The 72,089-nt window shown below is 35.2% G+C and overlaps 2 protein-coding genes across 2 annotated transcripts; both read left to right on the top strand.

Annotated features, from left to right (window-relative positions):
* Positions 1–20,806: 20,806 nt before the first annotated feature.
* Positions 20,807–27,886, top strand: LOC142614674 (WAT1-related protein At5g07050-like). Its single transcript, XM_075787233.1, has 7 exons — positions 20,807–21,039; positions 21,452–21,514; positions 21,627–21,743; positions 26,488–26,728; positions 27,084–27,242; positions 27,325–27,476; positions 27,594–27,886. Exons 1-7 carry the CDS (start codon positions 20,807–20,809, stop codon positions 27,721–27,723), a joined length of 1,095 nt encoding a protein of 364 aa, XP_075643348.1. The 3' UTR covers positions 27,724–27,886.
* Positions 27,887–37,880: 9,994 nt separating this feature from the next.
* LOC142615599 (WAT1-related protein At5g07050-like) lies at positions 37,881–51,799 on the top strand. Its single transcript, XM_075788338.1, has 7 exons — positions 37,881–38,113; positions 38,963–39,025; positions 39,169–39,285; positions 49,718–49,958; positions 50,968–51,126; positions 51,212–51,363; positions 51,697–51,799. Exons 1-7 carry the CDS (start codon positions 37,881–37,883, stop codon positions 51,797–51,799), a joined length of 1,068 nt encoding a protein of 355 aa, XP_075644453.1.
* The last annotated feature ends 20,290 nt before the right edge of the window (positions 51,800–72,089 follow it).

The following is a 72,089-nucleotide window of genomic DNA, read 5'->3' as shown; positions in this document are numbered from 1 at the left end:
TTACACACATTTATGTGTTAAAATTAAACCTAGTCTATAGATGAGTCTCTCTCTCTCTCTCTCTCTCTCTCTCTCTCTCTCTCTTTTAGTTTTTTTTTTGGATATACACATAAGTTTACTCGTCTTTGTTTTTTTATTGGGTTTTTTATGGCTTATTTATATTAGACTATTCATCTTTTGCACAATATTAACTCACCTAGAAAAAAAATTAAACTTAAAAAAAAAAAAAAAAACCTTAGATAGAACACATGGAGAATAATTAGACAACAATTGGAACCTAATTTAGAATCTAATTGGATGTTCTCTATAGACTAGCTTGTAACTCATTCATACGCATGGATACATTTAGAAATAAACACATTTTTTATCATAAAAATTGTACGGGTTAAAAATTGAGCAACCCTCTTTGGGCTGGGCCTCTATCTGTAACAATTAATTTGTAGAGGTAATCCTTGGAGCTAACAGTTAAGCAATAAAAAGAAACTGAAATGGGGGGAAAAAAAACTTTGGAATTGAGACAGACATTAAGTAAACAATATCTTGATGATTATTAACTCCCCTCAAGATGGCCAAGGAGTACGATTACAGTGATATGAGAATAAAATAAATTCTTAAGTGTTCACAATGATGTACACATACATACATACATACATACATACATACATACATATATATACATACATATATATATATATATATATATATATATATATATATATATATATATCTTAGGCTTGATAATTATCGATCCCACAACACCACAACATGTGGGATCTTTTCCTATTTATAGTTCCAGTGCTCCCATCCTAGATGTCCCCTTGTAGAGTTAATGATCCTTCTGGTAAGATACTTGCCACGTCACCCCCTTCCTTTCCTATTAAGGTTGAGCTGAGTTGATAATAGGTTATTGGAACACTGTTCAGAAGAGTCATTCAACCATTAGTGTGGCATGTCTGGTTGGTACAATGCATAGTGTGGAGGAGGTAGTGGCTTCATGAGGAAGCTTCTTCCAAATCTTGTTCGGGCCAATTACGATTCCTTTTGCTAGACATTGTCCTAACCACAACCTAACAATCTCTAGTCTTCTGCTTGAGCCCCAGAGCTTTTCTCCTTCCTCGAATTTGTACTCCTTAGATTACTTAGCTTTGGGCCCAGACCCTCTATACAAGTGTTCCTATGGGCCATTTTTGGCTCCAGTCCTGGCCCAATATTCCTCTAGCTCATTATGACCCACATAAAAATAATACTTAATTAGTTGAATTATTAGAAAAGGTAAACAAAATTAGATGCATGTTAAAATTCATACCTAAATTTAATAGTACTTATAATAATTTTTATTCTAATTTTTTATAAGATAGAACGTATAGCGATTTTTGTTGAATAGATATATGTTTGATTTTTTATTTTTATTTTATAGTTAATTAATATTGGACTCTTAATATTTCATTCTGATTAGCTGACTTGGCACAAAAATTGAAAAATTTAAGTAGACGCATGGCACAAAATTAACCCATAGTTGAAATCTAATTTGGAATCTAATTGAAATTTCTCAAAGTTTTGACTTTAAATATATATATATATATATATATATGTATATGTATGTATGTATTTATATAGTTAATTTATAGTTATTGTTTTTTGAGAAAATAATTTATAGTTAAATAATATTGGACTTTTAGTATTTCTTAACTAGACACATATGGCATAAAATTAGCTCACAATTGAATTTCAATTTGAAATCTAAATGAATTTTCTTTTAACTTTAGCTTTATGTATATCATCCTTGCTCTACCTAGAGAATTCATTTAAAATTCATTTATATAAAATAAAAGTTCTAGTGCAGCTAACCAATAAAATAAAAATAAAAAACTGCATAAACACAAAGGAGTCTCTAGTCTACCATTTGAAAATCTAACTAAAACAAATACCCAAGTTTCACTTCAACAAAATAGTAACATCCCAAAAAAAGAAAAAAAAGAATTACAAATGCCTTATTGGTAGCTGATCTGACAAAGACTAAAACAATATTAGAAATTTACAATCTTGAAATTTTATTACATAATCTAATATCTTGAAAAATAATCTAATATATGTGTTTAGTTTTAAATGAATGGTGATTAGCACTCAATTTCAATTTGGAAATATACATCAAAGTTTGATTATTTACTTATTTATACATGGTCTCTTTTATGTATATTTTGTCATTATTAAGCAACACCCTGTAGGGAACATCATCTTCTATTTTAGAAAACTTTTTTTTTTGCTATAGTTGTTAAAAAATAGATATAAGTATCCATAATATTAAGGTTGTGTTTTAGTATTGTCAAACCATGCCATATTATATATCTTTTATTGAGTTTTAATATGTCCTAAAGTTGTAATTGAAGATTAAGTTAAATACGCAAAGTTTGCTAAAAAAAAGCTCAAAAAGTGCATTTTCAGCACATTGTTAGCCTGTACCTCGCATCTCTTGATACCTCTCAATATTTGTTTCAATACCTCCTCGGTACCTCTCAATCTATCAAGAAACCTTTTGCCTTCTTGATGCCTTCTTGATACATCAAGCATTGCAGATCAACAAAAATCAGTAATGCAAAAAACTCCATAATTTTCATTTGAAGCCCGAATTGAGATCCATTTGAACAAATGTTTAAAGGATATTATAAACCATCTATTAGAAGGCTTTTTAGAGAAAGAAACACTCCATTTATGCAGCTAGGGTTTTTGTAACCAAGTTTTCTCTATTTCACTATACCTAAGAGTTTCAAAGTAAATCTAAAGATCTTGAAGAAAACCTTCAAGAATTTCTTGAAGTCAAATGGAGGTTCCAATTGTGATTGTGAGTGGTACATTCATATATTGAAGAGTTCAGAGGTTTTGAAGTGATAGAAAGTTTCTACTATAAGTTCATATACTGGGATTATAAAGTCTAGGGATAAAGATTTTGTAATAGATCTTAAACGTCCCTTTACTATAGTGAATTGTTTTTTGGGAAGGTTTGCCCCTAAATTTTTTACTATGAAACTAATTTGTGTTATTGGTTTTCCTGAGTCATTATATCTTGTCTTATTTAATATTCTGTTGTGCATGATATTAACATGATATTGATGCTTATTTGTTTAACCAAAAGCTATTTATAATAGATCTAATTAACAACTTAACTTTAAAACTTGTTAATTCTATCAACTGAGGTCTAAATTTTACCAACACATAATTTATGTAAATTTCATAGGGATACTTCGATTTCACTCTTTTCACACTTGTGAATATTTCTCATACACTTTGTGTAAGGTTGAAATTTATCAACCATTTTGTTGGCTTTATTCAGTGCCAATTTGTTTGTAATTTAGCACTTAGAAACCCTGTGTTTAGGTGGGATTCATGTAAGGGTAGTGTGTGAGAAAGTGTGAAGAAATGCTCAAGACTGTGTAGTGAAGCAGGGACTCGCGGCTGGATCTCGCGGGTGGCTCGCGGCTTGCAAACCACCAGATGATGCACACGAGTGAAACATGTAGAGAAGACGAACAGTCATGCCAGTTGGAGCACTACAGGACAAATAGTCCAGTCTGGCCATTCTGTTTGCTTGCGGCTTGAACTTGCGACTCAGTCAAGTCGTCAGCCAGCTTTGTTTAGAAAATCCTGACTCTTCACATTCCATTCTCACTCCAGTATAGATACCCCTTATACCCACGAAATGTGGAGAGCTTCCAAAGAGAATTTTGAGAGAGAAACCCTAGAGAAAACCAAGATTGCCTCATCCACAATCTTCACATAAAGACTCTTCAAATTCCTTTACTCTCTTCCTCTCCACTCCATTGTTACATCCTTGAGAGGTACATTACCAAAATCTTTCCTCACCATACCCATATTTGTGAGAAGGCTGTATGGTGCTTTGGCAAGCAGCTAAGAAGGGACCAATTTCATATTGGTTGATGCTATGGGCTGTAGCGGAATCCGGTAAGCTAAAGAAGAAATAGGTTCAGCGCAACCTCGTTGGAGTAGGAGCTTAGAGGGCTTAGGTACACTAGGTAGATTAGGCTTGGAGGGTCTTATGCTGTCCATGTATCCTTACTACATTCTTTAGTGGATTATTGACCGCTTAGAGGGCGGCAGAGAGGTTTTACGCCGAGGGCTTCTGTTTCCTCTTCGATAATACATCGTTGTGTTGTCCTCTTGTTTGCATCTCTCTTCCCTTAATCTTTGCCATTTAATTTCTGCTGTGGATGTGATTTTATTTGGTTTAGATTATGTTATCAATTATGTTTTAGCTTCTTTACATTTTTCGCACGTACATTGTTTGTTTATAAGCTTGAATTGGTAATTTGTATTTTAGGGGTCTAAATGTTCAAAGGTGTTTTACACACATTTTGAACTTTCATTTGGTCAGAGCGAGTGCACTCTTTGTGGTTTAAATCTTTGATTTAGTGCGATCCTTGACCCCGCATTGAGATGGACCGGTCTCAATCTTTGAATGCTCCACCATATTTTGATAGTAGCAATTATGCCTTTTGGAAGGTACGAATGAGAGCATTCTTATGTTCAATAGATGAATCTGTTTGGGATGTTGTTGATGTCAGCTTGACTAGGCTAGAGGCCAAATCCACATGGGATAAGGTAGCCCTCGCAGTGTTTAATGCAAACAGCAAAGCACTTAATGCTATTTTTTGTGGTATATCTCTAGATCAGTTCCACAGGATATCTCACATAACCATTGCCAAGGAGGCATAACAGATATTGGAGACCACGTATTAAGGAACGAAGAAAGTTAAAGACACCAAGTTGTAGATGCCGACCACTCAGTTTGAGGAGCTAAAAATGAGTGAGGATGAGTCCTTTGACTCTTTCTATAGTAAGCTGAATAAAGTGGTCATCGGCAAGTTTAACTTGGGAGATAAAACGGAGGACTCAAAAGTTGTACGAAAAATTCTTCGTTCATTGCTAGAAAGCTTCTGTGCAAAGGTGACTGCAATTAAGGAGAGCAAGGACCTTGATGAAATCAAAGTCCAAGAGCTGATTGGCTCTCTCCAAACATATGAGCTTTCATTTCCAAATCAAAGAAAGAGAAAGTCACTTGCTCTTAAGATGATAAATAAAAGGGTAAAAGCACACGACTCATCGGATGAGGATGTAGTCGAAAAGGATGTAGCTTACCTTGCAAAGAATTTTCGCAAATTCCTGAAGTTCAAGAATAGTGGGAAGTTTGGTGATAAAGGGAAATTCACAAGTTCCAGAAAGGAGAAAAAAGACTTCAAAAAGAAAGACGGGAAGGAGTCCTAATCTACCCAAGGAGTCACTTGTTTTGAATGTAATGGGCATGGTCATTTAAAAAAGGAATGACCTAATTATTTGAGATCGAAAGGGAAGGCTTATGCCACCACTCTCAGTGACTTAGATTCTTCCACCTTTGATTCAGAGGATAGCTGTGATGAAGAAGGGAATTTCTCGGTATTCATGACTATTGCTCATGCTAAGTCTTCGGAGGACTTGAATTTGCTTATACAAGAGCTTTGGGAGCATAGTGATGAGGAATCCATGGGAATTATAGAAGAATCGGATGTTGAAGAAGATGAAGATATAGCTGGTCTTCAAGAGAACTACAATTCATTCCTTGAGAAGTCGGGAGAGTATGCAAGGGTGGCAAAGGTGGTTGTAAAGAAGATGAAGAAAGCTGAGGAGGACTATTGAAGTCTCCTAGTGAGATATAAGGAGGTCAAGTGTGAGATTGAGACGCTAAATGGTGAACTAATCGAAGCTTACACCAAGGTGAAATTCCTTAAGCTTGAGGTGGTTCAAGAAAATGCCAAAATAGAGCGCGTATCCACAAAAAGGCTCGATGATGTCCTATCCTCTCAAAAACCTTTCTCTAATAGAATCGGATTAGGATACATCAGAGAAAGTAGCTCAACTGTAAATACCTCCAAAGAAGTGAAGTTTGTGAAGGTCAAAGAGCCGACTGTAGTTGCCCCTACTGTGGAGAAGGCAAAGGTTGAAAAGAAGGAGAATGCGACTGACCAGTGGGTGTTGAACAAGTCTTGTAATCAAACAGTGGTCAAGTCCAAAGCCAGAGCAAAATCTCTTCCACGATCGCAAAGAGGTCCTAGAATGAACCATGTGTGTCATCACTATGGACTTCAAGGGCACACCCAACCAAATTGTTATATGTTGAGAGCATTAAGGAATGCTAGTGATCAAAGGTCAAGAGGACCAAGAAATGACATGAGAACTTGGGCTGTTGAACAATCAAGAGGTCAGAATGGTGATCTCGGAATGATAGACGTGATGAAGATGATTGGTGCATTCACTAACTGCTTGGAAAGCTTCACAAGAAGGTTTGAAAGTCCTAACTCTCGTACCTAATCCTATAGGGATATCACCCCAAACGCACGTGATGTATGGGTGAAAAAGGGTACTCATGCATAAACATTACATCATGTCCATGCATTAATACTTCCTATGTTGTGTGAATATGCTTGATTGTATGCTTAGTGTTTGTCTGTTTTCACTTTAATTTTTTTTGTTGATGTTTATGATCAATCTTTTCTTGTTTTTTGTCTCAAAAATCCAAAAACACATAAAAAGTAGAAAATCCTAAAAGTTTGATCGTCTTTGTTGAGTTTTGTCTCAAAACATGTTTTGCCGTGTACCTTTGTACTAATGGCCTTGTGCATCTATGAACATAGCTGGTTCCTTATGCACTCATATTATTGTGGAAGAAATCTTGACATCTATGTGACTGTTGTAAATAGATCTTCAAACATGTCATGAATGAATTAGTGAATGGTTTTGTCGATCTTGAGACATGCATAGACTTGTACCTATATATCTTCCCACTCTTTTATTTATTTTTTTTTCTTAAAAGAGCTCACCAAATGTAAATCTCCAAACGAAAAGAGATATTGAGCTGCATAAGCTTGTCACACATACTAGTATTTGACTAGGAAAAAGAGAAAGCGACCTTTATAAAAAATTGTATGATGCCCAAAAAGCCAAAGGCTATCTCATCAATTGAAATATCAAAATTACAGGCATCGATCTCACAATGAAATGTATTGATTCAAAAAGATCAAATGATATGTTGTATATGGAGCCAAATGAAAAGCTTCAATCTTATGCTATCAAGTTTTGTGGGAGGTCATATATGCATACTTTTATAGTTGAGATGGGTCACATTATCTGGTGCTAATTGTGTATGGCTTGGTTGAATTGATCATTGAAGCTTCACATTAGACTAAGGACTATCTCATTTTTTATACCCACACACATCGCACAAGCCTATGATCAATGAATGCTATATTCATTTGTGTGATTGTACTTGATTAAATGTGTTTTCACATGCTCAATCTATGTTGATCAAGCACAAAAAGATTTTTGAGTGTTTTAAGTTGTGTTTGGAAAGTATTTTGTTCTTTCAAAAATGTCAAAATTTCAAAAATAGTGTTGCCCTGTTTTGGCGACTCAGTTGCGGGTTAGTCCAGTTGCATGCCCTAGTCGCGAGCCCATATAGAGAATTCTCGCAACTTACTGGCGGGTAAATGTCCCACTTGCGAAAAATACTTGGAATATTTTTCAAAATTTGAGTCTTTATGTTTTTCGCAGTTCGGAATGGCTACTTGTTCACGAGTGGAAGGTCTAGTCGCGAAGGGTACACAGAGATTTTCGCGGCTTACTTCACGACTTTCTCACGGGTAGAACTTCCAATCGCGAAAAACACTTAAACAAATTTTTTCAAAATTTTTGTTTTTAAGTGATTTGGCGACTGGGATTGGCAACTTGCACGCGACTTAACTCAGTCACAAAAAACGCGTGCTTTGCATTTTATAGTCAGTTTTTTTTTAAAACCTTTTCAGTTTTCCCTCGAACTTTTGTGACTATTCATTGCCTTCCCCGTTTATACCTCTCTCAAACTCACTATGTTTCTCACATAAACCACCATTGTTCTTCATCATCTCAACTTCAATCTTCAAGAAAAAGGTATGAGTTTTCTTATTTGCACTATATAAGCCTTGTTTTCTTGGATCTATGAGTTGATGCTGAGTTTTGTGATATCTGTTGTTTCGGTTATGGGTTGGGTTCATGATTGTCAAGTTTTGGTTTTAGGGCTTGGTTGACCTTGTTTTTTTTAGGATCCTAGTTATGGGTGTAATCAGGTTTTAGTCTCAGTGTTTGAGTTTTTTTTTTGTTTTTTTTGTTTTTTTTTGTTTTTTATGTTGGTTTGTGCATCCCATACCCATTTTGATATGCCTTATTGACATATTTTTTTGGGGATTATTGTGTTTTACTTTGTGTGTGAGTAAGCTTGGTTCAATATGGTTGAGTTTTGATGGTTGGGTTATAATTTATTTTTGAACTGTCAGTTATCATGTGTGTTGCTTCTGCTTTGGGGATATTGTCTGCTTTGTGTTTGTTTGATTATCTCATACTCATCAAGATATGTCTCATAGACATATGCTTTCTTCTGGATGAATGTGGTACAGGTTGTTTCAATAACAGTTGTTTATTGCATGTTGAGGTCTGTGCTTGGGAATGTGCCTTAGTGTGTTCTTGTTTGAGTAGTTGTGGTCACTATCACTATGTGTTATGCATTGGTACTGTTGATAGGATGTTCTATCCTTTCTATTCTGAGCCATCTCTTTCAATGTTTGTCTCTCAACTGAATATGGACTGAATGTTGGTATAGCTTTATGCTCTTTTCTATTATACTAACCATGTTACTAATGGTTGAATCTCCATCTATTGTGCTCTGCTTTTGTGGCCTTTTATGCTATGTTTGCAGATGACTACTACCAAGAAGAAAACTATTGCCAAGAAGGGTGATAAAAGGCTGAAAATGGACAACACTAAGTTTAGATCAACTCAACACTTTGAGAGATATAGAGATTTCTTCATAAAGGCACCCATCATTCAGGAAAGATTTGTAGATTTGGTGGATTTGAAGGACATCTTCATTCCAAATTGTTTTGAGGGCAGAGGTTGGGATAAGTTGCTAAGTGACTTACTTGTAGTGTGTGAGCCTCTTATCAGAGAATTTTATGCAAATGTTGTACCGAGAGAAGATAAGTTAAACTGTTGGATAAGAGGAAAGGAATTCACTATAGAAGTAGGTGATATAGATGAGGTACTGGGTCTTGAAGGTTTAGATGACCATGACTTCACCAACTTCAAGGACAGGATGCTATCCATAGAGACCATCCAATCTCGCATTGGTGGAACAAGAGAGGGGAGATGCCTCAACACTACTACCTTCCCTGCTGACATGAGGTGTCTAACCACCATCATGATGTTCAATTTGTACCCAGTTAAGAAGCTGACTGCAATCAATAATGCCAGAGCTATATTTCTCATGGAGCTCAAGGAAAACACCTTCATAGACATTAGCTCTCACATCTTTGACACCATTGTGGATGAGACTAAAACAACCTCTAGGGCCAAGCTGATTTTTCCCAGCCTTCTTATGAGGCTTTTTAGACTGAAAGATGTTCCCATCCCTCAAGATATCAATCCCATGTCTATACCCTCAACCATCAACAAACTGACCATCATAAGGATCCAAGTTTGTCTCCTAGGTGATGAAGAGGAAGGTGAACAAGCTGAAGGTGAACCCATGGACACTGAGACAAAGGTTGCAGGACAAGCTTCAAGCTCAAGAGGTCATGGCAAGGGAGCAAAGCTTCATCTTCATCAGCTGTACCTTCAAATGCATTCCAGATCATCCTAGAGAGGATTGATGGGCTCAGAGATGTCCAGAATGAACAATCTGGCAGGCTAGCTGCTTTACAGGATTAGATGAACATCCTCTCAGCAAAGTTTGATAGCTTCTCCACCTAGCAGTGACCTTTTGGCCATTCCGGTCAAAAAGAGGGAGAACTTTTGAAGGGCAGCTCTTGAGGGAGAGTGTCTGTTTGAGGGGGGAGCGTGCCAAAAACTTATCTTGAGCAGTTTACTTTATGATTATGTTCTATAGTTTCTGGTGTTGTGTTTTGGATAATTTTTTTAATTATGGGTGTGCTAAATGCTTTGTTAAATATTTTGGTTTTCTTTTGCTAGTTTAAACTCAAGAATTTTTTTTCTTTTGAATATATACATTTAAGATGTTTAACAGTATTGTGTCTGTACCCATGTTGCTTTTGTAAGCTTTTAGGGTTTGTTTTCTATTTTTTTGTAGGCTTTTATGATTTGTACCATGCTTATATAGCCTTTATGTTTTTGTACCTATGCTTTGTAGCTTATGTACTTGATGGTATGCTATGCACTACTTTAAGTACATCACTCTTGTGCCCTAGTAGGATCTTGTTCCTAGATGCATGTACTTCTTGTATTGTGTATTGGTTAAGTGTTGGACATGCAAATGGTACTTTGCATTTGAGCTTTTTAGCTTGCATGACCGGATGTTCATTCCAAGAGTGAATGAGCATTGTGGTCACTATTTTATAGTGATTGCCTGTATGGTCAAGCCTTGGCTTATTACTTTACTCCATTTTGCTTGATCGCATTGTGCATGCCTCATATGCATTACAAGTTTTTCTACATACAATGATCATATTACGTTGTTGTGTTTCAGGAGACACTTGTTCTTATGATTCAAGAGCTAAACAGATTATAGAGTTACGTGTGAGTGAGTTTTGTTCAACTATTCCCAACTCACATGTTAAGTTTAGAGTTTGTTTTAGGGTTTTGTCACGAAATAGCCAAAGGAGGAGATTATAAGGTTGAAATTTATCAACCATTTTGTTGGCTTTATACCGTGCCAATGTGCTTGTAATTCAACACTTAGAAACCCTGTATTTAGGTGGGATTCATGTAAGGGTAGTGTGTGAGAAAGTGTGAAGAAATGCTCAAGACTATGCAGTGAAGCAGGGACTCGCGGGTGGATCTCACGAGTGGCTCACAGCTTGCAAGCCGCCAGATGATGCACACGAGTGAAGCATGCAGAGAAGACGAACAATCATGCTAGCTGGAGCACTACAGGACAAACAGTCCAGTCAAGCCATTCTGTTTGCTCGCGGCTTGAACTCGCGACTCAGTAATGTTGCAAGACCAAGTTGCCAGCTAGCTCTGTTTAGATAATCCTGACTCTTCACATTCCATTCTCACTCCAGTATAAATACCCCCTATACCCACGAAATGTGGAGAGCTTCCAAAGAGAATTTTGAGAGAGAAACTCTAGATAAAACTAAGATTGCCTCATCCATAATCTTCACATAAAGACTCTTCAAATTCCTCTACTCTCTTCCTCTCCATTGTTACATCCATGAGAGATACATTACCAAAACCTTTCCTCACCATACCCATATATGTGAGAAGACTGTTTGGTGCTTTAGAAAGCAGTTAAAAAGGGACCAATTTCATATTGGTTGATGCTATGGGCTGTAGCGGAATCCGGTAAGCTAAAGAAGAAATAGGTTTGGTGCAACCTTGTTGGAGTTGGAGCTTGGAGGACTTAGGTACACTGGGTAGATTAGGCTTGGAGGATCTTCTGCTGTTTATGTATCCTAACTATATTCTTTAGTGGATTATTGACCGCTTAGAGGACGGCAGAGAGGTTTTACGTCGAGGGCTTCGGTTTCCTCTTCGATAACACATCATTGTGTTGTCCTTGTGTTTGCATCTCTCATCCCTTAATCTTTGCCATTTAATTTCTGCTGTGGATGTGATTTTATTTGGTTTAAATTATGTTATCAATTATGTTTTAGCTTATTTACATTTTCCACACGTACATTGTTTGTTTATAAGCTTGAATTGGTAATTTGTATTTTGGGGGTCTAAACGTTCAAAGGTGTTTTACACACATTTTGAACTTTCACTTTGTCATTCAATATCCAAAAAATTTTACTTCTTGCATTATTCAAGTAAGAATAACGCCTCAATTATTCATCTTTCAAATCTCATGCATACAACCAAATAAAAGTTTAAGTTGCTTTCTTGAGGCCATTGTATTTGAATGACATTAAATAAATAAAATTTAATTTGAATGACATTCAAATGTATATATTTGAATGGAGTTTTTAAAAAACCATTAAATAATGTTTTTTTAATAAAAATAATGGCTTGGCACTAACATTATAATTTTCAATTAAGTTTGAGTTATGCACTATAAAACCCAAAACAAACAAGTAAACTGGCTAGGTCTTAATTTAATTTTTATTAAAAAAAAGTTTTAAATAATAGGTTGAGTTATAGGTCAACCAGGTTGGGTTAGGTTGACTCATAAAAATGGGTTAAGTCACAACTAAACCTATTCTTACACCAAAATATAGAGATTGAGATGGATTATTGAGTCAGGTCCAATTTTGCCAAATTTATTATTAGTGTCCAACCTAACCCTTTTCTCCACGTTGGTCCAAATCACGTTGTTAAGCCCTAAAAAGGGTATGGTTCAAGTTTTTATCATTTTTCTTATTAAAAGAAAAAGGCAATAAAAACATTTTTGGTTCTATTTTTAATTTGGTCATCAAGTTTTCACAAGTTTTATTTTGGTTCTTATATTTTTAAACTTCTTGTTATTTTAGTCCCTATTTTTATCTAACTTATGGAAAATGCCTCCGTGGCTAATAAACTAAATTGCTAGTTAACAGTATCATTTTTTTTATTAGTGAGATGACAGTAGGGACGAAAGAATCATGGGGTTTTCTTCAAAATATTATTTTCCAAAAAATCATTAGATTTTCCTTTGAAAATGATCTTCTAAATGAATTTGGTATCTACTCTTGAGAATTCTTTTCTTAAACACATGTAATTTTTCCATTTTAGGAATTTTTTTACAAAGCCCTTGAAAAAAAATTATTTTTTCTTAAATACTATATAGAATTTTAATTTTTCATTGAAAAATTACTTTTCCAAAAAGCTCATGAGAATTTGTATTCTTCAAAAATGGCTCTTCAAAATCTCATGATATTTTCACTTAGAATATCTATGTAATATTCATTTTTCAAATGAATCCTAAAAACGGAGTTTCTTCCGAAAATCCAAAAACAATTTTTTTTTAAAATAAAATAAGTATTTAAAAAAAATTCTAAAATAGTGCATATTCGTAATTCATATTACTTGAACATATATAAAGATAAATAAAATAGACTCACTTATTTACACCCATTAGCCTATGTGTCACACATTGCACACATCATTACAAGATGCGATGCAAAGGCTCCCGAAATTTGGCCGTTGAAAATATTAGTGGTGATCTAATGTGAAATTGATATTACACTAATCACAATTTTCTACTTTAATAAATTTATACACACACACACTAGCGGCTCTACATGTTAGTGAGGGTGTTCATGTGACTACCATATATTATGAACAACAACAAATGAACTAAAAATTCGATAAAAATGCCAAGAAAGATACTATGGTTGTGAGTTCTCCTCAACAGCACTGACAGCTCTATTTACCTCAGCTTTGGAGTTGTAGTACCTTTGCTCTTCTCAGGAGCTTGGCTCGTAGTTGCAGCATATATTATTCATTGCCCTCTCTCTCTCTCTCTCTCTCTCTCTCTCTCTCTCATATTAAACCCTCTCTTACTTTATTAGTCTCATATCACCATTCTCAATTCTCATTATACTTTTCATCCATTCTTTTCTACTTTTTCATTTTGATAGTAGAAAAAAATTGTAAAATTTGATGTATTTGCTTCTTTTTTTTTTTTAAATTATGTGATGTTGATATATTCACTTTTTTTAATATGATATTGTCTTATTTAAATTTCTTAATGACCACTCTAAGAAATATTTCTAGAACTACCACAATATATATATATATATATATATATATATGAAATTTTAATTTTTTGTATCTATATATTTCTATATAGCATTGTTGTAAATTATAAAGATCATCATGATGTACACCTATATGGTGCGGACACAAGATACAAGCCCCCAATTATACGCTTGTATGGGAGGAAGAGCAAAAAGAAGACAACCCATCCTGTGGCCTTATGGATGGAGCCTGTTAGTTATTGGGCTTGAGATTAAGCAAGCTCGAGCATTTAATAATTAGAGTTTCTTTATGCATTTTATTGTTAGCTATCTAATAAATTTTTTATTATTATTATTAGACAACTTTTGAGAATTATTAAAAAACGTGTGTTTTCTTTTACATTGATGACGACTCTAGTTTGCTTAGTGCTGACTCCAAGCAACTCTTAGGTGCTGACTCCTAGGGTTTATCTTTTGTTCTATTGTTGTTTAATTGCTCCATTGAAATAGTGTGGTTGTCCTACGTCAGTTTTGCTATTAGAGTAGACTTCTGGTCAATACAACACAATCGTAGACAACCACTTGAAAGCAAAACCATCAAAAGAACAAGCCAACCAAATATGACAGTACCTTTCAAGTTTTTGCCCCATGAGATCTTGAGCAAGCCCAAATCAGCCCCTGCAATCCATATATACCCCCAAGCCCCACATGAGATTTTCACCCCTAAGCCAACAGAGAAACCAACGATGCCTCCCAAGCTAGTGACCACCATCTGTGCCCGCCTCTGATCACAGAACCCATAACCCACAAACCACAAAAAAATAAGAAAAAACCAAAAAGAAAAGAAAAGAGAGAAGGCGACCCATCATCCATAAGATTAACACCCACAACACTAAAACCCAACAGCCACCTGCTGGCGAACCTATTATCACCCGCGACCATAACCGCTGAAGACGTCAACCACAACCGCTGAGGACGCCGACCCACTCCGATGCCAAGACTCGAGACAGCAGCCGCCACTCCTCCACAATTCGAGTTGCTGCTGCCTTTCCCATCTTCGCGCTGCCACAGTCATTGATCTGCACGTCCATCGTCGAGCCATCCTTTTTTTTTTTTTTTTTTTCTAGTTTCAAGATTATATGTTGTCACTTTTAGTTTCTGTGGTTTTCTTTTTAGTTTGTAGTTTAAGTTCCTTTTAAGGCCTTTCGTGGCACTTCTTTTTGTTTGTAGTTTCTTAAGTCGGCAGTATATTTTAATATTTTGCACAAAAAAAAAGGTATCGTTACTGTGACAAAAAAAAAGGAAAAAATAAGAAGAAGAGAATATCATTACTGTGACAGCCTATTGCTTGTGTTGGGCTTGAATTGTTATCCATAAGTCCATCCAGCCCAAGTCAGATCCACTCACTTGAGGAGCCAGACTCGTGACTATCTAGTGTAATAAGTTGGCCACTGGCTAGAGTACAATTCTTACTCTCTCTTTGGTGGATTCAATTTTGTCTCATTAAATATATATATATATATATATATATATATATATATATATATTATCTTTATATTTTTTATGTGCATATCCCACCATACTCCATTGGCCTACCCACTTTGTGCTCAAATTAGCTGTTTTATTGTTTGTGTTTTCTTTCAGTTCCCACTCTAAAATTCCACAAAAAAGAAGAAGAAGAAGACATAGCCCAATTTCTTTGAAATATCTAATTCTCATTATTAATTGTGGAGCTTATTGGAATTTGACTTTTATTTGGGCTATCTCTCAATATTGTGAACATTGTCATTATTTGACTGCAATTTATTCCTTTGATTCATTGATCTAGTCTCTACATACACTCTTGCTTGACCTTAGTTTTACATTGAGAATTGATTACTTGATTTTTTTTGGAATCTCAACTACATTCATAAATATAGTGTTGCATGCATCTACATAGTGGTCGCATCATGTCAAACCCTGAACATCAATCCACTTTCGAGTCTAGGCCTTCTTTAGAGCAAACCATAGGAGACCTAGCAAAAAGTGTCCATGATTTACTGGATAGGGTAGAGCGAACTGAAGCATATTAAAGAGAGACCATTAACCATGAAGGAGATAACATGCTTAGGCAAAATAACCACGGTTACTTTAATATGGCTCCAAACTTTGAACATGATCACTATAATCACAATGGCCCTAAGGATTATAATGATAGGATGTCTAAAGAGAAGATAGAAGCAACCACCTTTGATGGCTCCCTAGACCCATGGGTTTTCACTGATTGGTTACGTCAAATGGAGAAATTCTTTGACTATTACCATTGGGCTAAGAATAAGAGAGTGAGGTATGCTAAGATGAAGTTAATTGGGAGAGCCGATCTTTTCTAGGAGGACCTTGAGGAAACCCTTAGGTGTCGACGTGAGCCCCCCATTACGGATTGGATTGAGATGAAGGGTGAACTCTTGAGGATTTATCTTCCTCTAACTTATAGGAGCTCCCTCATTGAGGAATGGGATCACCTAAAATAAGGCACTGCTCTTATGGCCGAATACATAGAGAAATTCAAGGAATTCAAGAGGCGAATTTGAATAGTTGAGGAAGAGGTTGTCACACTCAATAGGTTCAAGAAAGGTTTAAATGCTAACCTACTAGGCGAGATTATCACTCGAGGAGTCACTACCTTAGGAGAAGCATATAACCTTGCTAGGAATTGTGAATTAGCATCCAAATCTATCTTTTGGTGACATTCTGAGCTCTGGAGTGTTCCTACAACCCTCAACCTTTTGGTAGCAAATCTAGACTTGCCTTACCCCCTAAGGTCAACCTCAATAGCATCCTAATAGAAAAAGAGGACAAGAGAAAAGGTGTGATCAATGAGCCCTCAAGATTAGGCTCTCGCCTCCAATGCTTCAAATGCAATGGGGTTGGACATGTCGCAGCTAGATGTCGCTCTAGGACCCTTTCATTCAAGAGGATGTTGACAAGGTAGAAAATGTTGAGGAGCTAGTGTATGATCCAAATGTTGAAGAAATCCAAGATGTTGAGGCCAGATGGGAAGATAATCCTAGTTACATCGCGTGCATTAGAGCCATCTCTCCCCAAGTTGATGATTCCAAGATTGTCTTTGGTGTCTCTAGAGTGAATATGGTAAGGCGTGCTTTGACAGAACAGAGAGACACTAATGATTGGCGAAGGAGTACCATCTTCCGGACTTACACTAAGTGTGGAGACAAAACTTGCAAGGTTATTATCGATAGTGGGAGTTGCATTAATGCGGTGTCCTCTAACATTGTTTCCCGCCTAGGCTTGAAATTGATCCCACACCTAACCCATATAAAGTTTCTTGGGTGGATACTTCCTCTATAGCCATAAAAGAAAGATGTGTTGTCCCACTTCAATTCCTTACCTACAAGGCTGAAATATGGTGTGACGTAATTCCCATGGATGTAGGGCATATTATCTTAGGTAGACCTTAGCTTTATGATTTGGATGTCACCTTTCATGGGCGATCCAATTCTTGCACATTTATGTTTAAAGGCAAGAAGATTGTGCTCAATCCTTTGACACCCAAGCCAATCGACATGAGCAAGAATCCAAAAGCCCCAAAGGCGAAAGGTCTGAACATTATAAGCCCAAAGGCATTTGAGAGGGTAGTAGTTCAAGAATCCATTGTGTTTGTCTTAGTTGCCAAGGAACTTCATGGAGAGACTCGTGAGGAGCAATCTGAAGAGGTGAGGTCCGTGCTCCAAGAATTTAAGGATGTTTTCCCTGAGGAACTCCCCGACCATTTACGGCCCATGCGTGACATACAACACGCCATAGATTTTGTGCTTGAAGCAACCCTACCTAACTTGCCTCACTATAGGATGAGCCCTGCAGAACATGCTGAGTTGCAAAAGCAAGTAGAAGAACTACTTAAGAAGGGTTTTGTTCATGAAAGCATGAGTCCTTGTGCAGTCCCTGCACTCTTAACTCCAAAGAAGGATGGAACTTCGAGGATGTGTGTTGATAGCTGTGCCATTAATAAGATTACTGTGAAATATCATTTCCCTATCCCTCGATTGGATGACATGTTGGATATGATGGCTGGAGCAACAATCTTTTCTAAGATAGACTTGAAAAGTGGCTATCATTAAATTAGGGTTCGTCCTGGTGATGAATGGAAAACTGCCTTCAAGACGAAAGATGGTTTATGTGAGTGGATGGTCATGCCTTTTGGATTGTCCAATGCTCCTAGTACCTTTATAAGAGTAATGACTTAAGTGCTCAAGCCTTTTATGGAGAACTTCTTAGTTGTGTACTTTGATGACATCCTCATCTATAGCAAGTCTAGAGAGAAACACTTAGACTACCTAACTCAAGTTTGTACTACCCTTAGGAAGGAAAGTTTATATAGTAACCTCAAGAAGTGCTCTTTCTTTACCGATAAAGTCGTATTCCTAGGTTTCATAGTATCCTCTGAGGGAGTTTCTACCGACCCCCAAAATGTTCAAGTAATGCTAGATTTTAGGGAGCTTTACACTAGCCTAAATAATACCTCAGGCCAATCCTGGATGATTATACCCTTCAAGATGGTTACTTGTTCAAGGCCAACGAGTTATGTATCCCTCGGTCGTCAGTAAGAGATTTCCTAGTTTGGGAGATACATGCGGAAGGCTTTACAGGTCATTTTGGCCGAGACGAAACAATTGAGGAAGTGGAACGTCAACTCTATTGGCCTGGTCTTAAAAGGGGCATTGCCAAAATAGTTGGTCAGTGTCGTACATGTCAACTAGCCAAACATCGCAAACAAAACACTGGCCTATACACGCCTCTACCTGTGTCAGATCGCCCGTGGCAGGATGTGAGTATGGACTTTGTGTTGGTTTGGCCCACACCTTTAGGAAGCATGATTCTATTCTAGTAGTTGTTGATCGCTTCTCTAAGATGGCTCATTTCCTACCATGTTCTAAGACCTTTGATGCTTTTAAGATTGCAAAGCTCTATTTTGATGAGATTGTCAAACTTTGTGATCTTCCCAAAACCATAGTGTCTGATAGGGATGTTCGCTTCATGAGCTATTTTTGGAAGACTCTGTGACATTTAGTAGGCACCAAATTGAATTTTTTCACAGCATTTCATTCTTAAATTGATGGTCAAACTAAAGTGGTTAATCGTAGTTTAGGCAACCTCCTTCGATGCCTAGTGGGTGAAGCCAATCGAAATTGGGAATCAATTCTTCCTATAGCTCAACTTGCATATAATAGCTCTGTCAATAGGTCTATAGGCGCTAGTCCTTTTGAGGTTGTGCATGGATATACACCTAGGAAGCCCTTAGATATTTTTCCCATGTCCTCACATGTTAGGATTTTTGAATCTGCTGAGGCATTTGCATGACATATTCATGATTTGCATAATGAGATTCGCAAAAAGAATTCAGGTAAGTAATTCTCAATATAAAATTTATGCTGACACTCATCGGCGTCATGTAAAGTTTCAGGTAGGAGATTATGTCATGATTCAAATTCGACTTGAACGGTTTCCCTCTAGGACCGTTAAGAAATGGCAAGCTCATAGTGTCAGTCCATTCAAGGTATTGAAACGAATGGGCCCAAATGCATATGTCATTGGCCTTACTCATGATTATGGTATTAGCTCCTCCTTTAATATTGAGGATCTAGTTGCTTATAAAAGCTCTACAGCTATTCCTGATACTCCTTTTAATGAGCCTTTGCTTGATTCTATTGATGCTCCTATTCCTACCCCTTTACCCTTAAATCTGCCCTATGCATATAAAGAATCTATTGATGTTATTTTAGATGAGCAGATTGTTTCCACCAGGGATGAAGGAGATCACCATTTCCTAGTTCGGTGGCGAGGGCGAGCAAATTCTGATTGCACATGGATTACTAGAGATGAGCTACAGCGACTGGATCTTGCCTTGTTGGAGTACTATCAGAGATCTTCAGATTTCCACTCGACGGGGTCGAGTTCTTTTCACCTGAGGGAAGTTGGTGCGGACACAAGATACAAGCCCCCAATTATACGCATGTATGGGAGGAAGAGCAAAAAGAAGACGGCCCAACCTGTGGCCTTATGGATGGAGCTTGTTAGTTATTGGGCTTGAGACTAAGCAAGCCCGAGCATTTAATAATTAGTGTTTCTTTATGCATTTTATTGTTAGCTATTTAAGCATTTTTTCTAATTATTGTAAGACAACTTTTGAGAATTATTAAAAAACGTGTGTTTTCTTTTACACTGTTGCCAACTCTAGTTTGCTTGGTGCCAACTCCAGTTTGCTTGGTGCTGACTCCAAGCAACCCTTAGGTGCTAACTCCTAAGGTTTATCTTTTGTTCTATTATTGTTTAATTGCTCCATTGAAATAATGTGGTTGTCTTACGTCACTATAGTGTCATTAAGCACTTTTAAATCAGACGTGACATAAAATGTCACTTAAATAATGCCTTGTGGAATAGCCATTAAATTGAGTGGTAGGATTAATTCTTTTATCCAACAATTGGCCACGATGAGACCGTAGGTACTCGCACTAAACACGCACTAAACATAGTCGCAAGGCATTTAGCAAAGAACAAAGTTTCTCTCCAAACTAGTTTGGAGAGAAACCCTTCAAACTTATCATATATCTTTTTTTTAGGTGTGAATTTTGAAAATCTAACCGTTAAATTTCATGTTCCTTATGTTCTTAACATGCATATCAAATTTCGTTCAAATCGGATTTTATTTACTATTTGATCAACGAACTTATTTTTTATACACAATTTTAGATTATAAAAACTTGAAATTTTAACATTTATTTGATGACATAGCAATTGATTTTTGATTTTCTTGAAATTTTGCAAGCATGAATAATATAATAAGAACATGCAATCCAACGGTTAGATTTTCAAATTTCATACTCAATATAAAAATATTTGATAAGTTTGAAGGGTTTCTCTCCAAACTAGTTTGGAGAGAAACTTTTTCCTTCAAGAAAAAAACACATATTCACTAGTCACTTTCAAATTTTACTAATTTGAAAGTGGAGTCCATGTGGGAATAAAAAAATAATTTTTTTTTTACAATTTGCATTGTCTCTCTCCAATTTTATAAAAATGTAGATGGTGCTTAGGAGGATGCAAATTCAAGCAAGATGGGAGAGCATAGAGAGGGTGTGAGAGAGGGAATAGGAAACATCAAGCAAGAGAAGTTGTGTGAAAAGTTGAAACCATATATCTATTGCATATTCGCTAATGTTTGCCTTGCAGGATTTAACATAATATCCAAGATCTATCTAAACAAAGGCACGAGTCTTTATGTGCTTGTTACATATGGACAAGCTATTGGAGCTTTAACTACTGCTCTTCTTGCATTTCTCTTTGAAAGGTTTTGTACCCTTTTATCTTTTAGTGTCTTCTTTTATCTTGTTGCACTTCATAATGTGATTATGACTAACAAGGATAGGGGAAAAAAAAAGATAAAAACAAAGAAAAAATGTATTTCACAGGTTATTTCTTTTTATAATTCCATCACAATGTTTTAGATGAGAAAATGGACATGAACATAAATATTGCATCACCAAAAAAAAAAAATGCTTAATATGATATGAGTACTCATCACAATGTTTTAGATGAGTATTCTTCATATTTGCATTTTAAACATAGTCTAAATATGATATGAAATTTATCAAATAATTTTAAAAAATCTTGATATAAGTACGGTACACCTTTCTTAATGGAATCATAGTATGAAAATAATTAAATCCTCTAGATGATTAACTATTGAATATTCCTTGCAGGAAAAATGACTGCAAAATTAGCTTACCAATTGTGCGAAATCTGTTCTTCTTGGGTCTACTAGGGTGAGTAAAGCGTTTGCCAAATACACAAAGTCATTTCCTTATAATATTATCAAATGAGCATAACAAAAGTTTTGATTAGTTGCTAAATTTATTTTGTTTATTTTGTTTTAAGAGGTGTGTTAGGGAGGACACTTTATTATGCCGGACTAGAAATAACTTCACCAGCTTTTGCATCTGCCTTGTGCAACCTAATGCCATCAATGACCTTTATCTTAGCAGTTTTGTTCAGGTATATATGAATAAATCAAAATCTATCCTTTGTGTATCTGATTCTTGTTTCAGATTTAATTCTTTATATATATATATATATATATATATATATATATATATATATATATATATATTTATATATATATATATATTCCTCCAGTGAGATATGCTGTATATCACTATCATGTTCAATCTTAAATTAAAAAAAAAGGTTTAAAAGAAAAAAAAAGGTAAATTGCAAACTACATTCTTTAAGTTTAGGGGTGTTTAAATTTTACACCATGAAGATTCAAAATTTGGATTTTACCATTTTACATCCTAACGTTTCAAAATTTAGATTTTACTCTCTAAAGCCTTAGAAGTGTTTAGATTTTACACTCTAAAGTTTCAAAATTTGAGGGTGTTTTAAAGTATAAAATCCAAACACTCCAAATTTTAGGAGATAAAATCAAAATCCTAAAACATTAGGGTATAAAATCTAAATATTTCCAAACTTTAGGAGGTAAATTCCAAAATATGAAATTGCAAGGTGTAAAATCTAAACATTTTCAAACTTTACGGATATAATTTACAATTTACCAAAAAAATAAAAAAGAAAAGGGAAGAACTGACCATTTCTTTTTGAGGGGAGAGGTACCAATTTTCTATCTTCAATAGAATCTTTAATATTGTGATTGGAGGATGTTTTATGGAAAGTTATAATTTAGTTCTTTTTTTTTTTGTTTTGGGGTGTTTAAAAATAAAGGTGATTCAAAAATTATGGAGAAGTTTTAATTTGTTATTTTGAAGCATCTAAATTTCAAAGTCGAATATTATAACTTGCAAGAGAATTTGCCATTTACCAATATTATCTATCATTATTATTCTTTATACTTTATCATCACTATCCCTTTACTACAGCGCCATTGCTACTATTGTTACCACACTACCATTGTCTTTTTCCACAACTCCATCACTCTCGTTGCCATTGTTTACACTGTCCTTGTCACCATCACAACCACCGCCAAGAACGTCATGCTAACATACAATATTACCACCACCGTTACTATGTCACATAAATTCTCATTAATTATTCTTTTTTGTTACATATTTGTGCATCAAGCCCACCTCTCCCCCACTATTTACCTTATCTAAAAGAAAAAATCTAATTAATTTAAATCATCAAAATCAAGGTCCAAATACAAGGTAACCAATTAAGATTTTTTTTTTTTTTTTGAGTTAAACGGCAGAAAATTTTAATGATAATAAGAAACCAGTATGTAGTGGTCCCAAGTAAGACATCTTGCCACCTTGGACAAAGGGGCACCACCAACAATTGTAGTCCAGGAAGCCATAAGAAAGGCATCTAAATAAGACTAAATTCTGGGCTATCATAAGCCGTTGGTACTCTTCAAACACGCCACTAGCACTATTGAGGATTGTCTTCGGATGGGCTTGAACTTGCTCAAAATAAAACCTGTTTTTTGCATTCCAAATCGCCCAAGCTGTAACAGCCCATCTTTCTAATTCCGGTTAGCTCAATTTCAGTTGCATCTGGTTGAACAGAGGAAGAAATCACATACCTCATTGCTGCACTTCTGTGTTCTTCCTTTGAATAAAGCCCAGACATTCCTTGCAAAAGGGCAAGTCCACAAAAGGTGACTTGCCGTTTCAGGTTCTTGATTACACAACACACAGATGGGTTCCACCTGCACACGTCGTCGGTGTAGATTGTCGCGGATAGGTAGACAATTTGAACATGCTCTTACATGAGCGTGAGAACTTTTGGGGGCACATTCAAGGTCCACATCTTGTTCCAAACAGACCCATGAGCCCGAGCTGCTGAGTGTTCTACCCTAGATTGGTTCTTCAATCGTAAAGCCACCTGGTAGGCCGTTTTGACCGAGAACTGTTGAGCTTTATTCTCCTTCCACACTAAGGTGTCCTAGGGAGTTGGGGTTGTTGAGTGGTATAGCCAAAATCTCAACCTGAGTGTGATGAGCAAAGGTTGCGAAGATTTTTCCTCCGTCCCATTGTCTAGTGTCCTGGTCAATAAGTTCACAAACTTGCATATCCCTGGAGACTTCATTTAGAGGCACAGGAGAATGAGACAGCCAACCATGTGTGAACACCCCAATCTTTCGCCCTTTACCAACCTTCCAGCGTGTCCCCTCTTTGATGATATCCCTTGCTGCTAGGATGCTACACTAAACATATAAAGGATTGTTTCCTAACTCAGCCATCATGAAAGAGCAGTTTGGGAAGTAGCGAGCTTTGCTAACATAATTCTCTATTTTAAAAAAATCCCTATAGCCCAACTAACACTTTCTCCTATTTCTTTTTTTGACTGAAGAGAGAAGTATATTCATACTACGAAGAAAATATGGTTACAGGAATTGGTCTGGGAATTGATCAAAAGAGCCAACACAGTGGCCATCTACACCAGGAACCAAGCCTTTGGTAGTCCTCCAACAAAGATGTTGTTCCTTTTAGAAAGTGGGGTGATGGGACTTATCCTTTGGTAGAGCCAAAAATTTATCTTTGAAGGGCTAGCTTAATTTAAAATATACTTATTGATTTTTTTTTTCTTTCTACATGCTACATATTAATATAAAAAAAAAAATTATAAACATAGTTCAAAATGTGTTGGGATGTTTTGCAACAAGGGCAAAAAATGCAAGATTAGCTTAAATCTCTCCTTAAGTTCTTTAGAAATGTTTATTTGTGGAGAATCAAGCCTAAAATTTACAATGTATAGAAAACAAAAACTAATGATGTTTTAACAAGAGAGAAATCAAAATGCCAATAATAAAAATGCAAAAGATGGCAGAGAAAGACAAAAGGTTCCAAACTTAGACTCACAGTTAGCAAGAAGAGGAAATTGAGAGAGGTTGTGAGTAAAAGAGGGAAGGTTCCCCTATACTCATATTTCCACCTCTAAACTTCAGAATTGTGAGGATGTTAACTGGCTGAATAAACTTTTGTTCTAAAGTTTCAACCCTGTCGATAAAAACATAGTTTGTCTATTTTTGAGCTGAAGAGAGAGATTTATATTGAATTCGGGGTATTGCTAACGACTGGTTTTTGGGCAGAGAGAGTAGCTTTGGTCCTCCCAAGTTCTATTTCCATGATTTGTGGAAGTTTGCTTTATGCTTAGGAAATGAGTTGATTGCTTTTTACATAATTTTGGAAATAAAGGAGTTTACTCTAATTGGCTACCTCTTGTCAGCTATTTAAGATTATTGGAATACTTACCTAAGTGATGGCTAGCAACTGGAGTTGGCTAATAAGAACCAACTATGTTTTAAAGACAAAAATGAGTTTAGACAGAAACTTTAGGTCACAGACAACTAAAGTATAAAAGCTCTTTTTAGGTGGAAATTTTAGGTACTGAACCTCCTTCACGAGCTTGAGGTGTTACTTGCGTCTCTAGCCCGCTTGGTAGCACACGTGAGCCGGGCCCATGCAAAAGGTCCGTAAGAAACGACTTATACTCTCCAAACTAAACTCCCTCAATTTTTCTAATGAGTCGCATGAGCTTGGGCCATGTTTAAATGAATTAAGTATAATTTAATATATGAATTGGACCCACAAGGAAGTTGAACTTAGTTAAATTAGGCTTGTAAAAAATGTGTTGTGAAAATGGGTATCAACAAAATGTAAATAAAGTATTTTATAAATCAATAGATATAAAACAAAATGTGTTTAATTAATAAACTTAATAAGCATGTGCAAAGTTTATTAAAAAATATTAGATACAAACTAATCATTTTTCTTTATACCCTATTGATGGTGATAGAAGGGTGCAGACCTTCTGAGCTATAATTCAATCTAATAGTAATAAGATGACTCCATAACTCCATAAGATTCGGGACATGCTCTTTCACGTTAGATTTGAATTGCCTTAACAAAGCGGACAACAATCACAAAGATGTAACTCACAAGCAACCTTTCTCAATCACCATTCCTTTCATGACATTCATAAGGATTATACATTTTATGAAAGAGTTGAGAATTTTAATGGTTGTTCTTATAAGGAAGATTTTCTTGATTAGATACATGATTTATAGGATTTCTTTGATATATGGATATTCATGAGGAGAGAGACGTAAATTTTGTTTTGTATAAATTAGGATCAACTTAAGAATATTTTGACTTACAAAATAAGTTTTCAAAAACCTTCAAATAGGACTGTAACATGTAAAACTAAAATTACACTTTAGAATATTAATAGTATTTTCTAGAGAGTTTTCTCTTCTTCTCTCTTTTTTTTTTTTTTTTCCTAGTTTTCCCTTAAGGGCCCCCTTTTGGACGTAAGGGTTTCCTTAAGCTAGAACAAGATCTAGCCCTTCCAAATTTTCGTTCTACATCAACCATGACTCCCTTGTCCCTATAGTGGTTCCGCCATTGCCCCTCCACCAACTATCAAATTATTAAAAAAACAAAATCCTAAAAATGTCGACCACTGGAATTATCTTTTGTATGTGTGATATGTCATTCGACATTATATGAAAATGATTCCAAATGTTATTTGCTAAAACTATTACTATTAGTTTTACAATAAAAAAATTACAAATCGATCTTTCAAAGAGTATGATTGATTTCATACACGCTAACAAGTACATAAGAATAAACTTTTAATTACTTTTGTGTGGGGTTGCTTAAACTTCAGTAAGACATATCACATATGTAATTTTGTAGTATCCGTAACAATACACGATTTCAAATTATCCATTGATTATTGATTCGTGGAAAGCTTAGTAAGTTTTGCTTGGCATATGCAGGATGGAGAAGATAGAGATTTCCAAGCGTAGTTCTCAAGTCAAGATATTAGGAACTGTTGTTGCATTTTCTGGTGCAGCACTCATGACCCTATACAAGGGAATCACTGTGATTTCTTTACATATTCATCACTCGCATCAATCTGTGACCCCATCAAAAGTATTCTTAGACAAGGATTCAATAAAGGGCTCCCTCATGCTTGTTACTTCTTACATTTCATTGTCAGCATTCTACATCTTACAGGTGATTCTTAGTTGTTATTTACATAAAATATGGTTTTTCTATACAGCCAAAAAGGGTTAGGCTAGCTACACATAAACTATCCTAATCTGGGTGCTTTAAGGAAAGCTAACAGAATGAGTCTCATTCGGTCTTCCATAACAGCCAATATTGCTTCTTTGATCAGTTAAAAAACTTTATCATTATAACAGTGATCATTGGAGGCCATAATGCATTACGTTCAGTATGTTGTATAATTCTAATATATATAGTAACTAGAATTACAACTACACATATTGGAAACTAATGCACGTTTCAATTTAAATTTGAAAAAAGACGTATAAAATTATAAACTAATACGCATATATGACTATTGCAGACAACTACAATTAAGATGTATCCAGCACCAATAGCACTTACATCACTAACGTGCTTATCAGGTGCTATACTCTCGACTATCATGACAGCAATTTTGGATCATAAAACTTCATCATGGAAATTGTCATGGAACATCAGCCTCTTTGCTCCAATCTACAGTGTAAATTTTTGAATGCCACACCCATATTTTCCTATTTCTAGAGATTTGAGAAAAGTTAATTATATAGTATTTCTTTTTTCAGGGAGTTGTGATTTTTGGAATTACAGTATATGTTCAAACATTGGCAATTAGACTAAAAGGACCAGTTTTCATGACAGCATTTAGACCATTGTCCACATTAATAGTAGCCATTATGGGACTACTCATTTTAGGAGATGCTTTATACATTGGAGGGTAAGTATATTGATTTTTGAGTTAGCTTTGGTGAAAAATGACTTTTCTAGGGGGAAAAGAATGACAAAGGTATAAATTTAGAATTAGCAATTCTTATTCTCTCCACTTTGATTCCAGTGTTATCGGAGCTATGTCGATAATTATTGGTCTGTACGCCACGTTATGGGGGAAGGAAAAAGAGAAGGTGGAGAAACTGTTAGAGCAAACCACGTCCGAGCAAGGTATTGAAATCAAACAAGAGAAGTAATACGGGTAGATAAATTTGTATTGAAACTGTATCCTCATCGGTTAAGGATAATATAATCACTTCATTTTAAATTTTTGCCCAAATGCTCGCTAGAATCCTACAAACCTTGCATCAAAATATGTATTGGAGCTTTTGTCTAATTTTTTTTTCATGAATCTATTATCCACGGGTCAAATTTTGGCTCCAAACTGGTTTGAAACTATTTTTTTTCAACCTCTTAGGTGAAAATTTTATTAGATTTATTTATATTATTAAACAAATCACATGAATCATTAAAAAATCATGTGATTAAAACTACAAATAGATAGTCTCTTCAATTGCCACATCATGAGTTGGAACAAAATAACTTCAAATCAATTTGAACTGTGGAGGCAAATGTACGTTTCCCTTATATATATATCCGGTCTAAAGGAAATATAAGCAATGTGATGGACCTAAATATGGATGAGTGTCTGGTTAGGTTGTAATATGTATGCAGAGAGAATCAAGGGTCCAAAACCAAAACTAAATGAGGGTCCATTTGTTTATATTTACTTTGATGTCTCTTGGTAATAGACATATCCCTTCATGAAGCGATATTTATTATCCAAAAGACATAATTGTTCAGTAAAAATACTAATACATTGATCATACAATACATTTGTGAAGCAATACCACTTACCTAGTGAGTGTAATTGTCTACATAAGAGTGCATCATAGTATGGTGTAATCATCCATCACTTGTACACTAACATGATGCAAAAAACATTTACATTGGTGATGCTAAAATAGCCAAAATGCTATTTTAGCATCCGAAACACTAAAAAGCAAAGCTACACTAGTGGCAGTAAAGTAAAAAATCATACAAACTAGTTACAGTTTATCGTAGCACAAAGTGATAAAAAAACATTTATTCTCTGGGGGTCACATCTTCTCATTACTATAGCAAAAAGTGATAAATTTTTTTTAAAAAAATAATATTTAAATGAAGCCGGAAAAAAAAAAGAATCTTTGATGTTGAGTTTATTGTAAAGTGAGGTGTTAAAATAGATAAATTAACTTTTATAATTTTTAAAAGCTAAACTTTTTAGCACCGCCAATGTGAATGCTATTAATTAGTCATATAACATTATAGTATGAACCTACATTTTTCTCTTATATTTATTTACCAAGTACATTTAATTAGTGATAATATTTTTTTTAGGAAATCATTAGTGATAAGTTGTATATACTTAAGCAAATTAATTGGACATTCATAATTATAATGAATACTTATTAGCTTTTCTGATAATTCTAGAAAAAAATTAAATGGAAAACAAAAAAATATTTTTTCTAACTCATTTGTCAAAACAATAATGATAATTTATTGAACATAAGTGAAAGATATCAAAGAAAAAAAATATTTGGTATTTCACTAGTGCAAATCAACCATAAAGCAAAACGAAACAAAATTGAAAACCTAAATCAAGTGTGTTAGAGTTGCGTTTAGGTTGTATCGCTTTGATACCAAATTGATAAAATATGAATATTTAGGGCTAAATAAGAATAGTGAGGAAGAGACGAATAGAGAGAGACAAAGAGAATAGAAAAAAAAAAAAAAAAAAGTAGTTGAGGGCATAACTAATCAAGCACACACCTTAGCATATATATATTAGAACACTAGCATCCGAGGATGCAAAAAAGTTCTATTTTACATTCTAAAAATCTACTTTATCTATGTTACCATCCCATTTTACAACTCACCTAACATCTCAGTTTCTATTTTTACATACAACTTATTAAAATAATATAAACTATATCAACAAATAATATAAACAAATCAATTCTCTCTTTTCTCTCCCATCTCTATCTTCCCTCTTTTCCTCTCTTCCTCTCACTCCATCAAACCCACACAGCCACATTCCGACCCACACAACCAACATCAAACTCACATAGCCACATTCTGATCCACATAGCCACATTTTAACCCGCATAGCCAACATCACCCACACAGCCACCACCATTGAACCACAACAACCCACAACCAAAATGCCTACGTGACTAACAAATTACATTTCTAGATAAAAATATTGTTTTCATTAGTGAAATGGCCATAGGTACAAAGGATTTTTTCAAGAAATCATTGGATTTTCATTTAAATATTGTTTTTGAAAAAATATGGGATATTCCTTTGAAAATGTTTTTTCCCAAATGGATTTGGTATACTCTTTGAGAATGCTTTTCTAAATACATGTAATTTTCCCATTTTGGACAATGTTTTCCAAAGTACTTGGAATTTTTCTCTTTTCTATAATAATACTAAATAAAATTTCAATTTCTCATGAGAATTTGTATTATTTGAAAATGGCTCTCCAAAATCTCATGAGATTTTCATATTTAAGAAAATTATCTACGGAATATTCATAAAAACGAATCCTAAAAATGGGGTTTCCTCCAATAATCCACAAACAACATTTTTTTTTTAATAAAAGAAGTATTTAAAAAAATTCTTAAAAAGTGCATCTTGTCCATAATTCATATTACTTGAACTTGTAGACTCCAAATCAAGCCAACAAATAGCCCTTCTCTAATTTAAATATTTGAGTTCTTATTGTCTTTGCATGAAAATAAAATTGGAGATAAAATTGCAATTAAGATTGCTAATAGTTTTAAAGGAGAAATTTTAGCTTATGTATTTCAATTCAAATGCAAATTGGTCAAGCATGTCTACTTAATTTCAAAATATTATTTTTAAGTAGAGCTTTTTTCAAAAACAAAATGCTATGTATCCAAGATATGTTTAAAAGTAGTTAGTAATTAAGATTGTATCAAAACAATGCAGTATCTGAGGATATGTGTTGTGAGATGATGTACTACAAATTTCCTGTATGTAACCAAAGTTTTAAGAATATGTCTATGGTTTAAAACATTTCTTGTGACCAATAATCACACCAATCATCATAAGAATATTTTCTTGTGACCAATTGGTGGCGATTCTTGAAATGTAAAGATAAGTAAAAGACTCTCACTCATGTAAACATCGATCGTCATAAGAGATGTGTCCTCAAGGCCTTAGAAATTTGAGTGTTGACAATGTCAATGGTGATCTAAGAGCATTTAAGTTATGTTTGGTAACAGTTTTTGTTTTCTATTTTCAAAAACTTGTTTTTAGGAATGTAAAGAAAAAAAAAATTTCTTATGTTTTTGAAATAAAAAACATGTTTAGTTATTTGAAATTAAAAATTAAAAAAAAAAATTTGAAGAAAAAAATAGAAAATACTAAAATATGTTGTTATAAGGATTTGAATTATAATACTAACTCATTAAATGAGATAGATTCATTAAAATTAATGAGTATTTTCATTAATTTTTGAAAATTAGAAACTGAAAACAACTTTTTGTATGTTTTCAGTTTCCTTCATAAATTGAGTTTTGAGAATAGTTTTTGTTTTCAGTTCATTTTGGGTTGCCAAACAAAATTTTTAGTCTCAAAAATAGAAAATTGTTTTTAAAAACAGAAAATAAGAGAAAAAAAAAGTTACCAAACATACTGAGTTTCTAAAACTCCAAAAAAAAAAAAAAAAAATTTTAAAAGCCCAAACTACAAAAACCAAGCGTTATACAGTTTTGTATTTGATAAAAATTTTACATACATGCTACAATGTTAATGCTTACTATAGCTCTCTCTCTCTCTCTCTCTCTCTCTTCCCCACCCTCCTCTCTCTATTCAGTCTTTTCCCCCTGTCTTACTTTTGCCTCTTCTCTAATCTCTCTTACTCATAGCTACCCAAACCAAGCCTTCTCTCTGTCTCTTGCAACTCTGTACAAGTGGTCCTTCTTTCTTGTACTGTGGCTTTGCAATAATTTGGGTTTGCTAGCGCTAGCTATTAGGTGGGTTTTTTATTTGGTTTTGGGTGGTGCACAGTGTTGGTGGTGGGGGCTATGATCTACAGTGGTGGTGTTGATGGTTATGGGTGTGGTGGGTTGCAATTTGTGGGGGTTTTGGGTGGTGTCGGGGGTTTCAATTCTTGGGTTTCAATGGTTGAGGGTTGCAGTTGTTGGAAATAAAACAAAATATTGATGGGCCTTTCCTCAATTACTCTCACAAATATCCACACACTACTTAGTGTGTAGAAAAAACTCACACTCACAAATTAAATAAAGAGAGAGAGAATGGAGAGGGAAGAGTTAGAACTCTTTAAGGTTTTGTATTTCTCAACTCTTGCACAGAACATGACGGATGAATGGGTTTATATAGTACACCATCCAACCTTTAACTCTCACTACATTTATTTTCTAACTCTTACATTCATAAATCTCACACATAACTTCAATAAACTTCCCACTACATTAACTTATGAAACTCACTTATTTATGAAGGATTAATTATAAACAAGTTTAACTTCTAACATCCCCCCTTAAAATTGTTTTCTTGATTACTCCAAGTAAGGCTCGCAGCTTGTTGAATGTGTCATACTTGAGTGGTTTAGTGAGTATATCTGCAACCTGATCATGTGACTTCACGAACTCAAGATGAACTTCTTTTCTTGCAATACATTCTCGAATAAAATGATACCTTGTGTCAATGTGCTTGCTTCGGTCATGAAAGACTGGATTCTTTGCAAGAGCTAGTGCAGACTTATTGTCCATAAATATCTTCCGAGCTTCTTCTTGAAACATTTGCAACTCTTTCAATAAACTTCTAAGCCACTTTGCATGACAAACACTGGAGGTAGCAGCAACGTACTCAGCTTCACAAGTGGAAAGCGTCACGATTAGCTGCTTTTTGGACGTCCATGTAAATGCAGTATTACCCATATAGAATACAAAACCAGTAGTACTCTTTCTATCATCCGTATCTCCGGCCCAATCACTATCACTGTAGCCAACAAGTTTAAAATCTTTAGAGGGTGAATACAACGAGTCCATAATCCGGTGTACCTTTTAAATAGCCGAAGAATTCTCTTGGCGAGTCTTCAAATGAGTCATCTTCGGTGCTTCCATGTAACGACTAACTAGTCCAACGCCAAAAAGAATGTCTGGTCTTGTACATGTTAGATACCTCGGACTTCCGATCAAACTTTTGAAGAATGTTGGATTAACCTTCTCTTCATCAACATGCTTTGACAACTTCACTCCACATTCTACGGGGGTGCTAAGCTGGATTGGAATTTAACATCTCGAAACTTCTCGAGAATATCCTTTGCATAACCTTCTTGGGAAATAAAAATCCCATCCTCCATACGCTTCACTTCAATGCCAAGATAATAGGCCATAAGTCCAATATACGTCATTTCAAACTCCTTAGTCATTGCTTTTTGAAGTCTTCAAACATACTTGGATTGTTACTGTAAAAATCAAATCATCTACATAGGACAAACAATTAAGATATCTCCATTTGTATGCACCTTATAATAAAGCGCATGTTCATGTGAGCATTTAGAAAATCCATTAACACTGGAAGTATTTGTCAATTCTACTATTCCAAGCTCTTGGTGCACTGTTTTAGGCCATATAGAGCTTTCTTTAACTTCAAAACTTTATCTTCTGCCCCTACAACATAGCCTATGAAATTTGCTCGGACATAAAGTTCTTCCTCGAGGTAGCCATTCAAAAATGCGGATTTTACATCCATTTGAAAAATTCTCCATTGATTATTTGCTAAAGAAATTAGCAATCGTATAGTTTCCAAACGAGCAAGCTGGGGCAAATACCTCATCATAATCAACACCTTTGCTTGTTGACTATACCTTTTCACCACCAACCTTGCTTTGTATCTCTCTACCTCTCCTTTTGCATTCTTTTTCAACTTGTACAACCATTTTACACCAATTGTCTTCTTTCCAGTTGGAAGAGTTGCAAGCTCCCATGTATCATTCTTCTTTATTGCCTTTATCTCTTCATCCATAGCATTTCTCCATTTTTTTGTCTCGCCTTGCTTCTTCAAATCTGTAGGTTCATAATCGGCAAACGGACAAAAAAGTGTTACATCATCGGTAATCTGTTGAATCATAAAGATCCTGGTTACTTCTCATTTTTCTTGGTCTTTCACTAGAACTTCCTTCTAGTAAAGATGATGATGATGGACTTTCATGAATGGGAGATGATGTTGTTGGTGATGGAGGTGGAGTGGTAGGCTCTTCCTGAACTTCATTCCCTTGATCTTCCTCTTCAAATAGAGGAAAGAAATCATACTTCTCTTCTTCTTGGGTACTCCAATCCCATGTGCCTTCTTCATCGAATTCCACATCTCGACTAACAATGACTTTTCCAGTACTCGGATTATAGAGCTTATAGCCCTTAGAGCTTGGATCATAACCAATGACCACATACTTCTTGCTTTTATCATCTAGCTTGGATCTCTCTTGATCTGGTACATGTGCATATGCAATGCTCCCAAACACACGAAGATGGGAAGCAGGCTTCTTCCTACTCCAAGCTTGTTGTGGGGTTTTTTCCTTGTACATGCTTCTTGTGGGGCAACGATTGGACAAATAGATTGCACAATCTAGCTTCGGCCCAAAATTCTTTAGGCATTTTCTTGCTCTTCAACATGCTTCGGCCATATTAAGAATTGAGCGATTCTTTCTTTACGCTACACCATTCTGTTGTGGTGACCTTGGAGCTTGTTAAAGGGCGGCGAATCCCATTTGCTTCACAAAATTCTTTGAATTCATTTGATGTGAATTCGCCTCCTCTATCAGATCTTAAGGCCTTAATTTCATGACCACTCTGTTTTTCTACAAATGCCTTAAATTTCTTAAATGCACCAAATGCTTCAGATTTCTGCTTCAAAAAATAAACCCATGTTTTTCTACTAAAATCATCAATAAAGAGAAGAAAGTAGTTACTTTTACCAAGTGATGATGGCTTGATAGGTCCACACACATCAGTATGAACAAGTTGCAATGGCTTGGTTGCTCTTGTACTAGCTTCTTTTGGAAAGCTTTTCCTTGATTGCTTGCCAAGGAGACATCCTTCACAAAGCTGGTGAGGATGCTCAATGGAAGGCAATCCTCTCACCATCTTTATCTTTGTCAACAATTGTAGTCCTCCAAATTTTAAATGCCCAAATCTTAGATGCCAAAGCCAAGAAGAATCTTTAAAACAAGCCTTCAGACATTTAATAGCATCAGTTTGAATATTTAACAAGAACATTCTATTTCTTGTCATAGGCACATTAGCTATCACATTATTTCGATGATCCCTTATTAAGCAACTACGATCTTTCAACTGGATATCATAGTCTTTCTCAAGAAGTTGTCCTAAGCTCAAAATATTAGTTTTCATGATTGGCACATAATATACATCAGAATTGATGATCTCCATTCTTTAAACGGATAAGAATTTTACCTATCCCCTTCACTGAAACTTTGGACGAGTCACCAAAGGTAACATTCCCGACCACCGATTCATCAATCTCCATAAACATCATTTTATTCCCACACATATGGTTGCTAGCACCAGAGTCAAGATACCACGCACCATTTTCTTCTTTGCCTTCTCCTTTGTATGCCAACAACAAAGTCGGCTCCACTTCTTCATTCTTATCTTCAACATAGTTAGCTTTCTCCTCAATAGTGTTAGTGGCATTTTTACATTCAGAAGCATAATGCCCATACTTTTGACAATTATAACATTTGTATTAGACTTATCATACCTTCTTTTATATGGTCTTGAGAAACTTCCTCTTCCATGATCTCTTGTGGATTTTGAACTTTGACCCCTCTCTTCATAATTGGGAGAGTTTTGACCATTTCTTCCTCCAGATCCTCTCCCTCTACCACGTCCATGTCCTCGGCCTCTTTGGCTACTTTCACGCCAACCTTTCTCATTCAAGGTGAGCTTTGCTTGTAGGACTTGCTCCAAAGGCTCTTGCTTCTTCTTATTAAGCCTTTCTTCATGGGCTTGTAATGATCCCATGAGTTGGTCAATGGTCACTGACTCTAAGTCTTTTGATTCCTCAATTGCTACAACAATATAGTCAAACTTAGAAGTTAATGACCGTAGAATTTTTTCTACCACACGGACATCATCCAAGTTCTCACCATATCTCTTCAATTGATTTACAATTGCCAACACCCTTGAAAAATAATCTGAAATAGATTCAGATTCTTTCATGTACAAACCTTCAAACTCGCCTCTCAATGTTTGAAGGCGAACTTTCTTCACTTTATCAACTCCCGTTAGAGAGTTTTTAAGAATCTCCCATGCTTGCTTGGATGAAGTTGCATTTGCAACTTTCTCGAACATAGTTTCATCCAAGCCTTGATAGATCAACGTAAGTGCTTGTTGATCTTTCTTTCGAGCTTTTTGCAAGGCATCCTTTTGGTTTTGGGTCAAAGATTCTTCATCTTGTGACTCCACATAACCTTTCTCCACAATCTCCCACGCATCTTGGGATCCGAGCAACGCCTTCATTCGGATACTCCAATTTTCAAAGTTTTGTTTGGTAAGTTGAGGAAATTGGAATGACACCATCCCATTAGCAATAGCCATTCTCACCACGAACCGATTGGCTCTGATACCACTTTGTTGGAAATAAAACAAAATATTGATGGGCCTTTCCTCAGTTACTCTCACAAATATCCACACACTACTTAGTGTGTAGAAAAAACTCACACTCACAAATTAAATAAAGAGAGAGAGAATGGAGAGGGAAGAGTTAGAACTCTTTAAGGTTTTGTATTTCTCAACTCTTGCTCAGAACTTGACGGATGAATGGGTTTATATAGTACACCATCCAACCTTTAACTCTCACTACATTTATTTTCTAACTCTTACATTCATAAATCTCACACATAACTTCAATAAACTTCCCACTACATTAACTTATGAAACTCACTTATTTATGAAGGATTAATTATAAACAAGTTTAACTTCTAACAGCAGTTGTGGGTCATGGCTATCAGTGTTGAGATTGGCTAGGTTTTCAATCAAAATTTTTTTTTTTTTTTTTTGTTTGCTATTATGGCAATCGACTGTATTTTTTATGGTTGCTATGGTAGAGATCAGCTAAGTTTGCTATGTTTTTTTTTTTGGGTTTGATGAAATGGCTAACATTGGTTAGATTTATTTTTGTTTGTAGTAGTGATTGATGGTGGTTTCTATGATTGCTGGTGGTGGAGATCATTTGGGCTTGCTATCTTTTTTTGGGTTTAGTTAGCGGTTGGCTCAAGATTAAAAAGTTAGCTTATTTTAATATTTAGTTTATTTTTGTATTATTTATGGGTCTTACTGCACTTTTTGGTACTATTCATGAGTTTCACTGTATTATCTTAATTAACTTTTACCTTTATCTACAATATTTTTAGTAAAAAAATTTTAATTTCAGCAAAATAAACGGATCTCAAACAAACCCTTAATATGGCTGAGATTGGTTAGACTTCTTTTTGGTCTACTTTGGTAGTGATCAGCGATGGTTTTTCTGGTTGTTGTGGCAAGGATTGGTGGTAGTTTTTTTTTTTTTTTTTGTTATGGTTTTATTTTTTTGAAATTATTTTATATTATTTTAATTAGTTATATTGTGAGTTGTATTAGGACGTGTTAAAGCACGTAAAATAGTTTTTTCTTTGTTAAAAAATATTTTTTTTTGCAAATTCAAATACTAATGTTCTATTATGAAAATGATATTATATTAATTACAATTTATCTTTTTTATAAATTTTAAAAAAAATATTTAAGAAGTTTATTGTATCTTTAATATTATCAGTAAATTATAAAGATTAACATGTACACTATATTGACTTGTTAACATTCCCAAAAATGACAACCGCGGTGTAGGAGAAAGGGTCGGGGTTCAAGTCTTCAGAAGGGAGCTTCACATACATATACATTTAGATTAGGCTAAGGTAGAATTTTATCTCATAAAAAAAAAAAAAACAAAAAAAAAAGAAGAAAAACCAACATCATGTACACTATTGCTATATACTGTTTCAAATTAGACGTGACATAAAATGCTTGTTAAAGGTTTGACTCAGACTGAGTGGTAGAATTAATGATTTTATCCAATAACTGGCCACGATGATTGCGCCGCCGTACGTCCTCGCACTAATCCTAGTCACTATGCACTTTCAAATATGGTAGAAAGTGGGGAGTCCATTTGGGAATAGAGAAAGACTGTTTTTGATTAAAATGCATAACGGTGCTTTGGTTAGAGTTGGGAGGATGCAAATTCAATTTGGTGTGAAATGATCAAAATGGAAGAGAAGAAAGAGGGTGTGAGAGAGGGTATAGGAAACAGCAAGCAAGAGAAGTTGTGTGAAAAGTTGAAACCATATATTTATTGCATATTCGCTTATGTTTGCTCTGCAGGATTCAGCATAACATCCAAGGTCTCTCTAAACAAAGGCATGAGTCGTTATGTGCTTGTTGCGTATGGACATGCTATTGGAACTATAGCTACTGCTCTTCTTGCATTTCTGTTTGAAAGTTTACCCTTTTTATCTTTTTGTGTTTTGTTTTGATATGACTAACAAGGAATTAATGGAAAAAAAGACAGCCAAAATGGGTAAATGTCCTCTTTGTGCAAAAAAAAAACAGCATTATGCCCTATTTCTCAAGCTAATTAGAAAAATGTCTCTCTTTTGAAATTCGATTTTCTCAAAATCGAGTTAAGCTCTATAGTGGCGTTTTAAGAAGCCTATAGTGACGTTTTAAGGAGCTTATAGCGGGGTTTTGTAACTCGAGCTCCATGAACTCAAGTTATAGGTTAAAAAAAAGAAAAACTTGCATAGAACTCAAGTTCATGGAGCTCGAGTTACAAAACACCGTTATAGGTCCTTAAAACGTCACTATAGGCTCCTTAAAACGCCATTATAAGGCTTCAGATTTTTTTTTTGAAACTCGATTTTGAGAAAATCGAGTTTCAAAAGAGGGGCATTTCCCTAATTAGTTTGGAAAATGGGGCATTTGCCCTTTTTTTTTGCGCGAAATGGACATTTGCCCATTTTCGCCAAAAAAAGACAAAGAAAAACATATTCCGCAATTTGTTTCCTTTTATAATTGCATTTGCATCACGATGTCCAGATGAGAAATTAATTAGGACAAGAACATATATGTTGCTTCACAAAATAATGCAAGCATAAATTAAATTAAAAAAAGTACTCTCTTCCCCCTTTTTTTTTTCTTCAAATTTTGATTTTTAAACATAATCTAAATTAATATGATATTAAAAGAATCAAAAAAATATTGATATGAGTATGGGGCACCTTTCTTAGCGAAATTACAATATGAAAGAAATTATATCCTCTGGATAATTAATTATTATTTATTCATTGCAGGAAAATGACAGCAAAATTAGCTTACCACTCGTACGAAATCTCTTCTTCTTGGGTCTACTAGGGTGAGAAATTGAGTAAAGCGTTTGCCAAATAAACAAAGTCATGTCCTTGTCCAGAGCTTGTGTTTTATATTATTATCAAATAATATATAACAAAGTTTTGGTTAGTGGCTAATTTTATTTTTTAATTTTTATATATAATTTAGGGCAGTATTAGGGAGGACACTTTTTTATGCCGGACTAGAACAAACTTCACCAGCTTTTGCATCTGCCTTGGGCAACCTAATTCCATCAATTACCTTTATCTTAGCAGTTTTGTTCAGGTATATTATATATATGAATTAAACAAAATCTATCCTTCATATATTCGGAATATTCTTGTTTTAGATTTAATTCTTTATATATAAGATATGCATCACTTTCATGATAACGTATATTCAATCCTAATATAAAAAGATAATAATTCTATCTTCTTCTCCTTTTTACTTTTTCCCTAAAAGTAAAAGGTAATAGAATATTTGACATTGTGCTTGGAGGATGAATTTTATTGAAAATTTTGTAGAGTAGTTTGAGATGAGATTTTTGTAGTTTTTTGAAATTTATATGGGTGAAAAAGTGTGTAAAGTTGTTTAAAATATAAAAATGTGAGTTTGAACTTGGTAAACAAACAAGCCCAATCATTTGGATAAAGCTGTTTTAGAAAGTGAATTTTTAAAACTTAAGTGTTTTTATTATGTGCATTTTGAAAACCCAATTTTTAAAACATTGTATAAGTGTTTGGCAAAATTTGTAAAATATGTGATTTCGGTCAATTCACCTATTAAATAATATATATATATATATATATATATATATATATTTATAGAACAATTAAATAATATTGATCTAAAATAGTTATTTCAGCTGGAAATTACTTAAAAGTCCTATATGCATTAACATTTCCCAATTCAATGTTATTATATAAGATTTAAGTACCACAATTGAAGGGAGAAAAAAAGAAAAAGAAAAGGAAAACTCAAAAAGCTACACGTTGATGGTATATATAGACACCATTGTACTTGAAGTACTTCACCATACAATAAAAAGCAGGGTGGTCAATACTGTACTAGTACCGGCCCATATATACCGTACCGGCTAGTGCACCGATACCGGTATACTTCTATTTTATATCGGAAAAAATACCGGCCGTACCGGACCGAAACACAAAATGCTGTGTTTTTTTTTGTTGTAATTGTGGCAATTTTTGTCTCTAAAATAATCAATAATGAAAGAATTTTGTAGATAATTTCATTATTTCACCTAACCTTTGATCTCTCCAATTCTTTTACTTAATTTGGATTTGGTGTTTGAATTAAGAGTTCCATTTTTTTTAATTGTTTTACCTGCATCAATTCTAATCTCCAGTTGATCTTTAGGTGGTTGTATCAATAAGTACACAATAGTTGAAATGGAAGGTATTTATGAGACTAAAAGTTGGAGAGTCTGTGTGTGTAAATAGAGATTGTGTGTGTGTGTGTATATTAAATATATAAAATAGCGGTAGACCTGAAACAGTACACTGGTATTGACCGGTATCCGAAATATATTGTACCGGTGGCCAAATTAGTACAACCTTCGGTACAGTATTGACTTCCTTGATAAAAAGTGAAGAACTCTGTAGTAGATTTCTAATTTCTCTACGTTTGTTCACCACTTTAAAGTTTAAATTGTGAGGTTGCTCTCACTTTATCGATTTGAGGCTTGGACAAAAGAAAGAGGATGAAACATAGGTTAAGTACCCACTGTCACTTTAGCATGTTGCCGTCGGAGTAAGAGAGAATGTTGGGGTAGTGGGCGGAGACAACAACAACACAATATATAGTGAATGAAGCATGGGTGAAGGTACGACGAAGATAGAAAATATATATATACACACACACATAGGGTTAATGTAAGGGGAGGGAGGGTTTTGAAGTTGATATGTTGGTTATTTAAGATATATTGGAGGGGGGGGGGGGAATTTAGGGATTGAAAACCCAAAAAAAGTGCTAAGTTGTGTTTTAAAATTAGCATTTTTTAGAAAAAAAAAAGTGATATGTCCACAATATTTTCTACTCATAAAAGTGAATTCTAAACTTGATCTTTTGGCTATTATAAATTGCAAATCCTTCAAAATTGCAAGGTCAAACAAATTGATTTTCACATTTTTTGATAAAAACGCGTATTTTTCTCTTAAAAAAAATGCTAAATGGACCCTATAATTTAGTTTTGAATAATTTTTTTCTTTATTGGGTTAACAATAATGGTGATTCAAAAAATTATGGAGAGGTATGAATTTGGTATCTTGAAGCATCTAAATATTTCAAGTTCAAACACGCATTAAAACTAATAAGAGAATGTGTTATTTCTTCTCAAAAAAAAAAGAAAAAAGAAAAAAGAGAATGTGTCATTTACCAATATTATCTATCATTTTATTCTTCAAACTTTATTACACTTCCATCTACTGCAAGTCTACATTCTACAATGCTACTGCTACCACTTACCACACTATACCATTGCCACTTTCTCCATAGCACTACCACTCTCGATGCCACTATAATTGTTACTTTTGACGTTGTTTTCACAACCAATGCCACTATCACAACCACCAAAAAAAATATTGCCCCTATCACAACCACTAAAAGAACGTTATGATAACATATCATTATCACCGTCATTGGGAATAAGGTTGTCTATAATAGTTTCTCAAAAAAAAAAAAAAAACAGTTGTCTGTAATAACTTTTCCACGAGAAAGTATTTAATATCAAATGATATTACGTCAGCGGTATCAAAATTCAATAAGTGAGAGACATGTATACAAAAAATAATTACCTTACTAATAAATAAAAGATATGTGTTAGTAGATAGTTATTTTTGCATACACATCTCTTATTTATTGAATTTTGATACAAATAACATGGTATCATTTAATACAAAATTCTTTTTCCTTTTTCACACCTAAAAATAATGGAATTTTGTGTACTAAGTATGACCATCAATTACCATCATCACTACTATACCACTGAAATTCTTATTTAATCATACTCACCAACTTGTTTTTTTTTTTAAAAAAAAAACAAACAAACACACACACACACAAGGGAGAGGGAAAGGGGTTCTAACATAAAGGCACACCACAACTCCACTCAACCATGGCTTTTGAGTGGAGTTGTGGTATGCCTTTGTGTTAGAACCCCTTTCTCTCTCCCTTGTGTGTGTGTGTGTGTGTATGTGTGTGTTTGTTTCTCATATTGTCCCATATTGCTTAAAAGAGTGTATTGTGTGTAGTATAACTTGTCCTACCCTCCTTTAAAAATTACCATGCTCACTAATTTGTATTCCAGCAATTTATTGGCCATATTAAATTCTCAAGAATGTTACTTAAATTCTTGTAGCCAACTACTTTGTGTTTGGCAATAGCAGAAAAAGCTAGCTTTTAGCTTATTTAGCTTATTTCAAATTGGTCATGTGACTAGGAATGGCAACGGGTTGGGTTTGGACTGGGTTTTTTGATACACGGACCCAACCCGTGGGTCTTTACCTGTTACCCGCCCCGTTTAATAAACGGGTCTTTTTTTTAAGCCCCAAACCCGGCCCGTCGGGTCTCTGCGGGCCCCGAAGGGCCCGTCCAGCCACTTTTGGGCCTAATTTGTGGCACAATCCGACCCAATCTTTTATATATATATATATATATATATATATATAAATTTAAAAAAAAAACCCAAACACATACACAAACAGCAACACAAATAAATCACCATTCTTATCAGATTGAATCACCATTCTTGCTTCTCAAAAAAAAAAAAAAAAAAAAAAAAGAATCACCATTCTTATCACAAACAGCAACACACCTAAATCAACACAAAATATACACATGCATTACATTCTATATAGATTGAATCCTCAAACAAATATCCAAAAACAAAAACTACTGAGAGAGGAAATGAACGAAAAAAAAAAAAGAAAAAAAAAAAAACTCAGACCACTAAAGCTCCATCGGTGGTGCTCCGATCTAACAACATGACCACATCTCTCTCCAATCTAATAATCCCATGCTTCAATCTATGGATTTTGTGCTCCTTCGTGACAAATGGCAACCACCACGAGGGTGAGGGTGGTTCGATCAATGGATTTCGTGCTCCTCCTTGACAAACGGTGATGCGAACTTCAATCGACACGCTTTGAGACCCAACAAAAATATTAGAATATTTACCCAGGAAAGCTAAAATTCAGATTTATGATAGAAACCCTGACCTAACGTTTATAATCGAAACGTGAACCAAATGTATAAGTTGACCTTGATCCAATGATTATAAAGAATCACGAACCGAAGGTATAAAGTTTGAACGCCACAAGGAAGAATCCCTGATAAATTCACAGTTCTTGAAGAACCAAAAGAAGAGCAAAGCCTCACATTTTCTGATTTTTATTCAATAATATGATGAAAAACGTTTACAGACTTAATGGCCTATTTAAGGACTCTATAAAACTTGACAGACAAGAAAATATATTCTAAAATAACTCCTAATTGATACCTTACCATATCAGGAATCAAATTTAACCTAAAAAGCATTAAATGCACCTAAAAAATAAGGAAATAAATCACCTAAACCTAAAATAACGTTTTTACATAAAAATACCAAAAATAATAAATTACAATAATTAAACAGTAAATTGTGTTCTACATCAGACCCCTCCACTTGAAACAAACTCGTCCTCGAGTTCATCTTTGAAATCTAAAATCTTCCGCTCCAAATAACAAATACTTCGAATGCTTTAATGACTTGATCCTGTTGTGAAACTTGAATCCTTCATAAAGTGTAGCAGAAAATTTCTTCTCATCTACTTTCAATTTATTTGCAACATCAATCAACAAAGGGTTGATAATAAAATTAAAATTTTCTACTCCAAGAAAATCAACAGATTGAATAGTCATCTTCAACAAATCAACTGAGACTAAATGATTGTGAGTTGTGGACTCATCCTCATATTTAACCTCAATTGAATCTTTCACAATGTTCTCAATAATTACTATCTATTTTTTTTTCCAAGTGTTTTTTTTTTTTTTCACTTTTTTTTTGGATGATAACAGGAAATAAAAGATAAAAGGATAGAATACTGATTTTAGAACCTGTGCTCTGATACCAAATGATGCGAATCTCAGTCGACACGCTTTAAGACCCAACAAAAATATTGGAATATTTACCCAGGAAAGCTAAAATTCAGATTTATGATAGAAATCCTGACCCAACGTTTATAATCGAAACACGAACCAAAGGTATAAGTTGACATTGACCCAATGATTATAAAGAATTACGAACCAAAGGTATAAAGTTTGAACACCACAAGGAAGAATCCCTGATAAGTTCACAGTTCTTGAAGAACCAAAAGAAGAGCAAAGCTTCACATTTTCTTATTTTTATTCAATAATATGATGAAAAACGTTTACAGACTTAATGGTCTATTTAAGGACTCCATAAAACTTGACAGACAAGAAAATATATTCTAAAATAACTCCTAATTGATACCTTACCATATCAGGAATCAAAGTTGACCTAAAAAGCATTAAATGCATCTAAAATAAGGAAATAAATCACCTAAACCTAAAATAACGTTTTTACATAAAAATACCAAAAATAATAAATTACAATAATTAAACAGTAAATTGTGTTCTACATCAAACGGCAACCACCACGAGGGTAAGGGTGGTCCGATCTATGGATTTCATGCTCCTCTGTGACAAACGACAACAACCATGAGGGTGAGGGTGGGTTGGTGACTGTGAGGGTATGAGAGTGAGGGTGAGGCGTGATAGAGAGATTGAGGGTTAGGGTGAGGGCCTGAGGCGTGGCTACGTGATGAGGCGTGAGGGCGTGAGGGGTTGAGGGTGTAAGGGGCTGAGGGAGGGCGTGAGGGGCTGAGGGACGCTCTTCCACTAACCCACTTCTTCAAAGTAATTATACGTTGTTTTTAAAAAAAAAAATAAAAAAATAAGTTAACTCCCTAATACACATTCTCATCTACACACTCCACACCCTCCATTCAGTTTTTCAAATTTTCTTTTCCACCTCTTTTTCTGTTCCTTCCCCTGCACGCTCATTTCTCTCTCAATTGCAAAATTGCACACTTCAAACTTCTCCCTCCAAAAGTTAACTGATGGTTGTAGTGTGAAACCTATTATGAGATTCAAGTTTGCGAAGTCCAAACCTTAGAATCATGGATTACCCTATCTAATCTATACTACTATTTAAGCAGCTGCACCTATTTGGACTGGATTTTTTTTTTGTTCCAAAATACCTCTACACCCCTAGGTTTAAGTAGAGACAGAACTAAATGATAATTTGGTAAAAATACATGTCTAACTTGCACTAAAATATTGCTTACAAAATAGGATTTTTTTTTTGTTTCAAAATACCCCTACACCCCTAGGTTTAAGTAGAGACAAAATTAAAGGATAATCTAGTAAAAATACATGTTTAACTTGCACTAAAACATTGCCTACAAAATAAGAACGCTCTTCCACTAATCCACTTTTTCAAAGTAATTATATGTTTATTGTTTTTTTTTTAAATAGAAAAATAAGTTAACTCCCTAATACACATTCTCATTTACACACTCCACACCCTCCATTCAGTTTTTCAATTTTTCTTTTCCACCTCTTTTTCTGTTCCTTCCCCTACACGCTCATTTCTCTCTCAATTGCAAAACTGCACACTTCAAACTTCTCCCTCCAAAAGTTAACTGATGGTTGTAGTGTGGAACCTATTATGAGATTCAAGTTTGCGAAGTCCAAACCTTAGAATCATGGATTACCCTATCTAAAAGGTATGATGTTTTTATTGGGATTTTTTTTTTTTTGGTGGTAAACTACTGGTATTTTATGAATGCTGATTTAGTGTGTCATTTGTTTGTTTGTTTGTTTGTTTTTATTTTTTATTGAGTTTATAATATAGGGTTTTGCTCTGATGGAAGTTTTTTTTTTTTTTAGATTTTCACATTGACCTTCATTAAAGTTAACTGATGGTTGTAGTGTGGAACCTGTTATGAGATTCAAGTTTGTGAAGTCCAAACCTTAGAATCATGGATTACCCCATCTAAAAGGTATGATGTTTTTTCTGGGATTTTTTTTTTTTTTGTGGTAAACTACTGGTATTTTATGAATGCTGATTTAGTGTGCCATTTGTTTGTTTGTTGTTATTTTTTATTGAGTTTATAATATAGGGTTTTGCTTTGAAAAGCTTTTTTTTTTTTTGTTTGAGCAGGAACAATTAGAAAAAATCTTTTATTTTTGTAAGTAGAGTTTCTTTTTCCTATATCTATTTCTATAGTGACGGTAAAACTTTAGTGACCCTGATCAAGAAAAATAGAAATTATCACAAAGAATGAAAGAATACATATCACGTGTAAATATTTATGTAAAATTCAAATATTAGTTATATTCATTGAAAAACAAATATCTCGTACGCAGTACCCCTATTCACACTTTCAAGGCACTTTCTACAACCGAAAAAACAAATGAATTTTATAAGTGAATAAAATATTTACAAAATATTAAAAAATGAATTTTATATAAAAATTAGATTTAAACCCTTTGAGTTTTAGCATAAAAAACGTGATGTTTGGTAAGCGGCTGCCCTTGTTTGGATCGGATTTTTTTTTGTTCCAAAATACCTTTATGTCTCTAAGTTTAAGTAGAGATAGAACTAAAGGATAGTTCAGTAAAAATACATGTCTAACTTGCACTAAAACATTGCTTACAAAATAAGAACACTCTTCCATTAACCCACTTCTTCAAAGCAACTATACGTTTATTGTTTTTTTTTTAAATAGAAAAATAATTTAAACACCCCACGTTTATTAAAAAACAAATCTAAATATATATATATATATATATATATATATATATATATATATATATATAAAACTAAAGAACAATTCGGGTTTTTTTTAATTCTAAAATACCCTTACATTCTTATGTTTAAGTAAAGACAAAACTAAAGGATAATCCAGTAAAAATACAACTCTAACTTCCACTAAAATATTGTCTAAAAACTAGGGTCACTTTCCTATTAATTTTCAAATTTATTTATCCACTTATAAATTAGATTCTCAAAATAAAAATTATATATATAATAAAAAACATATATTTTTTTTGCTACTACCACTAAAAAAAAATGAAAGCCTCATCTCATGTGCGAAGCATGTGTAATGAGGTTAGTCTATACTATTATTTAAGGGGGCTGATCCTGTTTGGACTGGATTTTTTTTTTTGTTCCAAAATACCCCTACAACCTATGTTTAAGTAGGGGCAAAACTTGGTAAAAATGCTTCTTTAACTTCCACGTAAAACACTATCTACAAAATAGGACCACTCTCCTAGTGGTTTTCAAATTACTTTAGCCATTTATAAAAATAAAAAAAAATTAAAACAAACACAAAAATTAAAACAAACATAAAATTTAAAATAAAAATTATCCTTATTTTCCTATCTTTATCACTACTTTGGATAACTGTCTTTTTTTTTTCTTTTTCTTTTTTCAATTTTCAAAATAAAACATTTGAATAAAAAAAACACAATTATCTTTGTAAAAACACATATGCCCTACTTATTAAAAAAAAAAAAACACAGCCGTACACAAATTTAAGACACAAACTCCATATTTCTACCCAACAGTTTTAAATTTCCCCCTTATCATTAGGAGAGAAAGTTTTTGTGGGTACTCAGGATTTTCACCTCTCGGGCCAATGGCTTTTTGCTTTGTAACCTTGTTTGGCTTGACAACTTGTATCTCACATCGAAGAGAACTCCTCCTACTTTCTCACTTATAAGGCAGCAAGTGGGGGAGGATCTTTGCGATGTGGGACAACAATAAGTTTCCAGGGAGTACGCAATAAGTTTCCCTGGAGTACAAAAATTGCCCACACAGTTTTAAACTCCATATTTAAGATCACGTTGCTTTTGTTTTTTGGCTAAACATATATTTCGTTTATTTTAGAAGCCAGTTAAACATATATTTCAAGTTTATAAGTTATCATTCAAATTAAAAACTCCTCAATTTTAGCTACAAATTTTACTATTCCACTAATTTCTCCCCATTATCAGCCATTACTTGATCAGTTATTCAATCAGCCCACTATAACAGTAGTTAACCAAAATCACAATACTTACCCCTACCTCTAGATCACATATAAAATTTTTTTTTTTTTTTTCGGTTGTAGAAAGTGCCTTGAAAGTGTGAATAGGGGTATTGCATATGAGGTATTTGTTTTTCAATGAATATAACTAATATTTGAATTTTACATAAATATTTACAAGTGATATGTATTCTTTCATTCTTTGTGATAATTTGTATATTTCTTGATCAGGGTCACTAAAGTTTTACTGTCACTATAGAAATAGATACGGGAAAAAGAAACTCTACTTACAAAAACAAAAGATTTTTTCTAATTGTTCCTGCTCAAACAAAAAAAGTTTTTCTAAGCAAAACACTATTATAAACTCAATAAAAAATAAAAACAAACAAACAAATGGCACACTAAATCAGCATTCATAAAATACCAGTAGTTTACCACACAAAAAAATACCGGTTCACCTAACCGGGTTATATTTGAGCCGGGTTCCGGGTTTTTTTGATAAAATTCGGACCCGACCCGAACCCGCTTTGGGGGTTTTTTTAAAAAAAAAAACCCATACCCAATCCTATTCTTTATCAGGCCGGGTAAAATCCGGCCCATTAGGGTTGGGCCGGGCCGGGTATCCGCGGGTCGGATCTAAATTGTCATCCTTACACGTGACACATTTATTAGTTATAGGGCCCACTTGCTACTTTTTGAAGAGCAAAACGTCATTTGCAAGTGTTTGTGGACACACTTGCATTACATTTTTTTTTTTTTTTTTAACACAGGCACTGTTTGTGGATCCCCTTGGTCACACATGATTTTTTCTTTCACTTCTTTTTTAAAAATTTTTTTTATCATACTTTCAACAAAAAAATTTTTGTTAAAAATTAATTAAGTTGTTTCCAAACGGAACATAAAACTCATAGGGTCCAAATCCCACGTCTCTCAACTATCTATTTTTTTTAGAGAGTTTTAGCATATGACGTTGGCGTTTACTCCTAATAATAACTTTTTATTATTAGCTCGAGACATTAATCAGCTTTTGGTATAGGTGGGGATTGAACTCCAGATCTGATATTCAATCATCAGATATTTTACTAGTTCAGTTAATTGGAACCCACTCAAGTATCTAATTATTATAAAAAAAAAAATCCTTAACTATCCAATTATTAATTATTTGAAAAGCGCCTAAAAATGTGGGAGTGCTGCAATTACTTTTATAAGTTATATGCTTGACATGCCCATTTGATTTTTTATTTATTTACATTATATATATATATATATATTTTTTTTTTTTAATTTTTATGAAATGATTCTAAATTAATAAAATGCTAAAAAAATTATTATCAATTTATAAATAAAAAAATTCTAAAAAATTATTAGTTTTATAATAAAAAATTTATAAATTGTTCTTATCATAAATTAATATAATTTGTGTCCCATTAATAACATAATAACTAAATTTTTATTTATTTTTTTTTGTTGCGATTAAAAGTTGACACATTATAGTAGTTTGTAAAGCTTGTGTAGCTTTATAGAATCTGCAACGTTACAAGATTCCAAATTATCTATTGATTCTTGATTCGTGAGCAGCTAAGTTTTGCTTGGCATATTAGGATGGAGAAATTAGAGATTTCAAAGCGTGGTTCTCAAGCCAAGATATTGGGAACTGTTGTTGCGTTTTCTGGTGCAGCACTCATGACCCTATACAAGGGTATCACTGTGATTTCTCTCCATACTCAGCACTCGCATCAACCCGTGACCCAATCAAAAGGATTCGTAGACAAGGATTCAGTAAAGGGCTCCCTCATGCTTCTCACTTCTTACGTTTCATTGTCAGCTTTCTACATCCGACAGGTGATTCTAAGTTGCTATTTACAAAATAAATTGTTTTTCTATACAGCCAAAAAAGGTTAGACTACAAATAACCATCCAAATCAGGAACAAAACCAGGAATTAGAGTTAGGAGGCAGTTTTGCTATTGACTATGTGCAACAATTCTAGCCTCTGACTCTGCTTCTTAACTAACTGTTAAGTGATTTTCTATTTTCTATTTACTAATTTTTTTTTGTGCTTTTGATGTGTGCGTCAATGGTGGGTAAGGACAAATTTATTTTATTTAAAGTTTTTAAAGAATTGGGTTGTTTATTTTGGGTAAAATTGGTTAATTGAACTTATTTTTTTTTAGCTTTACTATTGGTAATTTTTGTTGTTGAGCTAATTTTTTTTGGACTTGTGTCTATAAATATTTTTATGGCCTTTAGAAAGAGGAAAATGCTAGAGTTACATTTTTTTTTTTACAAATCGTTAATGTAGTGAGTGATTATTGGTAAGTAAAAAAGTGATGTAAGTAGTAGGTCTAGATATAAATCAATAAGAATTTCCTAATTTGTAAAAATGTTGTAGAAAAGTTTGTAACTATAACATTACTTTTAAAAGAATCAATGATATTATTAAGGGAGCGAAAGTGTAATTTTATAAAACGAAAATTTTAAAATTAGTAGCTATATATGTACTAGTATTTTATATAAAAAAAAATTAGGGGGGGCCATTGCCCCCAATGCCCAAGTCTACCTCCGTCCATGATCCCATCCAAATCTTGGTGCTCTAAAAGGAGAGCTAAAGAGAGAGTCCCTCTATTTGGTCCTCCCATTACAGTCGATATTGCTTCTTTGAGTTTATACAACTAATTCATTATAGAAGTGATCATTGGAGGCCTCTATGCCTTATGTTCGCTTGTTGTACATACTTGTATTATAATAACAAGGATTACAACTACATATATTGGAAACTAATGCATGTCCAATTTAAATTTGAGAAAAGATTCATGAAATTATAAACTAATACGCATATATGACTATTGCAGACAATTACAATTAAGATGTATCCAGCACCAATAAAACTTACATCATTAACGTGCTTATCGGGTGCTATACTCTCCACTATCATGACAGCAATTTTGGATCATAAATCTTCATCATGGAAATTGTCATGGAACATCGGCCTTCTTGCTCCAATATATAGTGTAAATTTTTAAATGCCACACCCATCTTTTCCTATCTCCGGAGATTTGAGAAAAGCTAATTCTATAGTACTGTATTTTTTTTCAGGGAGTTGTGATTTTTGGAATTACAGTATATGTTCAAACATTGGCAATTAGACTAAAAGGACCAGTTTTCATGACAGCGTTTAAACCGTTGTCCACATTAATAGTAGCCATTATGGGACTACTAAATTTAGGAGATGCTTTATACATTGGACGGTAAGTATGGTAGGATTCAGATCCTCTAGAGTTCTTAGGGTACTCTACCAAGTAGAGTTCATTAAATCCTAACCACTCTTTAATGATTTAATGGTTTAGATTCTGCCATGTCAGCATTCTAAACCATTAAATCATTAAAGAGTGGTTAGGATTTAATGGACTCTACTTGGTAGAGTACCTAAGAACTCTAGAGGATCTGAATCCCGGTAAGTATATATATATATTGATTCTTGAGCTAGCTTTGGTGAAAAATGAGTTTTCAAGGGGGGAAAATGACAAAGGTATAAATTTAGAATTAGTAATTCTTATACTCTCCACTTTGATTAATTCCAGTGTTATTGGAGCTACCTTGATAATTCTTGGACTTTACGCCACGCTATGGGGGAAGGAAAAAGAGAAGGTGGAGAACGAAACAAACCCTGTCCGAGCAAGTTAATGAAATCAAACAAGAGAAGTAACAGAGAGGAAGATAAATTTGTATTAGAATTGTACGTTATCGGCTAAGGATAATATAATCACTTTATTTTAAATTTTTGCCCAAATGCTAGCTAGTATATATCATACAAACCTCTGCACCAAAAGATACATCGGAGTTTTTATCTAGTTTTTTCTTAACTCCATTATCTACGGGACAAATTTTGGCTCCAAAAGATGCATTGGAGTTTTTATCTAATTTTTTAAGACATGTGAAACTTGTTAGAACATATGTTATAAAATTGGTTAATCCTTTGCAAAACGTATTTTACTTGTAATTGAGTAGATTTAGAATGAGTTTAGTACTTCAAGAAACATATTGTCCAAGCCAAGTATTAAAGCCATGAAGATTGGACCAAGAAACAAGTGAAGAAAAATTGTTCATTAAAGCTTGATAGATTTCCGACAGATATCTCGATAGATATATCTATCGAGGTTTCAACAATTGCTTGACAGATATATCTATTGAGGTCTTGACAACTGCTCGACAAATATATCTGTCGAGAATTACGAAATTAGAATTTTCAGATTTGATTTTTGGCCCATGCTGGCATGTATGTGTAGGGTTTCTTTTCTCACAACCCTAGACATATATAAGACTTATTTTAAATGCCGTCACATAAGAGAATACAAGGAGAACACATGCAAAAGGTGACCGAGTACCTTATTCTCTCTGAAAGAAGCTACTGCGTCTTTGCGCCTTAGGGTTTTGTAACCAAATGCTTCTTGATCTTCATTGTTGATGAAGTGAAGAACTTTGAAGCCAACAATCTTCCTCAAGTTGGTGTGTTAGTCACATACTGGGAGCCATGCATTGATTGGTTAGTCACGTATTGGGATCCGCGCAAAAAGGGTGGTGTTCATATATTGAAGAGTTCAGAGGTTCTGAAGCGGTAGAAGGTTTCTGTTGTAAGTTCATCTACGAGGATTATAGATTCTAAGGACAAAGGTTTTGTACTAGATCTGAAATTTCTTATTATTATAGTGAATTGCTTTTCGGGAAGGTTTCCTCCCAGGTTTTTTACTGTGAAACTAGTTTGTTTTATTGTTTTTTTTGGGTTATCATATTTTGTCTTATTTACTTTTCCGCTGTGCATGATATTGACATGATAATGATTGTTAGGACATATATGATTCATGTTAGGAACATATGTTAACATTTTATATAATTGGCTAATCCTTTGATAAAACGCACTTATATTTAGATAGATTTAGGATGTGTTTAATGCTTTAAGAAACAAGGGTGATCTAGGATGTATTTAAAGCCATGCAAGTTCTTCCAAGATTTAAGTATTGAAGTGCAGGATTTTAAAACTCAACAGTTAGTATCTATCGATGTTTAAAAGAATTGTTTCAATTCGAGGCTCGACAGCTGCTCGATAGATAGGGTATTTGTCGAGATTTATGAAAAGTAGATTTTCAGTTTTAATTTTCTTCCAATTCATGAATGTATGTTTGAGCTTTCTTTTCTCATAACTCTAAGCATATATAAAGATTATTTTAAGGGCCGTCACAGGTTGCACATTTGTGTGAGTATTGAGCAAAGTCTTGTTCATGCAAATTGTGACCAGAGATAGAATTTGCCCTAGTTCTTCTTTCTCTTGAAGGAGTTTCTGTGTTTGTACACTATTGGGTTTTGTGACTAAGCAACTTCATGACCTTCATCGTGTGATAAACAGAAGAACTTTGAAGTCAACATTTTTCTCAAGTTGGTAATCAAGTTGCGTACTGAGATCCGCGCATCAAATTGGTTAGTCACGTATTGGGAGTCATGCAATACAAGGAGAGATTGTCACTAAAGAACAAGTCTAATTGGGTATTGAGGTAAAAGTTCAACTGTAAGTTGGTATAAGATACTGAGATTCCTTTACTTGTAACCACTTGTTTTGATAATAGTGGATTCTCAAGAGTGTCACTCGGTGAGATTTTTGCCTTGGAGGTTTTCCCCATTCGTAAATAAATTACCGTGTCAACTTTATTTTTCACTGCATTATACTTTAGTTGGTGATTTGTTTGTGCTGCCACGTACATTGCATGTTAATTTGATTAATTAATAAACATGGGTAATTAATCAATTAATTTATCACAACGGGTCAATACATTCTTGGCCTATCAATGATGTTAGTTTGTTTTAACAAGGTTTATTCATAATAAATCTAATTAACAACTTGAGTTTAAAACTTGTTAATTCTATCAACCGGGGTTTTAATTTCCCAACATAATTTTTTCTTAAATCTATTATTTATAGGAAAAATTTTGGCTTCAAACTAATTTGAAAATATTATTTTCAACCAATTAAGTGACAAATTTATTAGACTATCTATTTGTATTATTTAAACAAGTCACATAAATCATTAAAAAATCATGTGACTAAAACTACACAAAGGTGATCACTTCAATTGTAACATCATGATGTGGAGTAAGATAGACTCAAATTAGTTTGGAGTCAAACTTTTTCCTTATCTACTCATAACTAGATATGGAAAAATAGGTTGAGATTTGCCGACACAACCCAAACTCAAAATAAAATACCCTACCTGAACATAAATGTTTTGACCCGAAGTAAAAAAAGGTTGACATGTGACTTGACTTGTTTTTTTTGCAGGTGAACCCAACCCAACCCCGGCTAACCTGTGACCTGATATGTTTGTTAAAAATAATTTTTGAGTAAAAAAAATAAATAAATCAAGATATGGTTTACTTGTATATTTTGTGCTTTATAGTGCATAACTCAAAACTCAATTGACAAATATAATGCATGAGATTATTATTACTATTTTTTTTTATAAAAAGAATTAGTTTTTATTAAATTTTTGGATAATGAAGTTATATATAGACATGTATGAGAAGTATTCATGAGTGTGAAAAAAGTGAAAGCAAAGTATATCAATAAAATTGACATAAATTATGGATACTTTGGCTTATATTTTAACAATTCATAGCCAAAATAAATGGTTTTTCAAATTAAAAAAATTATATTTCCTAGAATGTGTGTTGCTTAACAATGACACGATATTGATAAAAGAAACAATGTATAAATATGTAAATAATCAAAATTTGATGTATATTTCCATATTAAAATAGAGTACCAACCACAATGCATTTAAAATTAAACACAATTATTAGATTATTTTTCAATTAGGGTAGAGAGCCAACTCACCTAATCAGAAAATAAAATAATAAAGTACTCAAACAATGTATAAAGTAGATTGAATATGAGTGATTGAGAAAATCATTCAATGGGCATGTTATAGGGGAGATTAAGCATTCAATATATTCTTAAATCATAATGAATTTAGGAGTTTAAGCATTCGATATACTTAAAAATCATATTAAATCTTTAAAACTTGTCAACATGCAATAATTCCAAATATTAAATCAATCTCAAAATTCAATCATCAATCCATAGTAAGCACATAGATAGTCCCAGGAACACATGATAAAAATATTAGGTTTCACCTCTAACCCTAGCTAAAGATTTAGTTACACAAAATTATGTAAAAGAAATCCACAAAAACGCTACTAATCGTCTAAAAAAATAAAACAAAAGATGAAAAAACGTTCTAGGGTTTTTCCCCTCCTATAACCTCAGTCTCCTCCAAAAGAAACACAAAAAATCCATCAAATTTAGGATGAGAATCCCCACAGACGGCGCCAATTGTAAGGACACAATTCAAATTCCCAATCTATGACTGAAAGGAAATGGGCTTGAAGGGCCTTTTTTACAATAAATTTGTAGAGAATGGGTTTGTAATTTAGATTTCAAGAATGATTTAGATAACAAGGAAAAGAACGGGCTTTAGACCCAATGGTACGAAATAAAGAGTTATTTGTAAGAGTATGACTGAAAGCTCCTCCTCGGACACAATCCGAGGATAGTTTATAATAGTATTTTCTAAGGTTGGATACAATTATTGATTATCATATACTATTGGCCTTTTACTTCACAGAAAAAGCCTCCCCTTTCTTCGTAGGTCTTCCCCTTTATTTATACTTCTTTCTCTTCTCTTCATCATCTTCCACCTTATGGTTGTAACGCTGGCCTTGGATACTTGTCCCATCAATTCTTTCCCAAAGTCCTCTGGGGTCAGGGACCAAGTTCCGAACCTCATGCTCAGGTCCCATCTTCCCCTCTTTGCAGTCATTTATATCAATCACAGAGCTTTTAATGTATGGGCGGTGGTAGCAGCTTTACCTTAGATATTCCACCGCTCTTCCTATTGTCCTCCACGCATGTCGTGTCTTCCCGTAGTCATAGGATTTCTTATAGCATAGTCCTGGGACTCCAAACCTCTCTTCTTATGACCTCGGCTTAACAATCTGAGGACAAATATATACCTCGGACGTAATTGGTCACTCGTTTATCATATCTTTACTTGGCATTTCTTTATGAGATACATTCAGATACTCCAAGATCTTTTGATGTCCTCGGATTTGGGTTTCTAGCCCAAAAGACTTCGTTGGGCCATCCTTGGTAAATTACTAGGCCTAATGCCCCTACACCTTGATTTTTGGAATTTTATCTACACTAGCTTTTAGCCCACTTTGACCTTAATTTTTTTTTTCCTGAATTTATGGTAAACTACAAAGTTGTATATCTTTGAGTCTTATTTCTGTGGCCATAAGAATCAGGTCAATCAGACTTTGGTGTAAGAAGTTATGGCAAAATACTAAAATAGTGCCGGATGTTTCCATATCAGGATTTTTCCAATTTTGGCTTGAACAAATTTCTTTATTCCCTTTTTTTATTCTTAGACGCGATAGGGTCATATTTTTTAATAGTTAGCATATCCTTTGACAAAATGTATTTTACTTGTATTTGGATAGTTTTAAGTGGATTCTAGAATATCATGAAGTATTATTGAAGACATGAAGACTGCACAGAGAAACAAGTGTGAAAAGCTGAAAATAGTGAACCTTAACACAAGCTTGATACTGCTCTATCAATCAACCTTCGCAAATTCAAAAATTCTAGATCTGTTTTTTGGCCTATGATGATTTGTACTTCTAGGACTTTGTTCACTAAACTTCTAGAAGATATAAAAGAATTATTTTATAGCTATCATCATACATAGAGACTTAAATAGAGAATCTATACAATTAATGTGAAGCTATTGCGTTCTTATACACCTTAGGGTTTTGTGACCAAGTGCTTCTTTCTCTTCATGTGAATTGAAGAAATTTGCATCCAATAACAAGCTTCAAGTTGCCGGGAGTTAGCAATGTACTGGGATTCGGGCAAAGGGAAGAGGTCTCTTCAAAATCAAGATTAATTGGTGATTGGTGTAAGGATTCTACTGTAGGTAGGTACTTTGGGGTAGGCCAGGTTTGGGGTAAGATAGACTATACTTGTAATCTCTTGATTTTGATTAGTGATTCTTCATAGTGGTGACCCAAAAATCACCCGGTGGGGTTTTTACTCTGTAAAAGTTTTCTCTATTAGTCAACAAATCACAATGTCAATTTACTTTCCACTGCACTCTAGATTAGTTTTTGATTTGTTCATGCCTCCACCATTTTGCATGTAATTTGACCTAATAAATCAACTTGGCTCATTGAATTAATTAAATAGAGTCAATCTATAACCCAACAACACGTTTTTGACATATTTAATGCTTCAAAAACCATGCTCCAATTGCTCTTGACCCTTAGATTCTTTTAGCTGCATGTATGTATAATTAGCTAAATGGTTTTAATCTCCTATAAGAGAAAAACACACATAATGAATATATTTTTAAGAAATCTTTCAAACTCACATATTTATGTGTAATTAAACATGAAATTGGTGATATTGCCTACCAAAACTAAGATAATAGTGTAATTTTAAGTAATCAACATTAGATTATGAAATTAGTTTTTAAGATTGTAAATTTCTTATATATTTTTATTTTTGTCAAATTAGCTATCCAATAGAGCATTCGTAATTTTGTATTATGGTTTGGCATATTGATATTGTGTAGAAAAGAAACTTGTGTTTTTTTTAATTATGATGTGCAAAAAATCATCAGTGAGTTGATCCTCCACACACGTAGCGATTGAAGTACCTGAAGAACAAAATGAAAGAAGGACCTATAAAGAGCACTAGTAGATTGTTGGTTAAAGACCCTTCGAAGGTTAAGTTAGTGTTAGAAGAATCTCCAATAACTCGAAAGTGTAAAAGCTAGGAAATTTCACATACCTTGGTGAAGAGGAGACTTGATGCTTATATAATGGTGTAGGGCTGACCGAGATCTCATGAATGTAGTATCTTTCCTTGTAAGGGAGATATGAAGTTTGTGTTATGAGATCTTAAGGCTTTGCTTCCCATACTGGGAAGATAAGAATATATAGGAATATCTTTGGACGTGGTGTGCAAGTTCTTTCTATATATGGAGGCATGAGTGGGAACACGCACAAAATGGCATGGGACAAAGTGTGCTCTCCTGTCAGTATGCTTGCTAGCTCGATGGGTGCCTTCTTACCCGACGAGCAAGGTGAACGAAGGTATGGAGGGGGGCTTCTAACCTGATAGGTGCTCCAATCCCGAAGGATGTTTAAGTCCTGAAGGGCAAAGGGAGTCAGAAAAATTCTTCGTAAAAATATTCCTTATCAAATTATATTTTCAAAAGGTAGACTAAACTCAACAAATTGATATATTTTAAAATGTATCAATTTGTTGAGTTTAACACTTTCTCAATATGAATGGTGAACTCAAAGTAATGCATTTCACACCAAGTAATTTGTTGTAAAAAATATTCATGTGAAAAATATGGGTTAACCTAACCCAACTTGCAACCTGATCAACCTGATCAGTTTCTAACCCATTGAATTTTTTTTTTTTTTTTTTTTTTCAATCTGAACCTAATGACTTGACCTGCCCATTTTACCAACCTAACGATTTTCTTTCAATGTTTTACCAATTTGATACTAAAGATTCACAATAAGCTCTCGTATTAGCCTACCATCTTTTACGATGCCTACGAAACCACAAGTGCAATACATTGCTACACATTTTCATGATGCATACCTTTGTATTATGCAAGGAATGAATCAGTAAGGTAGACCCATCAAATATCAGGGCAGTTTCAAATCTAATTTCGTTAAATCAAAAACATTACTTACAAAGAACAAAGGCAAACTTTACTAAGCGGCCAAAATACACTCTTGATCTCTAAATTTTAGCACATGAGCAATTTTAGTTCTAAATTTTAAAGTAATCACTTTCAATCCCTAAGTTAAAGCAATGACATGCCAGTTTTTTGTTTGGACTTAAAGTGATAACTTTAAACTTTAAACACTAAAATCACCCATGTACTAAATTTTAAAGACCAACGGTGTATTAAGTTATTTTAAACTTTTAAATGATTTTCAATTAGTCTGCAACAACATTGATTTACATTTACATTTACTGTTCATAAACAGTGGAATGTAACTAATAATTTTCCTAAAATTAGAAGAGAAATGACAAACAACATTTCTAAGCAAAAGGGTTTTTTTTTTTTCCTTCTTTTATACACACCAAGTGAAGACCCCTATAAGGGTGGTGAGAGTGCTTAAGCCCTTACTGAATCCTTTAGTTGATAGGAAACAAAAGTAATTAAACATATGTGACCAATAATCATACCCAAAAACCCCATGATTGGTTGCAATTCCTAAAATTTAAAGATATACAAAGAGGCTCAATCGTATAAACATCATCATAAGACAATTGTCCCCAAGGCCCTAGAAATTTGAGTATCAACAATGTCGTTGTTTATCTAATTGTAGAGAGGGAAAATTCCCGACTTATCACAAGCTGACACATCATACTACCAAGTCCACAAAATACAACCAATTACAAAGCGCCATGTACTGCTACTAGGTTTTGCCATCACTATTCAGAAACCAATAGAAATTTGCCAAGTGTCATTGAAATAAAGGTATGAAACTACATCAGCAGGTGTAAGTGATGACACAAGCATCCCCACACGTGTAAGCGATGACACCAGCAATCAGCACATGTAAGTGATGACATAAGCGGACCAATTAGGTTGTGACATGTGTCACCAATCAGACTCCGCCACGTGTCGCTCACCCACCCCTAAACTCCTATAAATAGAAGCCTTCCTAAGACATTTAGGAGGACAGACAAGACGGAGACAGAAGGAAAAAGATATCTTGAGTTCAGAAATCCAGAAGCTTTGCTGGAATCAAACCCCAAAGCCTCTAAGAATTTCAAGAACTTCAACCTCGAATACAGACAACATTCGAAGCAAAGTCATCCAAACAACTTGTCCAGATCTCAAAGGTCACTATAATCAAGCTTTAAAGCCTCCAGAAATCTTAACGAACCATAAATTAGTGAAGCTCTAAGGATTCTAGCCTCTAAAGCTCTGAAGAACTTCCACCACAAACCTTCAGAAAAGAAGAACGCACGAAGAACACACGAAGAACACGAAGAACACACGAAGAACACGAAGAACAAAGAATTTCTAACAAGCTCATAGCTAGAGATTCATTGTAATTCCATTTCAAAGATCTTCGATCCATTCTTCAACTAAATTGAAGTATATTCGGTGTTCGAATCAAAATCACATTACCACAATTCCAATCAACAAAACTTTCAAGGAGATTGAATCAGAGGATCACTCTTTTGTAATTATAGAGAATTGTACCACATATTCATCAATACAAATTCGCATTTGTGAAACTATTTTACTTGTTTGATTTATTTCGAACTAAGAATTTAGTCGTCTACAAATTCTGGCACGCCCGGTAGGACCTCTCTGCCTCTCATCTCTTTCTCCTTCAAAAGAAAAGAAATTCGATTTGCTACTAGCTTCGATGGCCTCTAACAAGAATGCTCAAAAATCGGTGAGGGATGCTACCGTTGCGGATGATTATATCGGCCCAATCACTCGTAGTCGATCCAAAGCTCTTGATCAACCGCAACCTCAATCAACCAAAGAAAGCAAGCTTCATAATACCATCTCTCTGGACTTTCTTGCAAAAAGGAAAGCTACCACTAAGGATTCATCTGTCTTGAAAGATTTTGAGATGAATGATAAATCATCCCTAACAAAGACCTTTTCTATCGACTCTTCACCTATGATGAGAAACTTAAGGAACAAAATGCCTTTGACTCATCCTGTCTCATCATTTTCTCCATCATATCTAGAGGTCATGCTAGTAATGATGACTAACACCTCTACTATGGAAGAAAAGATGGCTGAAATGGAACAAAGGGTCACCCTTCTCACAAAAGCACTTGAAGATAAGGATGTCCAAATTGTAACCCTGATGAACAAACTGGAAGTCCAAGATTCGGGTGAATCAAATCTTGACCCTGAGCACCTTCCTGGCTTTACCTTGAAAGGAGAAAACGCTAGGGGTGATAAAGGAAAAGGAGGTGAAGGCACTTCTCAACAAGGACATTCCCCCTCAATGGCCTCGATATCTGTCCAACAACTGTAGGACATGATAATGAACACCATACGAGCATAATATGGAGGTTCTTCTACACATTCTCTCATATATTCAAAACCTTATACAAAGCGCATTGACAATATGAGATTGCCAAATGGGTATCAACCCCCCAAGTTCTTGCAATTCGATGGCAAGGAAAACCCTAAGCACCACATTGCTCACTTTGTAGAAACCTATGAGAACACAGGGACTCAAGGAGGCCTCTTTGTAAAGCAGTTTGTTCGTTCACTAAAAAGGAATGCCTTTGATTGGTATACAGACTTAGAACCTGAGTCAATCGATAGTTGGGAACAACTTGAAAGGGACTTCCTCAACCGGTTCTATAGCACACGCCGTACGGTAAGCATGATGAAGCTTACCAATACTAAGCAGTGGAAAGACGAGCCCATTGTTGACTACATCAATCGATGGCGTTCTTTGAGTCTAGATGGTAAGGATGGATTTTCTGAAATATCTGCTGTAGAAATGTGCATCCAAGGCATGCATTGGGGACTTTTGTACATCCTGCAAGGGATAAAGCCCCGAACATTCGAAGAATTGGCAACTCATGCACATGACATGGAATTGAGTATCTTGTGCCATGAAAATATGAAACCTCCCGTACCTGAAGAAAAGAAAGAAAGGCGAGAAATAAGGAAAAATGATAGGAATACGAAAAGTAATGTCAAACAGTCCATGAATGTCAACCCTACCCCAGTCAAAATTTCAACAGGAAATGTGAAGGCTAATGAGAAGAGGCCTGAGGGAGGTCAACGATGCGAGGCGCGTCGCTCATCACTCAAGGAATGGGAACAAAAGGTGTATCCTTTCCTTGACACTGATATACCCGAAATGCTAGAACAATTGCTCAAACTGAAATTAATTGAATTGCCAGAATGCAAACGACTGGAAGAAGTAGGAAAGGTTGATGACCCGAACTATTGTAAGTATCATCGCATCATAAGTCATCCAATCCAAAAATGCTTTGTTCTTAAAGAACTCATCATGAAGCTAGCCAAGGAAAGGAAAATCGACTTAGATGTTAGTGATGTTGCTTAGTCAAACCTTGTAACATTTGCTTGCGGGTCGCCTAGTTGCATGTCTCCAACTACTAAGCAGGGGGCAAATACCACGCTCATCCGATTTGGTTCTTTGGAACTTGTGCAAGTTCAGCTCTCACAAAAAGCATTTGATTATAACTCAAATAATGATAAAAAGTCAACAGTGGATTAAGAAGAGGGTTGGACGCTAGTTACTCGTAAGAGATGGAAGAAGAGACGAGTATTCCCTCTTCATTTGATCACCCAAGAGTCTAGAAAAGCACAAAACCAAATTCAGCCGTAGTCAAGAAGAAAGAATGATAAAAGGAAAGAAAGACTATGAACGGAAATGTATGATGATCCGGCACAAACCCAAAAAATTTCGAAGTCTCGTCACATTGGAAGAATTCTTCCCCATAAAATTCTTTCAAAATAAGTCAGCAGAGGCTGTTCACACGATCTCTCGTTGCGAAGTTGATGAAAAACAAAAGGGTGTTGACTATGGTAGTGCAAATGAGACTTTGTCATCTTTAGAACAACTCAAATCTCAGGTTGATAAAGTTAAACCCTCACAATCCTCCACCTCACCAAAAGAAGAGATCACACAAGCTCTTGAAGAGCCAAAGATTTACATTCCTTGTACCAATACACTTTAACAAATACAGGAATGTTGCGCGTGTTCTCCAGACTTGACTTTCACTGATGAGGATTTATTGTTAGGCTCTAAGCCTCATAATCGTCCACTTTATGTCTCCGGTTATGCTCGTGAACAAAAGATTGATCGTATTCTCATTGATGGAGGTTCAACTATTAATATACTACCAAAAATGACAATGAGACGACTTGGTCTTGCTATGGAGGAATTATCACACAGTCGCTTGGTCATACAAGGTTTTAACCAAGGAGAACAACGCGCTATCGGCATGATACACTTAGAGTTAATTATTGGAGAATTGACAAGCAATGTTTTGTTCCATGTCATTGATGCCAAGACAACCTACAACATGTTGTTAGGACGTCCATGGATCCATGGGAATGGAATAGTGCCGTCAACTTTGCACCAATGTTTCAAGTATCTTCAAAGTGGAATAAAGAAAGTCGATGCCGACTTAAAGCCTTTTTCTGAGACTGAAGCTCACGTTGCTGACGCGAAGTTTTATGCAGAAGATGATATCCCTAATGAAGTTCTCCCAGTTGAAGTCCCGTCCATGAAAAGCAAGCAGGGTGAAAAGAAGCATGTTAAATTCATCACTAAAAAGGATATTCCTTCCCCAAAGGAAGATCCAGGATATGGGAAAAACCAGTCTAGTGAATCTACTAGCAATTCAGAGAGAGCGGAAAGTTCTACGCCTCCCAATAACCCTCCATTCCTCCGTTATGTACCATTGTCACGCCGCAAGAACGGACAATCACCATTCACGGAATGCCTTCAATCTACAACGGACATGCGAAGACCTCCTACAAAGCTCACGATGAAGGATGTAGCCATATTGAAAGAAAATCATGTAATGCCTTTAACTTCATCCACAAATCCTTTGCCCTTAAAGCCACTAAATGGATTCGTGAGGTCTTCACAAAGTCTGACAGAGCACGGTATTCTACCAAGTAAATGGACAAAAGAATGGTTTGACCCAAAGGCATATAGGCTATTAGCCAAAGCAGGCTATGATTTCTCAAAACAAAGCAGCCTAGGGAAACTAATTCCAGAAGACACCAGAGAAAAGATGCACGGCCTTAGTAAAACGCAAGGGAAAATGTGACTTGAAGGGCATGAAATTCCTATCCCAAAGACCGGAATAGGTTATACTCCAAAACCACCGGCTCAAATATGGATCAATAAAAGAAGCAATGCTTCAAGTTCCCAATACATAACAGTAGAGGTTGATGAAAGTTCGAATCAAAGAAAAGATCACTCTTCATCATGCATCTCAGTATTCGATCGCATTAAGGCTTTATCGTCATGAATTACAGTGTTCGACAGATTGAATACGGCTTGTTTAACGCAAAGTCGGGACACTTTTGTGTGTGCATCAGTCTTTAATTGATTGGGGGCAACGGAAAGGCCCATTGATACTTGCTCTCAAAGCTCAATAAACTTTGAGGCTCAAAAGGAGGAGAAAGCTAATGATGAGATCCGTAGTAGTATTCCTTCATGCATGAAGCGTAACTTTATCTTGGATATCAGCACTGAAGGAGCTTTCAAAGTCAAAAGGCGAACGATTGTACACATAAGTCAGTCACTCGTCCACAATGAGCAAATTGAAGAGGTATCATCCTCGTTTCATATTACAGTAGAAGAAGATACACTGTCAGATGATAAATCCACAAAGGATGAGGTCGATGAAGCTCCCCTAGCCTTGGACGATGGAGTACAGGCTATAGTTGATAAACTTAAAGAGATCAGTTTAGGAACTACTGAAGAACCTCGACCAACTTTCATCAGTGCCCTTCTCACTCCTGCAGAAGAAGAAGGATACCTCCAGCTCCTGGTAGAATATAAAGATGTGTTTGCTTGGACCTACAAAGAAATGCTTGGGCTCAATCCAAGTATTGCCTTACACCATTTGGCAGTAAAAAAGGGCGTGCGCCCAGTAAAACAAGCTCAAAGACGCTTTCGGCCGGAGCTTATCCTTCAAATAGAAACTGAGGTTAATAAGCTAATTGAGGCAGGCTTCATTCGTGAAGTACAATATCCGAAGTGGGTCGCTAATATTGTCCCTGTCAAAAAGAAGAATGGACAAATCCGGGGTGCGTTGACTTCCGTGATCTGAACAATGCGTGTCCCAAGGATGATTTTCCATTATCTATCACTAAAATCATGGTTGACGCCACTACTGGTCATGAAGCCTTATCCTTCATGGATGGCTCTTCTGGTTATAACCAAACTCGAATGAATCCTAAGGATGAAGAGTTCACAGCTTTCCGTACCCCTAAAGGTATTTACTGTTACAAAGTAATGCCTTTTGGATTAAAGAACGCTAGTGCTACCTATCAATGAGCCATGCAAAAGATCTTTGATAATGTACTACATAAGTACGTGGAGTGTTATGTCGATGATCTGGTGGTTAAAACAAAAAGGAGGGAAGACCATTTGGTAGATTTGCGATCCGTGTTCAACCGTTTAAGAAAGTATCAGCTTAAAATGAACCCTCGCAAATGTGTTTTCGGCGTAACATCTAGGAAATTCCTTGGTTTCATTGTGAGGCACTGCGGTATTGAAATTGACCAGTCCAAAATTGAAGCTATCCAGAAAATGCCAGAGCCCAAGAATCTACGAGAACTCAGAGGCTTACAAGGAAAACTAGCTTACATATGACGATTTATTTCAAACTTGGCGGGTCGATGTCAACCCTTCAATAGATTGATGAAGAAGGATGCGCACTTTGAATGGGATGAGGCTTGCAGCAATGCTTTTGCATGCATTAAAAGATACTTGCTTAATCCTCCAGTTTTAGGTGCTCCTTTCCTCAGAAAGCCTTTGGTATTGTACATCGCAGCACAAGAAAGGTCTCTAGGTGCTCTTATGGCACAAGAAAATAAAGAGGGGAAAGAAATAGCCCTTTATTATCTAAGTCGAACTCTCAATGGAGCTGAATTAAATTATTCTCCTATTGAAAAGATGTGCCTCGCTCTTTTCTTTGCCATAGACAAACTGGAGCACTACATGCAAGCACATACGGTCCGATTGGTAGCAAAGGCGGATCCAATTAAATATGTCCTCGCTAGGCCAGTGGTTTCGGGTCGCATAGCTCGATGGGCAGTCTTGCTGCAACAATACGACCTTGCCTATGTTCTGCAAAAAGCTATCAAAGGACAAGTATTGGCAGATTTCTTAGCTGATCACCCAGTTCCATCTGATTGGAAGTTCTCTGATGACTTCCCGGACGAAGATGTGTTTTACATTGAAGTAATGCCACCATGGATGATGTTTTTCGATGGGGCTGCACATCAAGAAGGAGCAGGGGCAGGTGTAGTGTTTGTTTCTCCACAATGACAAATACTTCTATACTCATTCTCATTAAGCGAACTTTGCTCTAACAATGTAGCCAAATATCAAGCATTGATCATTGGTCTACAGATGGCCATTGAGATTGGCATATCGCAACTAGAAATCTTTGGGGATTCCAAATTAATTATCAACCAAATCTTGGAGCAGTATGATGTCAAGAAAGAAGACCTTGTCCCTTATTGCAAATATGCGAAGAAGTTGCTTGCAAATTTTGAGGCAATTACATTGGAACATATACCAAGGAAGGAGAATAGACAGGCTGATGCTTTAGCTAATTTGGCTACCGCCTTAGCATTATCCCAAGAAGAGACAGCCAAAGTTGCTATTTCCCAAAGGTGGGTGGTGCCTTCCGCGGTTGAAGAAGAAGAAGAAGAAGAAGAAAAGCAAGCCAACGTCATTTTTGTATGCCTGGTCAAAAAGAAAGATTGGCGACACACGATCATTGAGTACCTTCAACATGGAAGACTCCCGGATGATGTACGCCATAAGACCGAAGTTCGACGAAGGGCTGCTCGATTCATTTACTATAAAGAAACTCTCTTCTACCGTTCATTTGATGGTTTGTTTCTCCGTTACTTAGGAGAGGAAGAGGCTAAACAAGCCCTAGAGGAGCCTCATTTTGGAATATGTGGTGCACACCAATCAGGTCCTAAGTTACACTACAGGATCAAGCGAATGGGTTACTATTGGCCTACGATGGTGCAAGATTCCATGGAGTATGCTAAGAAGTGCGAAGCTTGTCAATATCATGTAAAATTCATCCATCAGCCGCTAGAACCTCTACACCCAACTATAGCTTCTTGGCCTTTTGATGCATGGGGGCTTGATGCAATAGGACCATTACCAAAATCATCCGGTGGCCATTTGTACATCTTGGCTGCAACTGATTACTTCTCAAAATGGGCAGAAGCTGTGCCTCTTAGGGAAGTGAAGAAAGAAACGGTGGTCAATTTTATCCAAACTCACTTGATCTATCGGTATGGTGTCCCTCGGTATATCATAACCGATAATGGCAAACCGTTTCAGAATAGGTTGATGACGGAGCTGTGCAAGAAATTTGCATTCAAACAGTACAATTTTTCTATGTACAATGCCCCAGCGAATGGATTAGCCGAAGCCTTTAACAAAACTCTTGGCAGTTTATTAAAGAAAGTGGTATCCAAAACTAAGTGAGACTGGCATAAAAAAATTGGAGAAGCATTATGGGCATATCGAACAACATTTCGAACGCCTACTCAAGCGACCCCGTATTCTCTCGTTTATGGAGTAGAAGCTATCCTTCCCTTGGAACATCAGATCCCATCACTACGGATCACCATTCAAGAAAGGTTAACTAAAGAGGAAAATGCCAAGCTTAGGTTACAAGAACTAGAGGCACTGGATGAGAAAAGGCTCGAGGCCCAACAACACCTTGAGTGCTATCAAGCTCGTTTGTCAAGCGCATTCAATAAAAGAGTTAAACCACGATCATTCCAAGTTGGTGACTTAGTCCTTGCCGTTCGAAGACCTATCATCATGACTCATCGTACAGGTAGTAAGTTCACCTTAAAATGGGATGGACCTTATGTTGTACAAGAAGTCTACACTAATGGAGCTTACAAGTTGATTGATCAAGAGGGTGTAAGGATTGGCCCCATCAATGGGAAGTTCCTCAAACGTTTCTATGCTTGAAAATTGAGAATTGCTCCTCGGTAAGAGTTTAAACTACCTACTGTAGCACTACAAGGGTACATGATGTCTTCCCATTACCTTTGAAATTGTACAAATAAGGAGAAATTAATCCCACTCTATGTCACCATTTGCGAGTGTGGCGTAGTGGCTGGATGCCCATGTCACCCTTGAGGCCAAGGTCTCGGGTTCGATTAGAGGTGATACCCACTATTGCGCAATTGGTACCCATGAAATTCCGTGGGGTGTAGGGCGAGGATTACGCACGTGAGCCCTCCCTTTTTTGTAAAAAGAAAAAAAAATTTAATTAACAAAAAAAAATATATTGAACTACGTAATGACTTGATCCCTCTCGAGGGTACGTAGGCAACTTAATATCTTTTGCTAAGTTCAGTCACTCAAAAAAAAAGAAAAGAAAGGGAGTTTCCTTGTTAAAACATGAGAAGAAAGGAGCAGGAAATAAGTCTTCTTTATTGATTGGCAAAAGAAAAGTGGTACAGGGGAAAGCATAATGACACGTATGAAAGGAATTAAAATACAAAAGATTATGACATCCATTTTAAGTCTTTCAAACTAGAACGACTATCTTCTAGAAAGGCTCGTATCTTCTCTAAAGCCTCCATATCCTGGTCTTCAAGAACGGGAGCGGATTTGACTTCTTCAAGTTGTTCCTCCAAAGCTTGCACTACGTCGTCTTGTTCAACTTGATGAGATTTGATTTGAGACAATGATTGTTCTAATTGACCAAGCTCGGTTTGCAAGTTAGCCATCCTCAAAGTAACAGTATCAAGCTCGGTCTTCAAAGATGCCTTCTCATGCAAAGCTTCAGCAAGGAGGAATTCAACTTCAGTCTCACGTTGAATTAAGATAGCAGGACTTGGTCGTGTATTCAAAGATTCTTTCATCTTCAAGTAGTCTGCAACACCCTTACAATATTTGTCAACATTTTCACGCAAGTATTGAGGGTCCACTCCAAGAATTGCAATCTCATTATAAATTTCATGTGCTTCAGCTTGTGGGAGGATATTGTCTATAGAAAGATTTGAAAGCCTGTTTAAAAGAACATCTCCCAGCATAAAAGCTCATGTCCTACGCACGGAAGAAATGTGCACCTTGGCATGAAATATAGAAGCTTCTGGAGGATCGATTGGTTGCAAGGATGAGAGAGGTGTCATTTCTGTCTCAATCGGAAATTTGGATGACGTGCCAACATCAGCAAACTTACGCCTCTTGAGATCCGAACTCTTCATAGATGGCTTTGAGGTAGAAGACTAACTATGTGTAAGAAGATGTGCATGATCAGTAGAAGTCTCCGCATCAACACCTTTCATTGGACTCTTTAAATGTTTTCGACTGGGGTCGAAGTCGTCACACACCTCCTTTTCAAAAATTTCAATGGCATCCCTAACTGGTACAGCAAGCGAACCTTTGATGCTTTGACTTTGTGCCAACTTTGACAAGGATTGTGGAATGTCTGAGTCTTGTAGATCCCTCTTTCCCTTCTGAGGTTTGTTGGACACTAGTGATTTAACAGATGAGGCAATTTTAACTAGTAAATTTGTTCCTTTGGTAAAATCTGTTTTACATACTCCTTCCCACCATCGTTTGTAGCTATGTCTGACCCGGCTTCCAAAGTCTGACGCAAAAGCAAGAACGAGTACCTTGGAATCTGTGTTGCGACAAGTGAAAGATTGGTAGAATTGGTACAGATCTTTTAAAGAACCTGTATGAATTTCTTCCTTTAAGTCACTTGGAATGTCTTGATGAAATCCAAACCGCCGACTGAATCTGTGAGGGCTGTATGCTTCTACAATGTGTTGGTCTTCACATCGAAATGTCAAGTACCCTGAGCGAAGGCTCATAAAGTTGTCGAACCTCTGAATGGATAAACGATCATTGTCAATGAATGTCTGGTCATAGCTTTTATTAAAAGCGGTCCCATGCCAAAAGAAGTCGGTGGCAGTTCGTATCTGCTTTCGTGCAGACAATTCACTAAATACAGAGGCAGAACCCACACCGGAGTATTTAGTCATCAAAGGATGGGATAGTTTGGCATGAATGATGCGGTTACTTTTGAAAAAATGACCTACCCAGGCGTAAACATAATGAATAGCAAAACTAGCTCCAGACTTGCTCGGAGTAGGAGAGGAAGAAATGGTGTTAAGCCCACGATAAATGCTAGCCAGTACTGGGGGAGCAAGGCCAAATGAACGACCATTGGCCATAGAACTAGCAATCTTGAAAGTACAGGGACGAATGCTATTCGGATCCTTGCTAGGAAAGACAAATATGCACAGCCAACAGGAAAGAAGTGCCGATAGGTAAGTCTCCTCCTTTAAGTCACCCTCAATTTGAAGATCTACAAAGACCCCGTGTTCTTTATCAGACCATGGTCCAGGCTCGTTTATCTCGCCAAAAGGATTCTGACTCCATTTGGGAATGGTTGCCTGTCTCGCTGGTTTTCTAGGAGCTGGGTACTTGCTGTTTCCTCTGTACCAAAAAGTAATCCAGTCACGAACACTCACTTTCCCTTGTCTTTTCATCCGGTTTTGAAGGTGATGATACGCCATGAAAAGGTAGCGGCAGCTATGCGGTAGATAGGGTCGTCCTTGGTCATTGGTTCCACCTAGCTCTTGCGCATTAGGTACCACTTCATCATAAAAAGCACCTGTGCAAGGAAGTCCGCCAAGAATGGAAAGATCCCATGGTGTGATAGAAATTTCCCCAACTAAGGTGTGGAGGGTATTGGTAGACGGACTCCAACACTCACACAACGCCTTCATGAGATTCTCATCATAATCATATGTGAATAAGGAGGCAAAGACAGCATTGTAAAGGTGGACCGCATCAAGGAGGTGCTTACACCAACCAAGCACATCTTCTAGCCAATCCCAATAAAGGAAAAAATAGGAAAACCCTCCATTTGTGCTAAAGGAAGAATCCCAATTGGCACGTTTTACAATTATCTCTCGTCCCAAAGTGTGGTACGACTTTGATTTGGCAACATTTTTGTGATGCAAAGCAAGAAGGGTAACTATCTCCAAATTAGAGCCGCCATCAGAGTGAACAACTTGTGACCATTTCGGCAAATTGAGAGGATAAGAGTTACGACCCCATCTCTCTAAAAATCTTCCAATTATGGGCGGACGAACAATCAAAGTTGTAGCCTTTGCATCCTTGTCATCTTTCTCCTTACAAATAAACAAGGCTGGTTCTTGCCCAATCTTCGAATCCTTGAAAAAAAGCATCATGATACCTGGAAAAAAAAATCAATGAAAAAGTGAAAAAATAAATAAACAAACAATTAAATAATAATAAAAAAAATCTCTATACTTGTGTCAGAACGTTACTCAGGAGATTATGCTTTGTATAATTTCATGCATGCCTCGCATGCCTTTATATAGAAAACTTCTGAGATAACAGACAAAAAAATGAAGAAAGTTGTCAAGCCATTAAATGCTGCCACCAAACAGATATTATTTGAAGTCAGATTTTGCAACTCAAAGGCATTCAAAGTCAAAAAAAAAAAAAAAAATTGCACTTAGTACTCAAAAGAAGATCACGTTGTCAGAAAGAATTTATTGCATTAGACTTGGGATAAAGTTCTAGTCCGCATATTATTCAAGAGTAATGCTACCGCCACAACTTATTTTACAACATTTTTTTTGATGTGGTCAATTTCTTGTTGGTTTGTATAAGCCTACCATTAATATCACTTTTTCATACCAACAAACTACTCACCATATTAGCAGTTTGTAAAATTATTTGTATCTCTAGCATTATTTACTGTTCAAACTGACTGTGTCCCCAACCTTGAAAACTCAAGATGTCAAACACTGTTAGAACAGAGAAGACTAAGATGGCAACCAGTTCAACAATGTCCGCCGTCTCCTCTTCCAAAATTCTAAATCCTCTGACAAGATGCCACAAAAATCAACCCACAAAAATCTTCAGAGGACTTCGAACAAACAAGAAGATAGTAGCAAAGTCCAACAATGCTTGCTGGCTTCTCTTCCAAATTTCTAAATCCTCTGACAAGATAACCCAAAAATCAACCTTTGAGAACACTAGAGGCACTCAATGGTTACCCAGAACCTACGTCCTGCCTGAGT

The sequence above is a fragment of the Castanea sativa genome, chromosome 11 (assembly GCF_040712315.1).
Source record: "Castanea sativa cultivar Marrone di Chiusa Pesio chromosome 11, ASM4071231v1".
NCBI classification, from domain to species: domain Eukaryota; kingdom Viridiplantae; phylum Streptophyta; class Magnoliopsida; order Fagales; family Fagaceae; genus Castanea; species Castanea sativa.
The sequence above is the reverse complement of the archived record's forward strand: the minus strand, read 5'-3'. Positions and strand labels throughout refer to the sequence as shown.

Bases quoted from the DNA above. Each gene is read 5' to 3' on its own strand.
- LOC142614674 (XM_075787233.1), top strand. From the start codon at position 20,807: ATGGGAGAGCATAGAGAGGGTGTGAGAGAGGGAATAGGAAACATCAAG. The intron at 27,243-27,324 runs GTAAATTTTTGA...TTCTTTTTTCAG, and splicing joins TCTTTGCTCCAATCTACAGT to GGAGTTGTGATTTTTGGAAT. The intron at 27,477-27,593 runs GTAAGTATATTG...CTTTGATTCCAG, and splicing joins GATGCTTTATACATTGGAGG to TGTTATCGGAGCTATGTCGA.
- LOC142615599 (XM_075788338.1), top strand. From the start codon at position 37,881: ATGGAAGAGAAGAAAGAGGGTGTGAGAGAGGGTATAGGAAACAGCAAG. The intron at 49,959-50,967 runs GTGATTCTAAGT...TGACTATTGCAG, and splicing joins CAGCTTTCTACATCCGACAG to ACAATTACAATTAAGATGTA. The intron at 51,364-51,696 runs GTAAGTATGGTA...GATTAATTCCAG, and splicing joins GATGCTTTATACATTGGACG to TGTTATTGGAGCTACCTTGA.